The sequence below is a fragment of the Elaeis guineensis genome, chromosome 7 (assembly GCF_000442705.2).
Source record: "Elaeis guineensis isolate ETL-2024a chromosome 7, EG11, whole genome shotgun sequence".
Lineage (NCBI taxonomy): Eukaryota > Viridiplantae > Streptophyta > Magnoliopsida > Arecales > Arecaceae > Elaeis > Elaeis guineensis.
In genome coordinates, this window is record NC_025999.2 from 26,273,309 (window position 1) to 26,345,397 (window position 72,089).

Here is a 72,089-nt window from a genome sequence, read left to right on the forward strand (position 1 = left end):
CAAAAAATTTCACACGATCCACAGGCACGGTTCACAGCGAGAGAAAGATCCTGAGCGCGATCCAACGACTGAGATTCAATCTGACTTAGATCTAACGGTTGCTGTTCATTTTTGGTTTATAAGAGGACTCTTTTATGTGATCCGACGGTCCAGAAGTGATCTATCATGCAATCCAACGGTTAAGGATGCTTCCGACTTTGAATAGGAGATCAGAAATACTGATCGACGGCTCAGATATCATCTAAAGTATGATCGGACGGTTGTGGTTGAATCTGACCCTGATAAGGAGTAAAAGGCTGATTTTTGGGCTGATCTGAGTGGTTCAATCCAGATCCGACAATCAGAAATATTCCTAGGAGATCAATATATTTTCTAAGGGTTTTAGGACTCTTTTTTTTATCAAAAAATTATGAAAAATTTATCTATAAATAGGGGGTCCGAAAATAAGCTTGAGAAGGAGAAAAAATTAGAGAAAAAAGAAGAAAAAAATAGAAAAAAAATTCAAAGAGCTTTAGGGATCAAATATTGGGAGATTATGGAGCTAGGGAGCTTGATGCGTGGCTAGATCCCTTCAATCCAGGAATATGATGAAGCCTGTAAATAGATTTTTATTTTTTTTTATATTTAATTTTTATGCAATAAAATTATACTTTTATTTCATATCTTTTTAGTTTTTTTTGAGGTATTGATCCAGCCTACACAGCCTATACCTTCTATTGACGTACCGTGATCCCTGGATACGGTACGTGCTTTGGAGAGATAGATCGTAGTATGCTAGATTAAATCTTAGATCTTATAATTGAATTTAGATAGTTTATACTCCAACAGGACGAGCTGTAATCTACTAATACAGTTCGTATCCCTTAGAGATAAACTATACTAATACCATAATTACAAGAATTAAATATTATAATATAAAAAAAAATCTCTTTGCATGGTGGATTCAGAATTCTTGAATTATTTCTCTGAATTATTTTCTTTCATAATTTAATTTATACTTTTGATTTTTTTGCTATTCTATTTCTTGTTAATCCTTCTACAATCAATTCTCTTTTTATTTCTTCTTAAAAGAAAAAGATAATCATCCTAGATCTCCATGGAAACGATCCCTACTCACCCAATCTATATAGTTTGAGTTGGTTTTTATTCTTGACCGCCTACGACAGCGATCACATACAATAAATTTAGGATTTCAAGATCTAAGATTTTGTAAAAAAATAAGTTCTTTCTTTCGCATTATTCTTCATGGGATCAAATCATATGACACCCCTACATGCCATAAGAGCATCCCATCAAATAGAAAGAGAGGGTCTTTAAACCCTTCTTACTTCTATGATTGGACGGTCTGATGATCAATCCAATCCAAGTACTTGCTAGTCGGATCATCTAATCTAATCACATATCATATATGCATAAATTTAGATTTAATATAAATTATATCAGATCTGATTATAGTTTTAAATTACATATAAATCAGATCATAAACATCACATGCATGATATAAAATCAAATTTTATCAAGGATCAGTACAAACTTGACAACCTTTTCACTGTAAGGGATAAACCTTACAGCAGGATAACTTTATATTAGTTTGTGCGATCCATCATTAATTAAATTTAGATCAAAATATCATATATCAGATCTAAATAAAATTTAAATTTAAATTTAATATGCATATATAACATGTCATAAAGAACTTAGGCTCTGATATCACTGTTGGAGAACGTAGGTGATTTCATGCATGTATTTCAAAACTTTTTTGAATAAATTATAGCGAAAGACAATTAGACTAATCAAATTAATCTAACATGCATATCATCTAATCATCAAATCAACCTACTCTAGGATCTATGATATGATATATTGCATATAAAAACTGAAAAATACTAAAGATAAAATCAGCATGCATATATATGAGCAGTAAATCACATCTACTTCTAATCTGAGTTCAGAACTCGATACCTTTATGCGGGTCGATGATCGTCGCTGCTGAGAGATATAGTAAAGAAAATCTTTGCTGGTTGCTCACAATCGTACATGCATCCGATCTCTACGAAAAATCCACTCGAAGCCCCGATCTGATCAGTCTTCTCGAAAGTGCTAGCTCGCATGATGACCTTCTTCTTAGTTGATCTAGATCTTTTCTTCAAATCTCTTGAACCTTTTTAGAAGTTAAAGATGGACTTCTAGAGGAGATGAAGGGATGAAAGAAAGATGGAGAGAAAAATAATTTTTTTCTTATTTTTCTCTCTTCCCAAACCTTGAGGATCAAAACCTTAGAAATCTGATTTTTGCACACACCCCAAGAGAAGAGGACTCTCCTTTTCTTTCACACCATGATACCACACCCAAGACCCCTCTCAATGTGAAGGCCTCTCTCTCAGGTCACTTACACGTATAAGAATGAAATAAAACTCCTTTTATTTCAATATGTAAGGCGGTGGGGTGAAGAGTCCTAGAGATCATGGACTCTTGATGTGTTGTCGCCCCTACTCAAAAATTCATATCAAAACACATCAAAAACATATGGGATGCCCCTTCCCATATTTTTTCATGGTAAATCAGTTCTTCAACTGATTTTTCACAAAAAATCTCCTTTAAATGTTGCATATATAAGGAAAAAAAAAAGTTGGTGGCAAGGTCATAGAGATAATGTCAAATATTATCTATATGGTATCCTATTTCAAATCAGATTTGAATATACCATTTAAAATCTGATCCTACCCAAATTTAGACTGAGATAGAGAAGGGAAAGGACTCTTTGGTGTGAAAAATACTCATGCAAAAACTATTTATGCTTGAGGATATAGTACATCAAAGTGGGAGGCGCATAGGAGAAGAGTCCTATTCCAATAAGGACTCTTAATTTCTTTATTTGAATCCAAACCAAATCACATCTGGTTTAGTCTAAATAAAATATATGAAATCTAATCTAATTAGGTTCATAAATTTTTAATCAAATCTTAATTAAATTAAGAATTGATTGAACCAAAGTTCTGATCAAATCAAGGACAATTCTTCCTTAGCAATTAGATCATCTCATAACCTAATCGAATCAAATCTAATTGAATCTAATTCAATTAGATTTTATTTAATTCTCTTTACTAAATCAAATTGAGCTAATCAATAATCTAATTGCTAATTAATCTTTTATTAATTTACTAACACTTGATGAATTAATTTATTGTAACTTTTATATAAGGTTAACCATCAATCAAATTGATGATTAAGTCCTTGAATGATTCTCAATCATTGATCAACCACATGATCAGTCAGAAATTTTTTTTGAGTATGACCCCATAGATTCAAACCTAAGTCGGTAACACAGGAACAACTTTCTGAACTAATCAATGTAACCATCTAGCAATGGTGATCCGACATCCGGATAGGTCGAATGATGGTGAAGCAATATTCAAGAACCTACTGGCATATGGTTATCGTATAATTCATCTGTTTGATCCTAATGCTCGAGAATAATTTAGAATTTAACTATCAATCTTAGATAAGTCATCCACATTATATTTCAATCTTTTTCAAATCCATCATATGGATTATCTGGACCCCAATTTTGCTAAATTGAAATACATTGATACATTAACTCCAACTGATTTGGAGAGATCAATCTCATTTTGACTCACGCATTGACTTAACAAGTACTTGACTGCACTTAGAAACCTTCCGTCACTGAATTAGAAACTCAGTTAATCTGGTACCAAAGTACAGTGAGTTGCTTGTAAGTCACTGTAGTGATCTCATGTAGAAGGGACACTTATATCCATACCCTTCGCGAGCTATCCTTGACAACAGAGTGCTCCGTAGTTGGTCACGTTCCGTGACGATGTACTCCTATATCTCACATGCATGCTATGCCAGTACTGTCTCCACATTATTTGGTTACGAGGATAACCAACGTATATAGCACACATCGACCTACACTTGATTTCACTATCGTCCTAGTAATAGCGTATCGTTTGGTCACGAACCAATTTAAGGACTACGCGATAAATTCTCTTTTATCGATCAAAGTAATCCTAAGGACTTCATCACAATATAGGAGTTCGTTTGAAGATGTAATCTTGTGATGAAAAAGATCAAATAACTTTTATTATTGATTCATTCATATACATTTATAATTAGCTCAATCATCAAATGATTAGCTTTAGAATATATTTTCCAACAGATAGAACCTACAGAAGAGGTGTCCAGATATAAGATGAGATCTTCAGCCATATGAAAGGCGGTGGCGGTCTCCCAGACAGCTTCAGAGCTGAGATATACTGCGGTGGTGAGGAGGTCTGCACAGTTGGCTTTACTCCTCATTGGCCAGGTCGTGTAGAGAATCAGAGCTCAATGAAGAGTGGAGATCATCAAGACTTTGAGGGCACCAAGATGAAGATTTGTAGGGTTTTTGTGGTGCCCCATAGCCTTGGAGGTGACTACTAGTGGAGTCGATCGATAGGCTTCAGGTTTACTATGACGGACACGGTCATAAACTAGGACAGGAATAGTCCTAGGGTGGAGGCAATGCATAGCATCTATAGGCTCGAGGTTCAGGCGATGAGGTCTTTAAGGAATTTGGTTGGGGCTCTGGATACCTAGGGGCACAAGGTGGAGCGAGAAATCAAAGACTGAAGACTGCAGTAAAAAGTAGATTTCAGGATACTGGGTCGACTTAGTGTCAGACTGGATCGATCAAGTCTGCGAGAGACAGAAAATAGGCTCTTAAAAAAATTGACACGGTATGTAGGTTAGCCAGCTCAGTTCCAGACCGAGTCAACTAGGTGTTAGGTTAGTTAACTCAGTCTAAGACTAAGCCGACGCAGCTACGCGGGTAGAGCATAGTGGGATTTCTGGTTTCGTCTGAAATCAAATTTTGATACCAGAGTCTTAAGGCCTGGTTTGTTAGGTCTTAAGGTGGCTAACTCAAGGGTTTGGACTGAGATTAAGTCCAAAGGTAAGAGGATGTGAGACATGGGTGTACATGAGCTCGGGTGAGTGCTTTCATGTAATTGGGTTTAACTAGGAGAATTTTTCAGCTGAGGTTTATTAGGGTTTGTGTGTAAACCCTAGGGTATACAAATCATGTATTGTAACATATTGAAAGAGGGAATCAATACAAAGCTTTTCTCCTTAAATTCTTCATCTCTCTCTGGTTTGCACCCCGCCCTAGGTAAAGATCAAGCAAAACCCTAGTGTCGCCTCATTTGGTGCAGGTTGCTGGTGTTCTCGAGTATCCACATCCTGAAATTCTGCACAACATATAGCTATTCTAACCTTCATGTTGGCTAGTGAGTTAAAGATTGTATGGTGGTCGCTGCTGTTGGCCTATAGACATAGTTAACCTATTAGGAATTAGGTGATGAGTAAGGAAATGAAGTTTGTTACTTACTTTGACCTCCTAGTTGGGGGTTGGAAGCTGGAAAATGATAGCATGGAAGTAGGTTCAAGAGTTTTACAGAGGGATAGAGGTTGGTGGAATAGATACTTGTTGCTCTAGATAAGATTGCTGAAGTAAGTTGGCTTGCACTGATTGAGCTAGTCTTAGAAATGCTTAGTTGATTGCCCTTGAAGCTGAGGCAATTCTTGGAAAGCTTTGGCTTATAATCAAGTGATGGCATTAGTCAAATCACCAACCCTAGGTGAATATCCTCCATCAGACTCCTCACTATCTTCTTAGTTCACCAAGGGGTTAGATAGCATGTTTCCACTGAAGTCAGTGGTCCGTCTCCACTTGCTTTACAGACATAGTGGGGAATATCAACTTGGGTTTGTGAGCCTAACTTTTTTTCAAGGATGTACACCTCAATCTTAGGTTAGATTGGCCAAACCAGAATGATCTCTAAAGGAGCTATTAAACAAAAAAGATGTTGAGTTAGTAAAGAAATGGAGTAGAGGCCACCTCCAGTTTTGTGATTTGTGCTTCGAGGCTGAGGAGGATTGTCAACATATTGTGGTCACATGTTCATTTGCTAAGTAGTGTTGGCTTCTTTTTTCTGAAAGGTGCAGCATTACTTTTCAACTTTTGTCTTTTTCGGGATTTATTATATTGCTATCGGGCACAGTGGAGGCGGTAAAACCTAATATTGCTTATGTGGCCTGAATGATATGAAAAGCTAGAAATGAATATATATTCCAACAAGTTTAGCAAACTCCTCATCATGTGATTCATATGGCGTTATTCTTATCTGAAGAATATACGGCTACTCCGTTGTGGCAATGGGGCAGTGGCAATCAGCATAAGATGATGAAACATTCTTCCACAATTGTATCATGGCTGCCCCCTCCAACTGTAGTATATAAAATTAAATTTGACGCCTCAGTAACTTGTGATCAGGCTGCTACAAGCTTTGTGATTAGGAATGAAGTTGGCAAATTAATTATAGTTGGGGGCCGACAATTGATGCTTTCATCTATATCATATGCCAAGCTTGGCAACGGATACGTAGGCTGTGTCATATCACTCGTATATTTCATGAAGCCGATCGAGCAGCGGACTATATAGCTAACCGTGCCTTGCGAGGTGATATTATATGGAAGGAAGGAGATATTATGGATCCATCCTTTGCAGCTATTCTGCAAGCTGATGCATATAAAATTTCCTTTCCAAGGCATGGGTAAAGCTATAAGGTTTGTTGGTTGGATGACGGAAGTTGGGGATAGCTTGTTGCTTTCTTTACTTGAGTTACTGGCCGGTTTTGAACTCCTTCATTTGATGGGCTACCTACATACATGTTTATACATTTGGATCTTTAGTCATATTGTGACGGCCCAACCCATGTAAGAATCCAAACGAACCAAAAAAAAAAAAATAGAAAAACAGGAGAGAAGACTCCCGAAGGGAGTCTTCTTCCTCCTCTCGCCGGCTCCCAATCGGAGTCAGAGACGAGCTTCCTCCGGCTCTATTTAAGGAGGAGAACCCTCCTCTCTCCTCTCATCAAGAAATCCCGGGACAAAACGGCGGCAATCGTCGGAAATTCCTCATAGAGACCCGTCACTGTGCCGTCCAATTTCTCGCCGGAAAAGCCTCGCCGGCGACGGAGGTAAGCCTCCTCCCCTTCCTCTCTCCTCCCCCTTCCTTCCCGTGCCGATGTGCACGCTCACCGGCGACCGGAGTCGCCGGATTTTGTTGCGAAAGAATCTTCCTTTTTATCATTTTTCTATCGCCGGTGGTCACCGTCGACCACCGGTTTGGCCGCCCCTTGCCGTCGGAACGTCTCCTCTCCTGCCGATGGTCGTCCCACGCCGGCTGCGCCATCGGCCGGCCACCCAACGAGGGAACCTCACGGTCCCCTGTTTCAGCCCAAAACAAGCCCACGGGAGAAGAAGAAAAGAAGAAGAAGAAGGAAAAGAAAAAGAAAAAAAAAGAAGAAGGAAAAGAAAAGAAAAAGAAAAGAAAAAGAAGGAAAAGAAAAAGAAAAAGAAAAGAAAAAAAGGAAAAGAAAAAAAAAGGAAAAAAAGAAGAAGAAAAATAATATAATAATAATAATATAATAATAATAATTAATAGGATTTTCTCTCCTCTCTCTTCCGTGAAGGGGGAAAAAAAAAGAGAAAGAAAGAAAAGAAGAAAGAAAAAAATAAAATAAAATAAATAATTTATAAATAATAAAATATAAGAAAGAGAGTTTCTCTCTCTTCCCTCTCTTTTCAACCTGAACTAGTATTTTCTCTCTCTAAAATTGGACTTTCTCTCTCTACTTTCTCTCTCTAGAATCTTCTCTCTAGATTATTTCTCTCTCCTAAGATTTCTAAAATTTTGAGAAGAATGATGATGAATTTAAATGATCCTCGTGATGGATTTTTGATCCGTGATCGTCGGACGGTACACCGACATCCACTTTGATCAGATCAAGTATTTTTAGATTTTATTTTCTATCTTATTGAATTATCCACATGATAATCTTAGCATGATTTGATCTGATCGATCGAATTTGTTGAATCATATTGCTTGAAGAATCCAAGATGAGTTTTCTCTCTCTAGAATTTTCTCTCTCTAAAGTCATTTTTCTCTCTCGATCGATTTCTCTGTCTTGATCGATTTATCAATGAAAAAATTCTTTCAATAGTCCTGATCTGATTCTAATGAAGAATCCTGATCCATGATTGTCAGACAGCGTACTGGCACCCACCTTAATCAGACCATAATCTTTAGATTTGATTATCCATGATTTCGATCTAGTCATGACTTGATTTGATCATGTTGATTTCACCAATTGAGATATTGGACCAATTGTAATGTTGGATTGTATCACTTGATCAATTCGAATTGTACCTCATGAATTCTCGCTCCTCTGATTTTCTCTCTCCACTTGATTTTATGAAATCGATGAAGAAACCTCGATCCTATCACTTCGAATCCGATTTGATCTGATAGTCAAACTTTAGATCATTTAGATCCTAATTAAATTTTGATTAGATAAAATTAGATGATCGGACCCAATCTAAATCGTTGAAATATGGTATTCGTATTTTTTCTAATTATTGAAATTGATTCTGTATAGGATTGTGGATGTTTGATCATGGGATATCGCAATATGATCTACGAACATAATTTTTGGAAGAAAATTTATAGAATTATGTGGATTTATTGGAATACGTTTGAGGTAAGTAATGTTTCACTTTTTCTAGATTTATCGGCAAATTATAATGTATTCTTCTGACATGATTTGTGAAACAATGCATGAATTGGATGAATGGTATTTTGTTATGAAAATATCTTATTTGAAATGTTATGATGAAGCATGATTAAACATATTGATTTCATGATGCATTATATTGATTGATTTCGATACTACATGATTATATGTTTTATTATCGAAATTAGAATATGAAACATGATTTATGAAGAATTATGATATAAGAAACAATAAGAATTGATAACCTGACTATGTAAAGGACCCTGCCAATGGGGGCATATACGTTGGCAATTGATTATCCTGAGGGTTTATGTCGCCAGCGAGACCAGCGACATGTCGCCAGAGAGACCAGCGACAAACCGCCAGCGAGACCAGCGGTTTCAAAGGACATGGCTGCCAGATGATTCGCAGCCTACCGCAAGCAGATACGCGGTATTATGACCCTGCCACAGGAAAAATATGATCATAGCTCATGGTTGACGAAAAGAAATTGAAGAACAAAAAAAATTGAAATCCCGAAAGAAACTTGAATTTTCGAAAAAGAAATGAACTTGACATGAATTATATTGCATAATTGAAATTGATTTCGAATTGATGAACTCTATATGCTTATTTTCTATAAATAATTATTTACTTAAATACCTGATGAAATCTGTTGGGAAGTGATCATTGCTTACTGGGCTGTCTAGCTCATTACCTTCTATTTTACTGTTTTTACAGATGTTGAGAAATTAAGATGATACAAGATATGAATGGAAGAGTGATCAGAAGCAGAATTTCTATACTTTTATTTTAGATGGAAAGTCTTATTGAATTTGATGTACGGCCTATGAATCATTGTTAAATTTATTGAGATATTAAAAAAAAAAATTAGGTAGTTATGTTTGGATTTAAATTATTGGCTAATTATTCCGCTGTTGTTTTAAGATAACATGATAAGATGCCTTGCATGCTTATGGGAAGAATTTTCTATGAGTATGCGGCGGTTGCCATGACCCTCGATTCAAAATCTCGGGTTGGGGGCGTGACAATTAATATGGTATCAGAGCATAAGTGGATGAATTATGAAACATAGAATCAGATATAGAATGGGTGTAAGTGGATAGACACCAGGGACATTATAGTGTAGATCTTTGATGATTATAGTGGGAGAAATATTTATAAATTTTGATTAAATATTGGGATTATATATGAAAGGATCACAAGAGATTATAACATATAGAGTTTGAAATATGATGGATAATCTATAGATCATGATATGATTAGTTAGATCTTAATCGAAAGTAATCACAAAAGGATTGACATAAAATTTTATTATGCATTGTGGTTATTAATTTGATCATTGGTTATTCAAGTGAATCGTAAGTTCAAATTCAATGTGAGAATAATACTATGATATTACTTCTAGTTGAGAAGTTGACTATTATTGGCAAGATAAAGATTTGATAATAAAATGTTATTCCAGAATAGGCTAAGAAAGTTTTTTTTATGATGCTTGATTGGAATATTTATCGAAATTAAATTTGGTATGTGGATTATATATAAAGTGGCATATTAGGATGAATGCATATTTGAAGATATTGCAAAGAAGTCTATTTCTTATTGATGAAATTGATTTTGAGATTATAGGATATTCATCGTACTGGAATCTTTGAATCATCATCTTTAGATCTAGAAAATAGATCTTATTATATCTCTTGGAGACTACCTGATATGTATGAAATTTCAATTTAAAGATTTCGTATCTAAGTTGATCAAGAGATTTTTTGATATTATTGTTGAGGTTGATATTTTTTAGATTAAGATCTGATTTATATTTATTTCAGATTAAGGGATCCATGTGAATTTATAATTTAGAAATTTTGGATTTAGAAATTAATATGGAGTTCTTTTGCTTTTGTTAACGAGGTCCCTAATTGAATCTACTATTAAATGGAGATTTGATTTTTTTTTGAAGCTTGTATGATTGTTATGAAAGGATATTTGATAGATATTGAAGATCCTGATGATAAAAATTTTAAAAAAAATAATGATTTGAAATTTTTATATATTCTGATTATGTCCAAATTTGGTGGAGCATCGAAGGATTTTTTTTTTCCATTAATTTGACTTATAAAGATTTTTGGTTTGAAAATTTATCGAATTGAATTGATATGAGAATTAAGATTTGATTCATATTGATTATAGTAAATCTATATGATGGTTTTAAATATGATATTGGACTCAAGGGTTAATCAAGATTTTTGTACACCAGTAAAAGTATGAATGAGAATCGAAAGTTAATCTTTGACTTCAATTGAAATTTAAAATTTTAGATTTTTTCTATTGATAAGGTAAAGAAATAATTTGATCAAACTTTTTTTTTGGTGAACCTAAGAAATTTTGATTGTTAGATCAGAGTGCGCAGCGGAAGCATGGTAATCTGGATTACTTTGAGTAAGTCAGGAATGTTGATTCTCTGAGTCAAAAAATTATAATAAATGATATAGTTTGATATAAAAAAAAAATCATGGATATTAGAAAGAATAATATTTTAAAATTTGAATTATTTTAGATATCCTAATGTGATTTTTAAAAGTAGAGCTTCCACCTACTATGCTACAAAAATAATTAGCATCCTAATTCTAGGATGAGTGGACCTTTGATTTTTGATTTTAGATTTAGAATATTTAGAGATAAATTTTTTCTATCCTAGAATTAAATTTTATAATTCTCTATTTATTAGAAAGAATTTGAGATTGTTTATCGAATGATGATTTCGATCTTAGATTATTATACTCAAATATTTATCTCCAAGGTATAATGAAATTTGAAGTTAGAACTCTTTTGATCATTATTATTTCTCAGACTGAATAAAAAAGATTGAGGTTATCTATTGATATTGACGATTGTTCTACAAAAGATAGATTGGAGTTATTCATAATTTGATAATGAATCGATTAATTAAGAGTTGTTAATGTTTAGATAAAGAAAATTGATATACTTACTTAGAATAGAGACATTGATTTTGATTATAAGAAAAATATAGTTTTGATTTAGATCAATTTTTGAGTTATTGAGTTTTATTATGGAATGACTTAATGATAAAATTTGCTTCAAGAATTAGAATATTTAAGAGTTTGAAGATTTGAGTAAGAAAATTTCGATGACTAGAAAATAGTGATATTGATTCAATCAACAATGGTGATACTGATCTTTATGAAATGACTTAATGATGAAGTTGTATCGAGAATTTAAAATATCAAAAATTCGAGAATGAGATGATAAATCTTCAACCTTTGAAAGTACGAATAAGAGAAAATATTTTTGAATTTTGATTGATTGGGATGTCATCATATGATTCATAGAAGTATGTTTTCCTATCTTATGAGGGGTTAAAATTAAGAGTGGTTAATATTTTGAAATAAATAAATGAATGAATGAATGATGATGAATGAAGTTCTTATGCAAGAATAGAGACATTGACCTTTTTCTATTCACAAGAGATAGATTTGATTTTAATTTGAGTCATGAGGTATTGAACATAATTTATTTTTATAGGAAATAAAATCATAATTTTGAAATCTTGAAACATTGAAAATCTTTGAGATGGTGATCTTGATAAATAAGAAAATGAATGGTTCCGTTTCAGATCGATATTAATGTATTAACTTTTTCCTTATGAAATGATTTAAGAATAAATTTGTATCAAGAATTAGAATTTTGAAATATTTGAGGATGAGATTCAAGTAAAGAAATACGAAGACTCACGCAGGAAAAATTTTGAGGACGAAATTTCTTTTAGAGGGGAAGAATGTGACAGCCCAACCCATGTAAGAATCCAAACGAACAAAAAAAAAATAGAAAAATAGGGGAGAAGACTCCCAAAGGGATTCTTCTTCCTCCTCTCGCCGGCTCCCAATCGGAGTCGGAGACGAGTTCCCTCCGGCTCTATTTAAGGAGGAGAACCCTCCTCTCTCCTCTCATCAAGAAATCCTGGGGCAAAACGGCGGCAATCGCCGGAAATTTCTCATAGAGACCCGTCACTATGCCGTCCAATTTCTCGTCGGAAAAGCCTCGCCGGCGATGGAGGTAAGCCTCCTCCCCTTCCTCTCTCTCCTCCCCCTTCCTTCCTGTGCCGATGTGCACGCTCGCCGGCGACCGGAGTCGCCGGATTTTGTTGCGGAAGAATCTTCCTTTTTATCATTTTTCTATCGCCGGTGGTCACCGTCGACCACCGGTTTGGCCGCCCCTTGCCGCCGGAACGTCTCCTCTCCTGCCGATGGTCGTCCCACGCTGGCTGCGCCGTCGACCGGCCACCCAATGAGGGGACCTCATGGTCTCCTGTTTCAGCCCAAAACAAGCCCACGGGAGAAGAAGAAAAGAAGAAGAAGAAGGAAAAGAAAAAGAAAAAGAAAAGAAGAAGGAAAAGAAAAAGAAAAAGAAAAGAAGAAGGAAAAGAAAAGAAAAAGAAGGAAAAGAAAAAGAAAAAGAAAAGAAAAAAAGAAAAAAAAAAAAGGGAAAAAGAAGAAGAAAAATAATATAATAATAATAATATAATAATAATAATAAATAGGATTTTCTCTCCTCTCTCTTCCGTGAAGGGAAAAAAAAAGAGAAAGAAAGAAAAGAAGAAAGAAAAAAATAAAATAAAATAAATTAATTTATAAATAATAAAATATAAGAAAGAGAGTTTCTCTCTCTTCCCTCTCTTTTCAACCTGAACTAGTATTTTCTCTCTCTAAAATTGGACTTTCTCTCTCTACTTTCTCTCTCTAGAATCTTCTCTCTAGATTATTTCTCTCTCCTAAGATTTCTAAAATTTTGAGAAGAATGATGATGAATTTAAATGATCCTCGTGATGAATTTTTGATCCGTGATCGTCGGACGGTACACCGACATCCACTTTGATCAGATCAAGTATTTTTAGATTTTATTTCTCATGATCTTATTGAATTGTCCACATGATAATCTTAGCATGATTTGATCTGATCGATCGAATTTGTTGAATCATATTGCCTGAAGAATCCAAGATGAGTTTTCTCTCTCTAAAAATTTTCTCTCTCTAGAATTTTCTCTCTCTAAAGTCATTTTTCTTTCTCGATCGATTTCTCGCTCTTGATCGATTTATCAATGAGAAAATTCTTTCAATAGTCCTGATCTGATTCTAATGAAGAATCTTGATCCATGATTGTCAGACAGCGTACTGGCACCCACCTTAATCAGACCATGAATCTTTAGATTTGATTATCCATGATTTCGATCTAGCCATGACTTGATTTGATCATGTTGATTTCACCAATTGAGATATTGGACCAATCATAATGTTGGATTGTATCACTTGATCAATTCGAATTGTACCTCATGAATTCTCTCTCCTCTGATTTTCTCTCTCCACTTGATTTTATGAAATCGATGAAGAAACCTCGATCCTATCACTTCGAATCCGATTTGATCTGATAGTCAAACTTTAGATCATTTAGGTCCTAATTAGATTTTGATTAGATAAAATTAGATGATCGGACCCAATCTAAACCGTTGAAATATGGTATTCGTATTCTTTCTAATTATTGAAATTGATTCTGTATAGGATTGTGGATGTTTGATCATGGGATATCGCGATATGATCTACGAACAAAATTTTTGAAAGAAAATTTATAGAATTATGTGGATTTATTGGAATACGTTTGAGGTAAGTAATGTTTCACTTTTTCTAGATTTATCGGCAAATTATAATATATTCTTCTGACATGATTTGTGAAACAATGCATGAATTGGATGAATGGTATTTTGTTATGAAAATATCTTATTTGAAATGTTATGATGAAGCATGATTAAACATATTGATTTCATGATGCATTATATTGATTGATTTCGATACTACATGATTATATGTTTTATTATCGAAATTAGAATATGAAACATGATTTATGAAGAATTATGATATAAGAAACAATAAGAATTGACAACCTGACTATGTAAAGGACCCTGCCAATGGGGGCATATACATTGGCAATTGATTATCCTGAGGGTTTATGTCGCCAGCGAGACCAGCGACATGTCGCCAGAGAGACCAGCGACAAACCGCCAGCGAGACCAGCGGTTCCAAAGGACATGGCTGCCAGATGATTCGCAGCCTACCGCAAGCAGATACGCGGTATTATGACCCTGCCACAAGAAAAATGTGGTCATAGCTCATGGTTGACGAAAAGAAATTGAAGAATAAAAGAAATTGAAATCCCGAAAGAAACTTGAATTTTCGAAAAAGAAATGAACTTGACATGAATTATATTGCATAATTGAAATTGATTTCGAATTGATGAACTCTATATGCTTATTTTCTATAAATGATTATTTACTTAAATGCCTGATGAAATCTGTTGGGAAGTGATCATTGCTTACTGGGCTGTCTAGCTCATTACCTTCTATTTTACTGTTTTTACAGATGTTGAGAAATTAAGATGATACAAGATATGAATGGAAGAGTGATCAGAAGCAGAATTTCTATATTTTTATTTTAGGTGGAAAGTCTTATTGAATTTGATGTACGGCCTATGAATCATTGTTAAATTTATTGAGATATTAAAGAAAGAAATTTAGGTAGTTATATTTGGATTTAAATTATTGGCTAATTATTCCGCTGTTGTTTTAAGATAACATGATAAGATGCCTTGCATGCTTATGGGAAGAGTTTTCTATGAGTATGCGGCGGTTGTCATGACCCTCGATTCAAAATCTCGGGTCGGGAGCGTGACACATATATTTATGTTTCTCCTCTTATTGTTTTTGTTGAACTATATTGGATTCCTTATGACCATGCCAGTTTGTCGATACAGGATTGTAAGCTACAGCAACTGCCTATGGATCTGGACAATGAGCAAAGAATGTTCTCTCTTAACTTATGCTTTATTTGTTGCTGTGGATGTTCCTTAGGTTTGCAAACACCATTGTGAATGTTCCCTGTATCATTATTTCGGAATATCAGTCAGACCACAACATATATTTGCTGCTGGGAGAATCAAATTATTTTTGCTACCTGTTCATCTTGAGGTTTATGGCCTTTGGCAGGTTCAGAACACCTGGATGTAACCTAAACTTCACCACAGAATCTGCTAAATGGTCATGGTACTTTACTTGGCCTAGGCATCCTGGAAACTGGGCTCATACTTCTTTCATTCTCATGTTCAGTCTTATTTCTCTTCATCTACAAAAGCTAATGATTCGAACTCAGGTGATTTACTGGTGTTCCAAACCTTTCACATCTTTTTCATATCCTGCGACTATTGGAAGGGATGCTTGTTATGGAGTAGCTATTTTAGCAGATGGAAAATCATATTACAGGGGAGCATGCCCGTGTGGAGGCTGCTACTTTCCTTCTTCCTTGTCTCAAATTACTTATAGCTGATTTGGTCTGTGTTAAACTATTTGTATGGGTGTATGGACTATATATGTAAGCTGGAGATGGAACTGTCTATTTTGGGTTTCTGTACTTAGTTTGTTATTTAATGCTAGCTTGGCTTTCTTTTCTACCGAAAGCAGTAAAACAAGCTCATCATTCCTAGTCTGAGCAATAGAATGTAGTCAGACTAACCGAACCTCTCATAGTGGACTGTATTGGAACTGCCAGATTGGCTATTCCAAATTTAGCAAGCAGCCTTAGAGGTTGATGTCTGACCAACCACTCATAAAATTGTCTACGGTAAAACGATCAATCCAGACATCGTCCTACCTCACTTGTAGGCTAAAGAACAGGAGAGCTGCTCATTGATTTTGAAGCGATCAGGAAGTTCCTTCACCTTTTGATCGAGGGGGAATCAGTACCAATCCAGAAAAGGATGGTGGTTTGCTGGTTCAAAATGTAATCTTGATTAAATAGGTATCTCACCAATCTACAAATTCCTTGGCCATGGCGGGTTTAGGGGCCAAGGAGAGACAATATCATAATCTGAACATGATTATTGGAAAAAGAAATCAGTCGCGCGGTGGGGGGGTGTGTATCATGTTCGGATTAGTAATCAAGAGAATATGATAAAAGAAAGAGTGTAAAGAGAACAAGAACAGACAAGAAATTGCTTGGGCAAGCCGATGAGTCAACATTTATTGTTTGAGAAACCCTTTATGCACCGCAGGTGGTGTAGCTCGGCCGCACCGCCCATCGTGACTGGTTCGGGCACGGAGCCGAATGAAAAAAAAAAAAAAAAATTTCGTGTTGCTCTCCGCTCCACACACGAGCCAATCACCCGGACGGTGTGCACCGAGCTGCACAAAAAATTACTCTCATTGTTTCTGGAACAAGGAAATATCTCCACAATATTCCCATGGCCGTGGATGCTCACATACTATGAATTATAGTTATAAATAAGTAAATGAATTACATATTTTAGGTGCGAAGAGTTCACATACGTATTGGGTTATAACATTATATATATATACACACACACAATAGTATCGTGTATTGACTAGCACGCTTTAATTGGAACTGTGCTTTAACTCAAGCATTTTAAATGCCAATAGCCCAGGACTTGGACCTGCTATGGTCCACTCATCCCCTCCCATTTTCTCCGTGTTTGACCGGTATCTGTTTTTCCTAAAACGTTTTAAATTTTAATTTATATTTAATAGAATGCTATTTTTTAAAATTTTATTAACAATATGATGCTGCAAGAGTCACCAGCCTAGAAGAAATTGTCTTTTATATGGTGTGTACCACATGGCGTGCAGATAGGCAATATTGATGGCGTGTGATGCACGCCGTGTGTGTTGATTTTTTTTTTTTTTTTTGGATCAAGATTTGAAACCCAACTTCCATTATTAGGTTGGAGTCTGATTGTCAAATTGTTGACATTTGTATATCCATCATATGATTTTTTTTTTTTTTCCTTCTCTTTTGTATTGTTGACAAATCATCGGTATCTATCATTGACTGTATATGCATGAAGAAGTTTGGCCTGCTTTATGGAAATAATAAATGACAGGTTCCTCCAAAACCATAGCTTTAAATGCCACTCAACGACAAGACTTTCAAATCCAATTTGAAAGTGGACTGGAGCATAATAGTCCATTATTCTCAAACTGGTATGCGTCACATGCAAGACCAATAATACCAATTAATTAAATATTTAGCAATGAAAAGTAATTAAATACTTTCATTTGAGAATGAAAGAAGAAAATAAAAGAAGGAAAATTAAAAACATGCAAAGGTTTGAAAGAAACAAAAGAATTAGATTGAACATATAGAGTAGAACAAAGGTTTTGAAGTTAAACAAGCTAAGTTTCAACTAGCAAACTAGTGTCGTAATTAATTTCAAGAGAGCCAAAATTACACTTGGCTTGCTCAGGCTCTAAAACATATACATACACATGTTTCCCTATAAGAAGAATGAAAGATCACTACAACCACTTCACAGGCGATAAAAAAACACCAAAGATCTGCCCTGACGCTGCCGGTTTCAGCCATTCTAAGTTGGGATTTGAACTGCTCTTTTTGTTCAACAAAAAACAAAAAACAAAAAAATAGAAACACCTGCCCCTTTTTCTATATCACTTGTTCTTTTTCAATCCTCTATTGCAATTCACAGCTTTGAAGGATTAAAAGATATTGACAAGGGAAGAAACTCCACAGTTCAACATATGGTACCCATGATTTGTTTGTCTCTTGTTTTGACGAGGAGCATATAATAAACTATTCCTCTGTGCTTTTTCATCCATACGCATGTTGGACTTCAGCATACTCTTATCTATAATTTTCAGGTCAAGGAAAAGAAGAATGTCATATGTGAAAAAAAGTCCAAATTCCAAAGCTGTTGTTGAATTGCAAAACCATTAGATTGGACTCATTGCTTATCATAAGGATGGTAAACTACTGAGGCAAATAGAGCAAACTAGAATTTATGCCTACTTTTCTCACATGACAATTAGACATTATTAAGACAGCTTTGGCTGTTGGAATTAAAAATACAGTCGTGTTATTTAGAACTTTATCCAGATATCATGTGATTTATTCATATCATATTAGCTGAAATCTCAGGAGATATCAGTTTATATTGCCTGATAAATATCGGACTGGCAAGTGCCTGGAATAATGATACAATCAGGTATGCTCGAAACGTAGAAAGTCTTGGTATTAAAAAAAACAGAGAGAGATGCATAAGTTAGAGAGAGTAAATAACTGCATCAATAACTCTTGCCAGTGGTATACTCCAAAGAAGCATTCAAATGAGAGCACTTGGAAGAAAACAGCATGGCTGGCGGATATGCTGCGAGAACATGTGATCTTGAAAACTGGACAAGCATAATTACTGTCAAATGTTTCATTTTATCATACAAAAGAAACAGACCAAATCCAAATACAGGCATACAAACTATTAGAATGCCAAATCATAAACAAACCCACAAAAGTAGCAGGATTCTTAGAGCATCTGCCAGGAACCACTTATGTTGATATGTCTGAGACTGCTGTTCTGCTCCCTTCATGATCAGGCATTGAATAGTGACTGGCTGCTCCTCTTGCCAAACATGGGAGATGGCTGCTCTCACTTAGAGGCCACCAGAGAGATCAGAATGCAATGTCATCACATTTTCCAATAACCATGAATAGGATGAAAAGGGAAAAATACCAAAAGTACATATACTATTCAAGCAGCACGAAATGCAAAGAAGCCTGAAAAGAAAAAGGATAAAGTTAAAGGACATGAAGAAATTTCAAAAGAAAAATAATCAAAAAATTTATTAGCATGAAATTTAAATCATATGAAACAATAACAAACTTTTGCAAGAATATTCTATGATGTAATACAGCATAACCCTGAGTCAAGAAGATGAATCTCATTTTGGAGAAGAAATTATAAATTATAAATAAACCACTAGGGAGGAAAAGCCTTCTGGGAAATCTTAGCAAGGAAATGTTATTTGTTCATCCTGGTACGATGTTTATATGGCATATAAATTGATATGGCAAGTTCTTCATTCATGCACCATATCAAGTTATCAACTGAAGCCTATAAGCCTAACCTGCTCACCATTTCACTAGATAAATACTTACTGAATCAGCTCTCACGTCATAGAATCAAATTCCAAAATAGTACTATATAGAGTTAGGCTGGAAGACTTTGGAGAGCATTTGGCTCCAATGCTTCCTAATGAAAATAAATGAAAGGCCTTTCAAAATGAAAATAAGTATCGTTGATTGTGATCTACAATATATAAAACAGCTAGAAACCAAAATGTCTTTGGAACAGAAGGAAACAAACAGCAATACAACATGGCAAGCTTGTTTTGCTGTCATCATATCAGTGATCTGCAAGTTCTGAGTCTCTCAGTGATCCTTCATTTACACATGCACCCACCAATGTCTACTCTATACCAGGAATAAAGATGAGTGATTTGAAGCATAATCATTTCTTATCATAATAGCCATAACATTAACTCAGAAAATGTTCAAAAATGTAGATTACAGCTGCCACACGTGGACTTCACAAACATTATATTCATGAACATGCCTCGAACAACTTACAGTAGCCAAAGGTCTGAATTGTTCCTTCTCATCTTAACTTCTTGTGAAATGAAAGCAACACTAACTCTAAATAAGTGTCCTATAACACATTATTTGACATCACTGCAATCTTTTGTTTTTAACAAACTTGAAAACTGAAACTTTACTTTGTTTATGGTCTTTTCTAAATTTTAAAAATGTCAACATGCTTGGTACAGTTGATTACTTTTCAGACAAACAAACTATTATAAGCAATGGTGATGGCAGTAACAGTGATGGTGTTGGTTGTGGCCATGGTGGTGGTCACAACAGCCACAGCAGTGGGTAGGCGGTAGTGGTGATGGTGATGACAATGATAATGGCAGGAATTATGATGGCAGTGGTGGTGGTCATGGCAGCTGCTAGTGTAAAATAGAACATATTTCTCATTTCGAAAAAAAAAAGGGATGAAAGGCCATTTTTACTAGCTTTCATTTTCTCAAAAAACAAAAACAGGAGTTTTTCAAAAAAGAAAAACAAAAAAAGGAAGCTAGTTTGCAAAACAAGTTTTTGGTCTTGGTTTTCATACTTTAGATTTTACAAATTGAAAACCAAAAAGTGCAATAGTACCAAATAGGACCTAAAAAATGCACACAATGCATATTGCAAATTGCAGATTCTTTTTTCTTTTATATATATATATATATATATATATATTATATATATATATATATAAATATATATATATTATATATATATTATATATATATATATATATCCTTCACAAATGAAATAATAGGGATTTCTTAAAAAAAAAAAAGTATTGCTAAAAATTTAATCAAATAACTCCATCTCAGAAATAATCTAACAAAATGATCTTCCTAAACTCAGCACCTCCCCACAGTGGACTTCCTAAGCCAGAAAATTGCCACATCATCATATATTTTCTCCAAGGATCTTGTAAGTCACACACTAAGTGCCTTCCTTTGCGGCATCATGAAACCCGTTTACCTCCAGATCTATTTATCCGCAGATCTCTAACTCTCACTCCCTAACCCCTGTGGGTCCATATCCATGCCAATTGGAACACTACCTTGCCCTCCTCCATTCATTTGCCTCAGCCTGCCATGACTTCAAACACCATTGATCTGCCCTCCAAGATATTCACACCCTTCCCCTCATAATTCCAACCACCATTAGGCAACTTTGCACAAACATATACATAAGAATAAGATTTGCACGCATATTTAAGTGCCTGACTTAGCAAGAGGGAAAAAAAGAAATATAGTGAGACATAGGATAAAATCTAAAATGAACTGAATTGTATATTTATCCAAATATTTATTTACGATATGTAAAAGAAAATATTAAAAGATATTGTTTGTTAAGGTCTTACAACAAACATGTTTCTCACTCAAACTTCCTAATTAACTTAAATAGATAAGAAAAATAACATTTTTTTACAAAGTTATTTCAATACCCTCATCCTTGACCAATCTTTGAAAAGAACAAATGCTCACTTTCAATATCAAAATGGAGGATCAAAATCATTGTTGGAAGAGTTCAACCTCTCCAACCAATCTTTAGAAGTGACAGCCAAAGATTTAGTTCCTGACATATATCCAATTTTGGCAGGTATTCAACATGAATTTTTGGAGTTGGAGACAAGTGTCTAGGTAATATAGCTGCTAGGCTGACCTCCTCCATGCCACCATTGTCTCCCTTCTTGATTTCAGCCTTCCTCCCTGCCAATGCTCTTCTATTATTCCTTCCAATGGCTACCATCCTACCTTCCTCCTACCTTCTGTTCTTCCCCATCTCATTCCCACAATTGCTAGCCTACTCTTTTCCCTACTATTGTTCTTCCCTCTTGATTTTTTAAGACCACTTGCCTACTGCTGGGCCTCTTCTTCTTTTCAGCCTACCCGCCTCGCCAATTGCTCTCCCTCATTTCAGTGACTGCCATCTTGCCCCACCTCCTGTTGCCAGGCCATCATTTAATTCTAGTCATGCTTGCCTTGCACATGATTGCCTGCACCATGGTCATTTGCTTACTTTGGGCATTGCTTCTTGTGGAAAGAGGATTCACTCTTAGTCAATCAAAGAGTTCTCCCGTAGGTATGAAATTTTCTAAGTTGGATCATTAGGTTTTGTTTGTTCTCTGGCCATTAGGACCAATATTGAGGGGAAAAGGACAAGGAAACCAAAGTTTCAAAAAATGGGGTTCGGGGGGTGGGGGGGGGGGGGGGGGAAGAGCAGTTTGAGGAGATATGAGAAAACTGAAAACCATACATTGCCTTTTCTAATTTGTTATTTAGTAATGGGGCTTAAAGCATTTTCAGTATTTTGCCCAATTAGGATAGCAAGCCTTGAGAGACCAAGTTTATGTTAAAATCTCAAATGCATTGGACTATTTGATACCAAGTGTCTCCTCAAAAACAAAAAATAAAAAAACAACCCTCTCCTCTCTCTAGAACTATCCACGTTGCATTTGTTCTTATATTTCCTTCGACATATATACATGGAATGGGCTGAAAGTTGATGGATGAAGTTGGTGTTGGCTATACTTTGAGGCTCTTCTTCCCAACTATGATGCATTTGATAGTAGCACAAGTGGAAAGAAGATCTCTCCCTTTCTCTCTCTAATCCATTTGTCTTTCTCTATCCATCAAAATCAGGTTTTGAGAGCACAAGCAAGGAAACTAATCAAGCCCACATAAAGGACTGATAAAAAAAGTCATAGAAGGACAGAATAATATAAAATATAAGGGATTTTTTTCACATGAAATCTAGTTATGCATTAGCCAGGTATGCCAACATATGAGGGGCCGACCAAGATAAGGTTATTTTTGCTAAATAATCCAAGGAGAAACCATTTAGAAAATATTTAAATAATGATATCACTATGAAAAGAAGACCACAAAAAATTTTGAATGCATATGCTTTATTTGTCTTTAACAATACATTAAGCTTATTTTGTGACATATATTCCAACATAAGGTAAATAATTTAATCCATCAACCCATAATATGCATTGCCTTGAACAAACAAGATAATATCAGCTATGTTAGAACTAGTGAGATCGGTACAAGATCTGGATGGGGGAAAAAAAAGAGACATCTTGCAGCACCACACTCACCAAGAACAGCCAGTGTAACCAATATTGCTATTGCTATGCGAACTCGAAATCTGCTGTTAAGGATAACAAATTGAGACCTCTGATATCTCTTTCGAATAGCTTCTAGCCAGCTATACAATTGCAAAGTACATGTTAGGTCTTTTACTTTTGATCCCTCACAGATTCTAAAACTGGGAATCCAGCCTGCTGCAAGGTTCCTACCCTGCAAAAATAAACAGGAATTTTAAGCAGATGTAGATCGCCAAAACAGATTCAGGAACAAGACTTGTAAGTTGTAACCACGTAATCCAGCTCAACCAGTTAAGAAATATATGATAAAACAAGCATTCTCTCTATATTCATTATCAGATTCAAGAGTCCATCACTTCTACAAAACTCCAAGGATTCCTCTTAATGTAGATAATGATACTAGTCTAAAAATTAAATTGGCAGGGAATTAAATACAAACTTGAATGACTAGAATCAGTGCTCTTCCCAGGTGATTTAATATTATCACAGGAAGTTTTGTATTCAGATATGCCAACTGAAGAAACAAGAATAACTGCTGCTATTCCTATATAATGGTGAGTGTACAAGAATAAAACCTACAAAGTAAACTGACATGCAAGTAACCAAATGGTCCAATAATAGGAAGTCTTCATCCAAGTGTTTTTTTTTTTTTTAAATGAATAATATAATGCTGCTCTAGATTTGGGTCTACTAGTATTACGTAGACTAGAATAGGGGCACAAAATGCTACCTTCTTATTAACACCTTTGGGTTTCTCATGTTTTTCTTAGGGTTCATAACAGTCTGCATTAAGCAGAATAGAGAATATTATGAATAAGCACTTTCAAAAATTATACAAGTGATTTGATAAGTTGGGGATTTTCCCTTTAAAATTGATTGTAATTTCTAGTTTAGCACTATGTAGTTTTGTTTAGTATTTTTTTTCCTTCTTTTCTTGACTTATTTATTTCACAGGGTGCTTGGGGACGGGGGTGGTCAGGGATTGTCAATCCATTAAGGGCCTATTTGGGAAATCCATCAGGATTGGACTGGAATTCCCATAGGAATCAGGCCTGTTGGCCTGCTCAGCCCATATTCTTCTAAAGACCCATCCTAATCTTAGCCTAAATCCCATTTGTGGGCCTGTTGGTCTGCAGGAAGAAAAAAAAGACTCAATCCTTCTTTTCCCTCCCATAAGATTTGGACTAGGGAGTAATTGGGTTGATATGGCCTGCCCAAAATAGACTGCCCACTCCATGATTTTTTTTGTTTTTATGTCAACTAAAAAAATATGCATGAACATAGTGTTCTATGATTTGGATGAACAAAATTGATTTCTAAATTCAGGTCTGAATTCATGTAAAACTATTGCTCTATAAATCTCATGATGCAAAGGACCATGTTGTCAGGAGATGCACCTGATTGTTACATTTTGAGAAAGCAATACAAAAATAGGTTCAAGGATATCCTATCAAGCATCAGTGGAACCAACTAATTGTAAAACTATAGTAGTTGTCCATCAACATGCATAACTACGGATTGACAGCCCACAAGCAAAATCTTGAGCCAATATTATGAGGATACAATCACAATTTAGAAAGATGCAAAGAAAGCATTCACATAGGCTTGTTACATCCTGCTTCACTCAAAGCTTTCCAAAAGGACTATGTTTTGTTTACCTCAAGCATGCCAATTTGTGACATATAAACATTGCAGTAGCTATCAGACCAAAGTAATTATCTCATAGTTGCTGGCTATTAGTAATGCAATAGAAGATAGAACCAATGTCACAAGCAAGAATCCATTCTGCAGCCCATTTAAATTTTCAATGATACCTATAGACAACAAACTACATAGTTAAACAGGCAAGTTCATTCTCACCATCAAAGCGGATATCATATTTCACCACAGTCAACTGAATGCAAGTACAAGATCCTAGCAAACTTGAAATCCTACATCCGGGGCAGGTTTATTTATTGCACCAATTCAACATCTACATTTTACACTTAATCAATTCCAATATTATACCTTAAAGTATTACTTAAACAATTGTCCATCCAAATAATGACAAAACAGATACCTGTTCAGCTGAAGATATGCTGATTATGGAAGGTGTCATTCTCACTTCAGCCTCCACTGCCTCTCCATCCTTCCTCCTCTTTGTAAAGCTCCCTTTTGTATTATTTGCAAGCCAGAAATTCCTCAAGAACCTCCAAAAAGATCCCCTTAATCGGTTCTTCTGAGGATAGCATTTTCCACCTGGATCACCAACTTCCATATCGTATGCCCCTGTGCCAGCATTTACCTCTCTGCAGTTTACTATAAAAGAACCCTGGACGGCAGCTGGTGTTTCTATTTCTCTTTGGGAATAGCTCGATCCAACTTTCCGTAGCATATTATCCTTTGAGGAATCATAACCATGGTTTGAATATTTCTGACCATTCATTGGAAAGAGTTCAACTTCTTCAGTTTTAAGTTCAACTATTGCATCACCATCTGTGGTTGAATCAAGAAACCTTCTCATAATGCTACTTCCAGAGTCATAATGCAAATGGTGGTCCCTAGAATCACCCCCAGAAAGAAACAATGCTAATCCATCTGTATCTTGTTCATTTAAATTCATAGATTCAAAATTTCTGTTAATATCTTCCGCTGATGAGTCATCCAAACTTCTCTCGACCTGAACTATTTGTTCCCTTATTGCTCTGGTCAATTGTCTGAATTTAAAAATTGCATTTTCCCTTGAATTTGACTGATCAGATAATGCAGCTAAATTAACTGCCCTCTCAAAGTCCTCCAACTGATTGATGGAGAAAAAAAACCCAAATAAACTCCATGTAGTCAAAAATAATGCGTGAAAGTTCATATCTGAGATGTTCAAATCGTCTTACCTGCCATCTGGTTGTCTCAAGAGCAGTGACAAGATCTCTCCTTTGATATCGTACTGAACTAAGAAGCTTAGTATCTGAAGGATCCCCTTGCAAAAGTTTATTTTCATGCAACAGCATCCGAAAGACCGACTCCATCCTGAACATTCAGCAAAGAAGAAGTTTTTATTTTTTAGTCCCGAAAAACAGTGCATTACTCTAGGCTCATAAAAAAAAATAAAAACGGCTCCCTTAAAGCCTACAATGCATTTTTGTGAACCCCTAAAGAAAATTAAGGTTTTAATTATTCAAACCAATGACTGCATGTGTAATAATGGGGAAAAAATTAATAACATTAACAATAAAAGGATAAAGAGAATATGAGCTGAAGAAAACTGCGAAATGACAATTTCAAAAAATTGGTTCAAGGGCCTTTTCTTAAGGTTAACTTGCCACTCTAAGCTCCCTTTTTCTTACATAATTACATAGCAATTGGAACCCAAGCTTTGTAGTAAACATTCCAGCTTATACAGAGTTAACAAGATGTTAGAACTTTATTTAAAAAATATGATCAAGAGCATTTTATTAATATCAATGTCAAGGTCAATCTGTGACATCTGATTTTCCTTCAGATCCGTTATATTGTATATAAAACTCTAATGATATTTCTAACAGTTAAATGTAAATTAAGAGTACAAAGGAAAAATTACTTTGTTTAGTTTTTAAAAGAGATTGAAGTAGATGGGAGTCTTCTCGAATGGGATAGATAGCAGCATAGAAAGAAACTATAGTGAATGTCGTGGAATTGAATATTTAAGAGCATAATTTTAAGTCCTGACAAGATGAGGGGCATCTTGGCCATCCATACTGTTTTTATGAGAAAACATGACTTGGACAAGTTCGGGACTTCAAAATCTATCCATGCGGGGAGATAAGAAGAAAGAGGAAAGGGAGAAAAGAAGGAAAGATGAAGAAAGGGAAAAGTGAAAGCAAAGAAGAAGGAAAAGAAAAGAAAGGAAAGGAACAAGAAAAAGAAAAGAAAACAAAGAAGGTAAAAGAAAAAGACAGAAAGAAAGGAAAGAAAGAAAAAAAAGAAAGAAAAGAAAGAAGGAATAAAGGGAGAGAAATGAGAGATATCTACCGGAATGCATGACCAAGACCATTGCTAGGATAGAACAGGACAGCGAGAAGTCCATTCCATAGAGAAACTAGGACACTCTCATCTCACAGGATTTAAAACCTTATTTAAGAGAATGGAAGTAATGACAAAGGAATTTTTTTTGTTTTCTTTTTCTTTGTTGGGTGGGGGCCAGAGGGGTGGGAGGATGGTGGCTGGGGATGTTAAGGTTGGGCAATCTGCTTGGTAGGGAAAGGAGATACATCTAGAGCAGCCAAGACATTGAGAAGGTATTGTGGCATGATGAGTTTGTTGAGAAGTATAACTATGGAGGATATGTGAAGAGGTGTATTAACATGGAGGGTCAAAATGCTCCTAGCTGAGTCTTCATCCAATAAATTGGCAAGTAACGAGGACTTCTGAAAAATTCTTTGACTGCAGATTATATCATTCTCGTTTTACTTGCATTCTTGAAATATCACAAAAAAGAACAAAAAGGCTTGTTAACTCGTCAAATGACATAGAAAATTTTTTTACTCTAACCTTTTTTCTTTAACAAAGGATTAGCCTAACCATCTAACATGCCATATACAAGAAAGGAATCAGATTTTGTTTTAATTGATTTCTATAAGCTTTACCGTTGCAATCTGCAAAAGAAATTATAGATTTCTTGTATGGACACTGTATGACAAGTTGCAGACAACAAGACAAAACACACTAGAAAATAATGGAGAAAAAATAAGAGAAAAAGAACAATAGTGGCACAGGTTGTTTGGCATTTGGCCTGTCCTTGGAGAGAGCAAAGAGAGAATTTCTATTTCCCTTTTTAGGTTTTCTGAATTCTGATTAGTGATTTCCACTCCCTTTTATCACATTCTCCATTTTTTTTCATTTATTTAATTTCTGATTAACAGTGTATTAATGTGTTTGGTAATATGTTCTGTTTCAATCTTCTTTTCAAGTTATGTTTTGTATATATTATGTTTCATGTAGTTTTGTGCCCAGTCTTTTTTACTGTGCTGATTTCTTAGTTTACATTTTTATGTACTCAATTTCTGATTGACAATGTCTTAGTATATATAATTCATAAAGTATGTTTCCATATCCTAGTTACAACTCTATTGTACAGACCTAGGCAGAGTTTGAACGTTATAGTTGTTATAGAGGTTATAGAGTTTGTATTATTTATTTTTGTATTCTATGTATTATTTTTTTTTTGTATTCTATGTATCTAATTCCAGGTTTAAATGGCATTGGAGGGCTCATCACCAAAATGCAACAAAAAAGATATAGGATGGAAATATAAACCCAAGATATAGACCCAAATGCTGTTACATGTTTATTTTGTGAAAACGTCACAAAAGAGTGGGATTTTCCAAGCAAAGCAACACCATTTGGGGAACATAAGAATGTGAAGGCTTGTCTAAAATGTCCTCCACATTTTAAAGAAGAGCTAGAATGCTACATGGCTGAAAAGAAGAATTTGAAACAGGACTATGATATGTTGCCAGACTATGATGATCATGAAAATATGATTGAAATTGATGTGGATGATGGAGATCAAGTTATTTCTCATCGAAAAGTTAAAAAGGTGATCACGATCAAATAGCAAGCAGCCCAAGTCAAAATAGCCAAGGAAAAAGGGACTGATGAATGCCTTTCTTACCAAAGAAACTGGAAGAAGTAGTTGCACTTCATAAAGCTGGAAAGTTGAAGCAAACTATCATTACTTCATATGACAAAAATACAAGAGAGAAAAACATGAGTACATTGCTTGATTCTTTTACCAAGCAGAAATCCCATTCAATTGTGCTTGTCTAGATAGCTTTACATGGATGATTGAAACTATTGGACAATATGGTTCAGATCTGAAACCTCCGTGTTATCATGAACTAAGTGTGTCATTCCTTGAAAAGGAGGTAGCTTATACGGTGGACTTAATGAAAGATCCCAAGGATGCTTGACAAAGCATGGCTATCCTCATCTATGATGGTTGTACTGAAAGAAAGAAGAGAACTTTGATAAATTTTTTGGTGAACTTCCCTGCTGGAACAATGTTTATTCGATCAGTTGATGCATCCTCTTATGTGAAAACTGGGAAAAGCTGTTTGAGCTGCTTGACAAAATGGTGAATAATATTGGTTCATCAAATCTTGTCCAAGTGATAACTGATAATGGGTCAAACTATGTCTTAGTTGCTAAGTCCTTTTTCAGTCTAAGACGTACTACAAATTCATCAATTATTGGTGCTAATTTATTACTTTATTGTTGAGCCATAGGAAAATTATTGGCAGCGAAGTAGCTGAATTTTTGTTAGTGCTAATTTATTGCTTCATTTATCTTATATACTTCCTGAGTTTGTTATCAATCATTGCCTTGCTTTCTTCAGGCAAGTGCCTTTTCGGCATCTAGCACCTCCAGTGATATGGGGGTCCCACTGCCTTGAGGGCATCTTTTGCTTTTGACAACACTGTCTTCTTGAAAATTAAGATGAACAAACCTCATACCATGTAGGCCATCTCCTATGCACACAAACAAGAAGAGAAGCTTAATGATGTGACCACAGCCGCAACAAAATTGGGAGCAACCAACCACTTGAGACAACTCCTGAAGGCCCTTACAAGACCACCTCATGCAGCACATTTGCCCAAAATCGACACAAGATCATGGATCACATGGCAAAATGCAAATATCGGCATTGTGATGAGAAATGGCAAAACAGACACAAATGCAAGAAAAAATGTCTTGTGATCGAGCCCATCGAGGATCATGAGGAGACTAATGACCAAAGCAAACAATCAAGTGATGATGGTACTGATTCAGAAGGTAATGATGAGGTTAATAATGATTCAATGGCTGCTTCTGTTCATTCCTTGTAAGATACTCCAACCACAAACAATGTGGGTGAATGGATACATCAAGCATCAATCTCTGAGAGTCTTGATAGATTCGAGAAGCACTAACAACTTTCTAGATTCAAGTATGGCTAAATGGCTCAAGCATCCAGTGGAGCAAGCCTCATGTTTTGAAGTCAATGTTACTGATGGAAGATCATTAACCAGCTCAGGAAGATGCTTCTACATCAATGTTTCCTTGCAAGGATGCAAGCTCACTACCAATTTCTTTTTATTGCCATTGGATGGATGTTTTCTAGTTTTTGGGGCACAATGGCTACACACACTTAGAGATATCACTTGGAGTTTCTCTTGACTTGTTATGCACTTCATGGTGGATGGAAAGCTCATCACTGGCATTAAAGGCAAGGGAAGAGAGAGCCTGATTACCGAAGGAAATCTAGGTGATTCGGCATGCAAAATTCATCTCATGAATATGGCGCAGCGGAAAGCACATATGAAAATCTTTTTCATACAAAAACATGCAGATCTAATCTATATCACCTAAAGATCGATTAACATGCATAAATAAATTTTAAACATAGATTTGAAATCAGAAATAAAGAGGGAATGAAGATCGATTACCTTAACCGCTTTCCCTTTTCTTACTCGGATCGGATCCTATGGATGCCCGGAGTTTGTCGGAGCCACACACATGCCCGGCCTCTATTGGTATCCACACGGAGACAATCTGATCAGAGCACCGAAGCCACCGGAGTGCTAGCACCTTGCAGACATTTAGATCTCGAAGAACAGGGCTGCAGCATGAACCCTTCGCGCTGATCTGACGGGATCTAAACCGGATGCCAAGAAGAGGAAGAAGAACCCTTTCTTCTTCTCTTCCTCTCTCTCCAATCTCTCTACCATATCTGGAGGTTGTGGGGCATGGAGATGGAAAGAAGAGGGAGGAGAGAGCAAAGAATAGAGATTTTGCGGCAAAGAAGAAACCTAATCTCTAAATCACTGCATGCCAAGCTTTCTCCCTTTTGTTTTGTCGCACAAAACAAATTCTCACGCCCAAACCTGATATGATCTGATTCCCTTCAAGATAAGGATAACCTTAATTTAAATCAAATTCAAATAGAGAAAGAATCTGGATGAGAGATAGTCCCAGGGAGGTGGTTGGCGCCTCCTTTACTTCACACGCGCAAGGAGCAAGGGGCGTGCGTCTTCACGCGCACCCTCCCTCTTTTCTGCATGAAACAAGAGAGAGAAACCTTGGGAAAGGTTAGATGGCTTCTTGGTTCAATCTGGTTTCAAATTGGGTTCGATTTGAATCTGATTCAAGTCTGATTCGAATCAAATTGAAAAAGCTATCAAACCTGATCTAATCAGAATTGCAATCCAAGTCCAACTTTGGATAACTAAACCTAATTAGCCTTCAGTTAAGTCAAGCTCAATTAAATTAAATCTGATTTAAATTAAGTAGGACTTGATCCATAATTTAATCAGGTCCAATTACATTGCAACACTTGCAATTAAGTCCCTCATACTAATAATTAACCGTTACTAAATTTGTAACTCTTATAAATTAATTTAAATCATCAATCCAATTGATAATTTGATCAAGATCCAAGCTATCGATCAGGACGAGCTCCTTTTATGTGTGACCTCCATCGCAATATCATCGAAACTCCTTTCGATGGATTGGAACAATTCCAACTCACTCCAACAAGGATCGTTGATCCGAAAATGATCCTAGTGAGTTCTCACAATCCACCAGTGACGCCTAACAGCATGTAATGACAAGCCACAGAACAGAAAGATAAATTTCTTAATGTAGTTACCATGTGATCAAGTTCTTCTATCAAGTCCCGATAGGATGCAGATCATGGAACCTCGTCAAATCCTAAACATCCGTCATATGCCAGACTTAATTAGCTCGAGTCCAATCATGAATCTCACGAAATCTCCTTTCCATAATCATGCTACTGTGGCTACAGATTTATGGACTCAACTTCTTAGGTTGTATAGGACTACTCCTCAACTACTAAGGCCGATAGATCTCCTATAAGTGCACTCCTCCTATAGTGAACCTACTGCAGCCCAGGTCCACTACAAGGGCCGATATGGCTAGAGACATGTTTATGTGTAGTCAAACTACAACAATCCCACTGTGAGCAGCCGAGGTACTGTAGGTCAAAGAATCACTCACACAACTACATCAAGAAGTCACTGATGAATGAGTAGGCATCCATGTGACTTTTTGTTTTTGATCATGTTCAGTACCGTTGTTCTCTAACAACCACCTGTACTCTCACTTCAGTATCTCCACACTGTAGACTCAAAATTCATCTACCAAAAAAGAAAACGATCCATACACCAGTCTAGTCGGATCAATTACTGTCCTCATGATGATCATCAACTGAGAGCAGTTTAGGAATTAATCTATAATGACATATGTTTTAAATTATCAACTCTTGAGAATATGTATCATTGACCATTAACTCCTTGAACGATTCTAGGACACATTACTCTAAAATAAAATAATTGTCCATAATTTTTAATTTCAATAAATCAAGTACAAACTTATGTCCTGAAAAATTATAATGTGTCAGCCAACAATTAACTTTCCAGATCACACATCTAACAATCTTCCGCTTGACCTAAAGTCAATTTGCCCAAACCTAGGTCCCACCTTCTCAAGATGGATTTTATTCTTTTAGCTAGCTAGATGGCTTTGTCAGTGGATCCACCACGTTTTCATGAGGTCTACTCTCTTCACCTTAACATCTTCCATGTCGAGTAGTCGCATATTATAAAAAATCCTCTTTTCCATGTGTTGGGTGTTCTAGTGAGACCAATACTCCATTAGCTAAGGGCTATGGTGCCAATATTATCACTATGATGACATCTCATGACATGAATTGCAACAAAGATACTTAGACCATAAGATTTTACCTAGCACCTTTGAAAAATGATGACTAACTTAGCTTCCTGCAATGATTGGTTATTTGAAACTCATCCAATCTACCAAATCCCATATTGCACACATCTTGATGTAAACTCTCTACCATCAGTGTCGGACACAAAATCTAAGCATGTGTACCCATAAATCCCGTAATTTAAAATTCTCTTTCAAAAATCAAGAACAAATCCATAATGCTCATCTAGTACTTAAAGATGTTCTTCACAACTATCTGATGTCATACACCTGGATTCAATTGATTTCTGCTTATGACGCTCACAGCAAGATGAAGTCAAGTACATTGCATGGCACTCATGAGACTCCCTATAGCCGAAGTATAAGGGATCTAGCTCATGAGCTAAATATCCTCAAATGTGTTTAGACACATCTTCTTGGAGAGATACATGCCTTGCCTAACGGGTAAAATCTCCTCTCAGAGTTTTCATGCTGAACCTCTTCAACACCTCCTTTATGTACTTTATCTATGAAGGGCCTAGCATCCTATCAGATCTATCTCCACAAACCTTCAATCCAAGATGCTTTCCCTTGATCTTTCTAGAGGATCGATTTGACAACCAACTCTTGATCAAAATCAACATGGGAACAACTTTTCCAATCAGGAGAATCTCATCCTCCCACTGACCCATTTGAAAACTCAAGATTCCTCCTTATTTTTGATGAAATCAAACTATTTGATTGCATCAATCAACTCTGAGATGCTTGCATTAATCCAAAAATGGATCCATGCAACTTGCAGGTTTTGTGATCTCTATCACCGGAAGTAAAAGCCATCAAACTGCTCCAGGTGGATATCCTCCCAAGATATCTATTAAAGAAACAGTTTTCATATCCGTCTGCATCTAATTCTCTTTTGTAGATCCATTTACACCCAATGGGTACAATACCCTCTAGTAGATCCACTAAGATCAAAATTGGCTAGAATGCATCAAGTGAACCTTTGACTTTATTGTTTCCATTCATTTCTTGAAATTGATGTTATACAATTCCTCATCATAAGTCTTAGGATCAACTATTTGATCCCTATCTCTTACAAGGAACACTTCCTCTGCATCCTCTGAAAGCATACCCAAGTATCTTTCATAAGGATAGGAGACCTTACTAAATCTACGAAGTGGTAGAGGTCCTACACTAACTGGTTCAGAATGAATAGATACAACTAGATCTCCATCTGATTGTTCTTTAAAGACTCTTTGAGATCAATTTCCTCCCACAACCACCATCTTAGGTAAACTAATTTCCTAAAATATGGTATGACGGATCACAATCACATTGTGGTCCATTGGAAAGTACAATTAGTATCCTATTCAAGAGATTAAAGTATGTCCCTAAAAGAGTAAGGGTTAGCGAGTAAATCTCATTATGGATCGAACCATATCCAATAGGATCTTAATCCTTCTTTCCGATATCCCGTTGAGCTTAGACGAACCAGGAGGAGTCCACTGTGAGATTGTACTGTTTTCATGAGATAATCCCGAAATTCTCAATAAGGTATACATCTCCTCGATCCAATCGAAGAACCTCAAGGGATTTTCCATCAAATGGGCATGTATGTAGTGGTCCTCTCCTCATATCCTACAAGAGTTAGTTTGGTCAATTTTCCTTGAAGGCAGGATCCACAAACTCAGAATTTACTATCTCCAAGTTTGTATATCTTGTCTTCTTCAAAATGACCTCACTTAAGGTACCATATATATATCTGGGTTTATCTCATCCGTAGATTTTTCAGATCCTATGGCATACTCATTGTCCGAATACATCAACATACAAATATATCTGACATACCTTCACAAAATGTGTCACCCTTCTTCTTTTGGTTATCCAGGTAGGAGGATAATTCTCATCTAAGTGGCCATCAATACTACAGTGAAAATACTTTCCCTTGCCTGATGTCTTCTCCTTGAGAATATCCTTCCTTGGCTCATTCTCCTGTGGACCTCTTGTTCTAAGAGACTTTCTCCTGAAACCAGATTTTCCACAGTAAGAACACAACCCCTAGAACTTTTCAAAGTCTCCTTAATGATCACCAACATGTTCAGCAATTTTGGTAATACACTATCATTCTCGCTCATATGGCAGTATACTATAAACTGACCAAATGAACCATTAAAGAACTGCTGGATGAAATCCACTTAGTTCCTTATGCATGGTCATCTTGAACTCATAAGATCCTTAACCATTATCAAACAATGATTATGGACGGACTACTCAATGCGCAAGCCGGCTCTGCTCACCACACAACTATTGTGGGTGAGTTATCATAGCCCTGAATTCTTGATGTCCTCATACCGGCACTAAGGCCAAGATATAGCGCCTAACCTAATTAATGTCATTCGTCCATTTGTCAAGCGCCAAACGTTTCAGCAATTGGACAATTTGGTGACCCAAGAGAATCCTGATCTAAAACATACCCTAACCTACTGTAGAGTTCAGAACCATTCTGAAGCTCCTAAGTCAATTCTTTGTAGTCCTACTCGGTCAATTGGCTATATCTTGTACTTGGTCGATCAAATTGGGTTTGGATTTCAAAATAAATCAAACACTTATCAAGTCTAATACCATTAGACTAATAAAACCTAGTTTGAGTCAAACTCAAATTTGAATTTATTCAAATTAAATCTGATTTAACTTGATCAAGATCCAATCCTATTATTTGATCAAATCAAATAATTTAGCAACTATTATAATTTGAGAGTCCCAGTCCAATAGGACTCCTATCAGACTATGGGATTTGAAGCTGAGTTATGAACTGAAGAGAGAAGAAGATTCTAATTAGATGTTTGTACTATATTTTAAAATTTATTTTAGGGGCTTTAAGAAACAAATTAGACTCCCACTATTTCTTCGGATTCCAACACTCCTTGGGTTGCAAAGCGAAAACCCCTACACGAGTTAAGATTTCTAGCAGGTACTGCGGTCCCACCGATTGGCACACCACCTCATCTGACAGATCTTGGTGAATGTGTCACCCAATGGATGACAACTTTTGTTCAATGCTTCTCAAGCAAATTGCAGCAGACTTGGTCTCTAAGTCCTGAGACCTCATCTGACAAATCTTGATCTCATTCCCTAGTTAAGTCAAACCCACCATTGAATGCGAGTGAAGCCGTTATTGAACCCTTACCTGACAGATCTTGAACCCAACCCCATCTCCACTCCACATATAGAGTGGTTGCTTCTCCCTTGATACAACTGAACCACTGTATCCAGTCGAGAACAATCAACATCGGAGAGGGTACGACACTCTACAACGATGGAAGATCCTTCAATTTAATATTATTGAGAAGGTTTTAATTTAGGTCTTTTTTACATAGTCACACATATCTCATGCAAATGACTAGTCTGATTAAGATCAGCACATCTCATGTCTGACTTAACCAGATTTAGGTCAGCACATCTCATATCTGATCTAGCCTAATTCAGATCAGCACATCTCATGTCTGATCTAACGTAATCGACATAGGTGAACTCGAATGACCAAACAACCTTATTCAAGACTTGATCGACCAAGCTGGATAAGTGAGATCGGTGGAAGGGTCTGTCGATGCTTGCCTTAGATACCAACGAATTAGTCAGATAAGCATGCTCCCAATTAAAAACTACTAGTCAAAATGTCAAACTTACCTTAGACACCAATTGATCAATCAGAATCGAATAAGTCAACCTAGCTACTTGAGCTCGATCCACTAAGCCAAAATTTATCTTGAGTTAATCAACTCACATCAAATGTGAATCGATACAACCAACTACAACTAAATTTGATCTTGAGCCCCTTTGATCTAATTCTGATCAACTATTGATCAGGTTCGATCAACTGCTCAAATCGATAAGGGTTCTAATCTGATCTAATCAAAGAACCTAATTGTAGTCAATCACTAGACCTAATTTATTCAACCCACACCCAAAACCCCCATATTTTATGCAATGAATTTTAGATCTTAAATTTTTAATTTTAGATCTTTTAAATTCAGATCTTAATTCTTAATTAAGTGCATTAAAGATTTAGTTTAGATATTAAAATAATTTCATATCTAAACTACATTAGATTGTATCTCATACAACATGTTGTCCACAGTAATGAGTCGACTTGTCCTGGACTCGAGTCGATTCGTCTTTGACGAACAGAAAACCTATAAGCCTCAACCTGCACAATTGAGTCGGCTCACTTGCAAACTGAACTGACTCATCAAGATCTTGAGTCGACTCCAATAAAAATGAGTCAACTCGCCAGAAACTCGAGCTGACTTGAACAAAAATGAATCGACTCGACAGGCGTGCTAGCCATAGGTTTCATGAAATTCAATCCGATTACCAATCTGATTTGTGTGATTAAATCATTTTATGTATTAGATGATTTTAATTTTGATTAATGGTCGATCTAATTTTATCCTGGGACAACTATACAGCATAATTTAAGTTATGCCAGGGCAACCTTATGTCAAGATGATCCTAGATTAATCCTAAAGACTATGGCATACATAATAGATCTAATCTACAATCATTAATTAAAATTTTTAACATAAAAATGATTTAATCAAGATCATACACCATGCATCACATAGATTTCAGATCTAAACATCTCATGCTTCAAATCAAAATCAGATTATAATCATAATTTTCAGATCTATGCATCTTATGCATTAAGATTATCCAATACATCTCATGTATTATTAATTAGATCTAATCTAATTTTATAATCTGATCTTTTAGATCTATGCATCTCATACAATAACAGAAATCAGATCTAAAATTTATTCTATGCATGTTAAAAAATCAACGTGGCTCTAATACCACTTAAAGGAAATCTAGGTGATTCGGCATGCAAAATTCATCTCATGAACATGGCGCAGCGGAAAGCACATATGAAAACCTTTTTCATACAAAAACATACAGATCTAATCTATATCACCTAAAGATCGATTAACATGCATAAATAAATTTTAAACATAGATCTGAAATCAGAAATAAAGAGAGAATGAAGATCGATTACCTTAACCGCTTTCCCTTTTCTTACATCGGACCCTGCGGATGCCTGGGATTTTGTCGGAGCTGCCCACATGCTCGGCCTCTATTGGGATCCATATGGAGATGATCTGATCGGAGCACCGAGACCACTGGAGTGCTAGCACCTTGCAGGCCTTGCTCCTCAACTTGGATCTGGATCCTCTTCTTCTACTTCTTGAAGAACAAGGCTGCAGCACGAACCCTTGGTGCTAATCTGATGGAATCTGAATCGGATGCCAAGAAGAGGAAGAAGAACCCTTTCTTCTTCTCTTCCTCTCTCTAATCTCTCTCTTTATCAGATCTGGAGGTTGTGGGGCGTGGAGATGGAAAGAAGAGAGAGGAGAGAGCGTGGAATAGAGGTCTTGTGGCAAGGAAGAAACCCAATCTCCAAATCACCACACGCCAAGCTTTCTCCCTTTTGTTTTGTCGCACAAAACAAATTCTCACGCGCAAACCTGATATGATCTAATTCCCTTCCAGATAAGGATAACCTTAATTTGAATCAAATTCAAATAGAGAAAGAATTTGGATGAGAGAGAGTCCCAGAGAGGGGGAGCGCCAATTTCCTTCATGCGCATAAGGAGCAAGGAGCACGCATGGAGTTCCTCTTTTCAACGTGAAACAAGAGAGAAACCCTGGGAAAGGTTAGTTGGCTTCTTGGTTCAATCTGGTTTCAAATTGGGTTCGATTCGAGCCCGATTCGAATCCGATTCGAAAACACTGTCAAACCTGATCTAATCAGGATTGCAATCCAAGTCCAACTTGGATAATTAAACCCAATTAGCCTTAAATTATGTTAAGCCCAATTAAATTAAATCTGATTTAAATTAATTAACATCTGATCCATAATTTAATCAAACCTAATTACATTATAGCATTTCAAATTAAGTCCCCCATGCTAACAATTAGCAATTACTAAATTTGTAACTCTTACAAATTGATCCAAATCATCAATCCAATTAATAATTTGATTAAGATCTAAGCTAATGATCAGGACGAGCTCATTTTGTATGTGACCCCTCAGGTTCTATTCTGTCTGGTAGTGAGACGTACCGTGATTTCCATCACAGTATCATCGAAACTCCTTTCGATGGGTTGGAACAATTCCAACTCACCCCAACAAGGATCGTTGATCCGAAAACGATCCTAGTGAGTTCTCACAATCCACTAGTGATGCCTAGCAGCATACAGTGGCAACCCAGCAGAATAGAAAGATGAACTCCTAGATGTAGTTACCGTATGATCAAATTTTTCTATCGAGAGTCCCAACAGAATGCAGGTTATGGAACCTCGTCAAACCCTAAGTATCCATCATATGCCAGACTTAATTAGCTCGAGTCTAATCATGAATCTTATGAAAACTTCTTTACGTAATCACACTACTATGACCACAGATTTATGGACTCAGCCTCTTAGGTCGTATAGAACTACTCCTCAACTACTAAGATCGATAGATCCCCTATAAGTGCACTCCTACTCCTATAGTGAACCTACTGCAGCCAGCATCCACTACAAAAACTAATATGGCTAGGGACCATGTTTATGTGTAGTCAAACTACAGCAACCCCACTATGAGCAGCTGAGGCACCGCAGGTCAAAGAACCACTCACACAACTACAGCATCGAGAAGTCACTGACAAGTGAATAGACATCCATGTGACTTCTCATTCTTGATCACGCTCAGTACCGTTGTTCTCTAACAACCACCTACACTCTCGCTCCAGTATCTCCACACTGTAGACTCAAAATCCGTCTACCAAAAAGAAAAGCGATCCATGCACCAATCTAGTCGGATCAATCACCGTCCCCATAATAATCATCGACTAGGAGCAGTTTAGGAATTAATCTATAATGACACATGTCTTAAATTCTCAACTCTTGAGAATATGTGTCATTGACCATTAATTCTTTGGACGATTCTAGAACACATTACTCTAGAATGAATATAATTGCTTATAATTTTTAATTTCAATAAATCAAGTACAAACTTATATTCTGAAAAATTACAATGTGTCAGCCAACAATTGACTTTCCAAGTCACACATCAAACAATTACAATCGACAATTACCATATGGAGAAAATTCTTAATAAGGAATACCAAGTGAATCTTATGCAATTGAGAAAGATGGAGGAGCCAGCAACCACTAATATTAAATCTGAGGAGTTAGAACCACTACTTCCTGAGTTCTCTGATGTTTTTATCGAGCCTAAAGGACTACCTCCTTAATATTCCTATGACCATCAGATCCCTTTACTGCCCTGTAGTGCTCCTACCAATATTTGACCATATCGCTATCCTTAGATCCCAAAGAATGAGATTGAGAAGAGTGCTTGTCAAATGCTTCAGACAGGGATCATCCATCCTAGTGTTAATCTATATTATTGCCCAGTGTTACCAATTTGCAAGAAAGATGGAGTTGGTGAATGTACATTGATTATCGAGCATTGAATTGCATCACTGACAAAGGACATACCATATCTCAATTGTAGATGAGCTACTAGATGGATTGTTAGCCGCACCAGTTTTTTAAGCTTGATCTGTGGCTACCATCGGATTCAAGTTTATGAGGATGATATCTTGAAAACTGCCTTTCTAACACATGATGGTCACTATGAGTTCCTACCATAACTTCATAAATTCATCTAGATTTTCTTTGATGATATTCCTGTGTTCATTGCTCCAAAGATCATTTGCAACATCTTCGTACTGCTCTCAACCTCTAGGAAGCATTCTCTATTTGCAAAAAGTCAAAATGCAGCTCTGGAAAGACTGAGGTGGAATACCCTAGCCAATTGTCTCTAAGGAGGGAGTTTGATGCAGTTATTTTAATTGAAGTTTATTTCTCTATAGGGTTTAGTTCTGTTTTATGTGTTAGTCAAAATATTTAAGTCATTAAGTTCCATTCTGTTTTGACTTTTGAGTCTTTAAATGTCAGTTAAAAATATCTAGTCTTGTATTATTGAGTTTTCCTCGAAAAATGGTTAGTCAAAAATATCTGATGTGGTAGTAATGCATCCTATTTTGTTTCCCAGAGGAGGCAACCCAAGAAGGCAGGGGGGTGAATTGGGTTTCTTAAAAATAAATTTAACAACTTGTGCCAAAAAATAATTTTTAGTAGTGTTTGTGGAGTGCTTAACAAGAAATAATAATGCAACGAAAACTAAGATATAAATCAAGCAATACAATCACAAACATATAGAATTTCATCATGGTTCGGTGTTAAACTCAGCACTTATGTCACTCCTCAAGTAAACCTACTTGGGAATTCCAACTATAACCTCTTAAAATTACAGTCCAATTATTTTTTCAAGTTCATAATCCAACCCAGTTGGTTTTAACTGGATCACCAACCACAACCTTACAATCAATTGTTTTATCCTAGGCTCACAATCAATCATGATTGGTTTTTACGGAGATACTACTCGAAATATTACACCGTCCAACTTTAGACTTGGACCAACCCCAAGTTTCCAGACCCAAGAAACTTGACACCATAAAATAAATTTAGATTTGCAGAAAATAGAGTTCAGAAGCAATGAAACTCTTTTAAACATTGAAGAAGTCAGATAGATGAGCTGTTGATTGCTTGAACTTCTTCTTTAAATAGCTGAAAGGATTGAGAAAGCCTTCAATACTTTTGCACAAGAGTGTTGGCTCAGATTAATGCACTCTTCCTCTCTTTGAAGTTAAATGAATGCAGAAAGGACTGAATTAAATTCACTCTTAAATTTTTTCCACTTGCTATTTTGAATTCCACTCACTAGCTTGAAAAAATAACTCAAACTCCAAAAGCTTGTTCCCCCATTGAATCCTTCATATTTATAGTCTTAAAAATATCTGCAATTAATACTTTAACCATTAGAAGCTTAAAAATAGCCATTGAAACCAATTTAAGCATATTTTAAAAATTTTAAAAAATGAGCTATTATTCAATTAGAAAATTGAGTCGGCTCACCCAGACTCTTAGTCGGCTAACCTCCAATTTTGAATCGGCTAAGTGAAATCTCTAAGACAGCTCAATCGCAGATGCTAAATTTTTAACTTTCTATTGTTCTGTTTGCCTGAGATTGGGTTGGCTCAAATCTCTTATAAGTTGGCTAACTTGATGGCTTGTCGGCTAACTGATTTTCTGGATCAACTCATAAGACTTATTGATTTATATTGCTTTCTGTGTTCTTCTGTCTCTAGACTGAGTCAGCTATCCCTTTTCATGAGTTGACTATATGCTCCAGTCTTGGTCAGCTAAGTTGATCATAGGATCGGCCCAGAAAAATATCTTGAATCTTTACATTTCTATCTTCATCCTGAGTCTAAGACTTGATCGGCTATCCAAAAACTTAAGTTGGCTAAGACTCTATCTTAGTTGACTAAGATGAAAGCTTGATCGGCTAAAAGAGTTTCCTGAATTTTTTTTATTTGTCTTTCCCTCAGGCTAAGACTCGATCGGCTAAGCTCCTTACTTAGTCAACTCAATGACGTGCCAAGCATGCTGAAATGAATTTTAGATAGCTTTCTTTGATCAAGATTGTTCTAAGCTAGAGTTGCCTTCTCAAACATAATTTGTATCTGTATAAGCTTATTGAAAGATCCTTATAGACTAGACTTTCCTTCATAAACTTGGTTTCTTTGCTTCTAACTAAAGGGCTTTAACTTGGGAACATGAATTTTCTTAAGAGGACTTCTTTTTAAATAAACCAACTGAGCATATTGAGAAATCCTACAATCTCTCAAAAACATCATCAGTAAATATGATTTGTACACATATACCATTGACATCATCAAAATTAATTATAGGGCTAACATCTGGGACATAATCCAAAATCTTTAGTCTTTAAAGTTTGAGTCATTTAATGAGTCTTCAGTCAAAAGGTTAGTTTCCAAGGATTAATATTTACTAAGTCAATAGGTTCTGGTCTATAAATATGAGTCTTTTCTATGCAATTGGCTGAATACTAGTAATTCAATCAATTCCTTTTTGCTGGAGAATTTTGGTTTCTGTTTAGATTAGTCTCTAGTTCCAGGACCATCTAAGGAGGTGGACTCCTACATCCAATTTTCCCATCCTTACTTTATTCCTCCCTTAATTCTTATTTATCGTTCCTTTATGTAAATTATTCTTCCTAGGTTGCATCAGAGTTGCAGCAGATCCTTCAAAAATTAAGACTATGGTGGAGTTGCTGACACCAAAAACTAAAAGGTATGGTGAGGCTTCCTTAGATTGATTGGCTACTAATGAAAGTTTGTAAAGGACAATGGCAAGATAAGTGCACCACTAATCACCATACTAAAGAAGGAATGGGATCCAAAAGCAGAAGAAGCTTTTAACAAGTTGAAGCATGCAATTCCCTCTACACCAGTCCTTGCCTTGCCTGCTTCAACAAAACATTCATGATCAAGTGCAATGCCTCTGGAGTTGATATTGGAGCAGTTCTATGCATGACGAAGTGCAAAACATTCACTAGCAAGGCTCTATTAACATCTCACTTAGTGCTTCGTGTTTATAACAAAGAGATAATGGTGATTATGTATGCAGTCACTAAGTGGAGACCATAGCTCATTGGTCACCGATTTCAAATAAGAACTGGTAGTAAAAGCTTGAAATTCCTTCTATATCTAAAAATCATAAATATAGGTTGGGAAAAATGGATGAGAAAGCCATTGGATTATGATTATAAGATAGGTTATAGGAAGAGTGTAGAGAATGTGAAGGCAGATGCGCTTTCTCATCTTCCTAAACAAGCTGACATAGTTGTTATCTCAATTGCTCTATGTGGTAATTTCAAAGAGATTAGAAGGCAATTGATTGATGTTCCAACAGCACATAGCATCATCCAAAGGCTGCAAGAAGATCCAAATTCAGTATCCCAGTACACCTGGGACGACATAGACTTTAGACAAAGGTCGGCTAGTCTTAGCAACTCAATCTCAACAAAAGCCAATCCTTTCAAAGGAGTTTCATGCATCTGGTCGTTCTGGGTTCCTTCTCACTTAAAAATGCATCTCCAGGAATTTTTATTGGAACAGCATGAGAAAACATCAAGAAATTTGTTACAAAATATGAGACTTGTCGGCAAAATATAGGTGAAACAGTTGCAAGTTCGGGCCTTCTTCAACAACTTCCTACTCCAGAACAAGTATGGGCAGACATATGTCATTGATAATATTGTTCAGTTACATTGGCATCAAGGTCTATGGTTAGCAATTGGGATACAGTCTTCACCAGCAACTTTTGGAAACAACTCTTCCATTTGCAACGAACCAAGCTAAGCATGAGTACTACTTACCATCCTCAGCCAACTGGCCAAACTGAGATGGTCAACCAGTGCTTAAAGAATCATTTGCGTTGCTTTACTAGTGATAGACCAAAGGAGTGGGTATGCTGACTTCTTGGGCAAAATGGTGGTACAATACCATGTTTGACTCTTCCACAACGACCACTCCATTTGTAGCAGCCTATGGTCGAGTATCACCCTCTATTACTACTTATTCACATGGCTCTTCAAATGTGCATTAAATTGAATCATTGATAATGTTCTACATGATAGAGATCACGTGCTATAACTTCTCAAGGAGAATTTGCATGATGCACAAGCTTGAATGAAGCAGCAAGCTGATAAGCATAGGACTGAGGGAATTTGTAGTGGATGATTAGGTCTTGCTTCCACTTGAGCGCGAAGCTTCCATCAATGTGAGAGCATCCGTAAAGTTGCTCCTAAACTCCGTCGACCATACAAGGTGATGGAACACATTGGTCCAGTTGCCTATCACCTTGATTTGCCTACTGGGTTCAAAATACATCCGGTGCTCCATGTCTCAAGCGTAAAGAAGTTGGATGAAGCACCACTTGCCAGATATTTCACCAAATGAAGAAATCAAATTTCAGCCATACGCTATCTTGGATCAGCGATATGTAAGACATCATGACCAAGCAGTAGCTGAGGCTTGTGTTCAATGGGCTAATTTACCAATTAAGGAAACCACTTGGAAGCTTTATCATTATCCAGAATAGGAGTTTCCAGAATCTAATACAACTCAGCCTTGAGGACAAGGTTGCTTCGAAGGATGGGGAAATGATACATTTCCTATTCAAATTAGGAAAATACCACAGTGATGTCACAGCCACCCCACTATACTGTACCTATTTTCTTCTAATTTATTTTGTTTTCCTAGTCTTCTTAGAATTAGTGCTTTTTTCCTTTCAGTTATGCTATCTTGCTCTATAAATATCAAAGCTCCTTTGATCTATGGAGCAAGCATGAAATTAATTAAATTTGCCTAAAGGCTTTTGGAGGTCTCCTTCCCCTTGAAGTGGTTGGACAACCCTTCTTCTACTCTCTTCATCTATTTCTTTTATGTTTTTTCTTATTCTTCTGCCGAAAGCACCATTGATAGGAACCAGGATCCCATCAGTTAATATGAAAAGGAAGAAAGTTTGCTGATTAGAAGTTCAAGAAACTCATCATGGAAGTAGCCTTGCCAGCATCATGATTGTAAAATTTAGTGTTGATGGGAAGATTTAAAAGAATGTTTGGAATACTAATGAAATTATGCATGTACTTGCCAATATAGAGAAAAAACACTGCAACGGCGTGGGTACTTCAAGACTGGAATTAGGCTTAGATAGATAGGAAAGATGATGGATACACTATGGAGGAAGGGGGACAAACTAAAAATATGGGAAGAAATTTTAGGTGAGAGGAGAGGTAAGCAGGTGAAGGATCCTTTTTTTCACAGTGACTATGAATCATGATGAAAAGAAGGGACAGGGGATAGTGGATCTTAGAAGTAGGAGGCCAGTTATCCATTTTAGCAAAAATTTTGATAAACACTTTATTTTGGTGGTATTTACTTGAATTATCATAACATCCTTCCAAACTACATAATTTTATCTAGCTCACTGTTTCAGATGGAGACTTAACCTATAACAAACTCAGTTTACAAGGGTGTTTCTAAAGGCAGATATCTCCTTCCTTCTGGTGAAGGATATGGAATACTAGCTTAGACCATGAAATTCCATCTAGATAGTTATGAAGGATTTAGTAGCTTGCGAATTGTTTCCACATACTGCATCATGAAATGTGTGAATATAGAGGAGTCGAGTCAAAGTATTTGAAAGTCATAGGCTTGATTAGAGAAGAGTTTGGGCCTGATTTGCCTTCAATCTCTTATTCAAGACCAAAGGCATTAGGTAATAGTTATTGCTACAGACAAGGGCTTTATTTTCCATCACTGCGAGGACTGAGCCAGAAAGGTGACATCCTTTGTTTCTTCTTTTATTTCTCCTTCATCAATTGGTAGATCATCTCTTTCCTTTTTTGGTTTACAATAAGTGCTTAATTATCCTTAAGAACAAAAAAAACTAAAGCTGCCATTGCTTTTTAGCACTATACATGTTAATAAAAGTTCTTGTTGTCAAAAACAAATAAAATATTAATCATCATACTAAAAAGCAAGAAAGCAAAATCACATAGAAACAAATCCAAACCCCGTTACCACAGATCAACCTAACTTTGAAAACTGATGGCTAAAATGCAATCAAGCTGATCCACATAAGTAACAAACAAAAAGGGGTACAGATAAGCTAAAAGAAAAGCTCATCCTCCTATAAGTAGGAGTACAGAAATTAATTTAAACCAAACTATTAGAAGTAAACTATGCCTTATGACTTTTTAAGTTCTAGCCCTTGTTACATCTATATGGAATGCCTTTACAAAAGCCAAGGCCAAAACTGTGCACGCAAGCAGGTATATATATGCCTCTGTGTGTGTGTGTGTGTGTGTGTGTGTTTCTCGCCTGATGTCCTAAAGAGCTTTTGATTAGTAGGGGAGGTGAGCCCCGGTAGTGTTTCAAATACTAACATAGATCTCGGTGGGCTTGGTAACTCAATAGAAATAGTTCTTTATGAAATATCTAGGCCGTTAGGTAGTTATACCTGCATGCCATAGCTTATAAATCAAGCTTATTCTGGGTACATTAAAATGGGTATATGAAAAGGTTCATGTTGTAGGTTTGGAGGAATGGGCAAAATAAACCTCGTTTTTCTCATCCGAAAAAAAAAAAGAGTGCAAATCCTTACTCTAGGAACATCACTTTCCATGTGTCTTCCGGCAGCTGTTTTCTAGAGAGCTTTCTCGGCCTTTATAAGAAGTACACGACTCCTATCCAAAGTAGTGTTCCTGCTTTAGAATGACCTATTCGGAAAAAGCATAAGTGGAGACCTCACTCATATATACATATGTATATAAACATGCATATATACATATGTATATACACATGCATAGATACATATGTATGTATGTATGTGTATGTATGTATGTATGTATGTGTATATATGTATGTATGTATATGTATGTATGTATGTATATATATATGTATGTATGTATGTATATGTATATACTGAATGGACTCTTCTTAGTAGATTCTCTATTCAAATAAACCTCCTTTCCTCAATCCTATCTACACATACCATTTTAAAATAAATCAAAGTCTCATCTAATCAAGGTTTTTAGTACCAATACCGATCGCCGTGCCGGTTGTCGGTTGTCGGTTGGTACAATACGATACGGCACCAGTACCAAACCATACCGACATGCGGTATAGCCAGACGTGCCGATTGTACCGCATGTCGGTTTGACCGGCACGCCAATTTTTTTTTTTTTTTTTGAGAAAGGGATATTCAATAAAATTTTTAATGATTATTGAATGTTTTGAAATTCAAATTGTTATTTAGTGATATTAATTAATGTTCGTATCACTACGATATAATGTTAATCGCATGCGATATGAATTTAAGTATGACATAATATTATTTAGCATCCTAAATAATCAATACATAGATCAGATATCATTGTATCCTAAAATGCTTAATCAATTAAAAAATCAAAAAATACTAAATACGTACCGATCATCAGAATCTAGTTGACTGTCGATGTCCATAAATAGCAGGATCATTTATATATTCAGGAGGAACATCAGTCCACCCCTCTTTTTAAAAAAAAAAGAAGAGGAGAAGAGAAGAAAGGAAGCTAGGAAGGAGAACATACCTCTAATCCACGTTGTTCCAACGATTTTTTGGTGTTCTCGGTTTAAGGAGTAAGGGAAAGCATCAAAGAAACGAAAGAAGCAAAGAGGAAGTCTTTCGGCTTCCTCTCTACCTCTTTCTTTCTTTTTAAACCACAGAACCAGACAGTTCGGTTCGAAATAAGCCCGAACTGACAGGTTCAGGCCATATACCGCCTGGTTCAGGGCCGAATCAGGTGGTTCCCAAATTTTTTTTTTTATTCTCGGTGTTGAAAATCACAGCTGAACCGGCCTAGTTAGGCACCGGTTTGGCTCAGTACGCCCCGAACCGAGTAGTTCAGGGCAGTTCTAAAAATACTGCATCTAATAAATCTCCATGCAACATCAAACCCCATCCTCACTAAGACTTCATCATGAAAGATGGGAGGGTCACCGCCATGGTGACCAACTGGGCCATTGAGCAGATGAACCATGATACATAGTCATGCATAGTTTTGAATGTGATGGAGACCAAAGTGGCAGTGAGCTCCTGCAGGCATGACGACCAATTCGAAGCCATTGGAGTGAAGCGATTAAAGGACATCGAGAAGATCAACTCTGTAGAACGGCACAATGCACATAGTAAATTGATCGTGCCAGCCCAAGATCCAAAACAAACCCAAAGAAAAAAAATATTTGCAGAAAATCATAAAAAAAATTATGAAAGAATAAAAAATTAGAAAAAAATAATTTATTCAAAGAAGAAAAAAGACCAAAATCTTACAAAGGTGTCTCACAAAGAAGTCTCCACATGCACAAAATAATCTCTCGTCTCTTTTTTCCATGTTTTTCATATCGTTCTTTACATAGTTCCACACGGTTCCCTATATAGTTTTTCCTTACATACCCAGGAGACACCAAAGATCTCTTTATATAGACCACCATATAGATAGGAGTTTGACTCCTATTCTAACTCACAAACCAAAGACCCACTAAGACACAAATACTAACAACCTTTAAAAGAAAATAACTAAATAGAGTAACACTAAAGATAAAGTCCTATTTCACATAGGACATAAAAAAAATAGAGCCCTAATTGGACGCAATAATTCTCAACATTCTCCTCATTACGAAGTCGATACTGACAATACTGAAGTTGTCGATGTCATGAAGCACCATCATAGCTATCGCCATCATCGCCGCAGTAACAGTAATACGTAACAATTTATTGAATCAACAATTGAATAACGGAACTCCATTATTGGCTCGAACAATGGTTCCTTCGTTGGTTTATCCTCTTCGATGCATGTATCAAAATCAATGATGTCTTGCAATCTTTCTCTCGACATTGATTTCATGATTACAATGTCAAGATTCCTTTAAACATCCAACTCATCCCAACAAACATCAAGTTATCAGTTATATTTACTATAAGCATCGGTCGTTACCTGCACACGAGTAAAATCAAAAACAAAAATTTGATCATATCCACATGCCCCCATTTGTATATCCTCAAATATCTACATATAGTTGGCTTCTTGTGAACATAGAATCAACTTCTCATGCATAGTCTTCTAATAGTTCAAACTTTAGAAAAGCTTCAAAATCAATCGGTACCAAGGCACAACAAGAATCATCTCCACCAAGCATATCTTCTTGTTCCTTGATCTCCAAAGCTATTTTAAAATTAATCAGCTTTTCGTCTTCATAGTTGACTAAGTCTCCACCAGAAACATCCAGATCTTAGATAGCTTCAACATAAGACTCTTCCGCATGATTTAATTCTTTAATATATATTTTCATAACCAGATCAACTATGGCATCCTTTAACTCTTTTCTAAGCAATTATTACAATCAATAGATTTTTCAATCATGATCTCTTCTAAACTTGAGACTGTAGCCATCTGATCAAGCTTCTCCTGCTCAAAATTCTCTTCTGGACTTGATTGATCCTCAAGCTGATCGACCTTGCCATGCTCTAAGTCTTCATAAATTAATCCAATCTCTAATTGATCAAGCTTCTCAAATCCCATATTTCAAATCATCATCTTTAAACCAATTTTGTTCCTATTTATCCATGATTTGAGAAACAAAAATCAAATTTTTTTCATAACAGGTATATAATAAATATTATTCATGAAAATAGAAGAACCAATAAATGATGTGAGAAATAAATCACCAACATTTTAACAGAATGAAGTGAATTATCGACAGTAGTAATAGCATCAGAACCGGTATAATCATGCAAACAATCAAATATCTCTTTATGACCAATTAGATGATTAGAACATCCAAAATCAATAATCCAGTCATGAGCAAAATCAATATCTGGCACATGAGAAGAAGAAAAAATACATGCATGCTGACTATCAAGATTAGTATCAATAATAATAGTAGTAAAAGCCCAAGTACCAATTTCTTTCTCTTCCCCACTCTGATGTAGAGGATGCAACATCAGATTGTTTGAGCTTCACCCTGCAATCTTGGATTTTGCAGCCTAATTTTTTACACTTACAATAATTTTTCTTGAATTTATAATTTTTTTTCTGATTAGAATTTTTGTCCTTTCATATTCTCCAACTGACCTTTTTTTTATTTTTAAAATTATTATTCTATTTCTTATTTTTATTTTCACTGTCAAATAATAAGACCTTTTTTTTCTTAGAGGATCTCATCAAATCACGCATCTAAGGATTAAGTACTTCTTGATTAACAAGTATGTTTTCCAACTCTACTAATATAGATTTTTGAGCCCATCTAGAAATAACTAGCATATAAGCACTATACTCTTTATTCAAACCTAGAACTAACAATCTATACCATTTGTTTTCATCATAACAAGAAGATGGATCAAGCATACCAAGCTCATCAAACAATTTCTTTCCTTTAAGAAAATATTAAGAGATTGTAAAATTATCTTGTTTGAGAGCACCAATGTCATTTTCCAAAACTTGAAGCCGAACCTCGTTGGTCTTTGAATGGAGAGCAGCAAGAATATCCTATACTTTTTTCGGCTCCTCTATACCTTGAATATGCTAGTAAGTATCTTCATCCACATTCATTAGAAGCATAAGAACTATGTTTGCGGGTTTGGTCTTCCATGTATTCTTCATTTCTGCATTGTCTGTAGTTTCTGTTGGCTTTACCGTATTTGTCCCATTCACGACCTCCCATAAACCTTTTGCGACCAAATAAGATGTGATGCAAACCTTTCAAAATGCATAATTGGTATTGTTCGATATTTTGATCATAGCAAGTTCAGCTATGGTGATTCAACTCTTGAATCACCAAACAAGAGTTTATACGTTTGCATCATGCAAAATAAATTACCGAAAGCTCTTCAACCATGCCGAGCTGCTAATGCACAAATCACCAATCTCCAAGCCTATGGCTCTAATATCATGTAGAGCCATAAATATCAAAACCTTCGCTCTAATACTATATAGAACAGCATACTACACATAATAAATCGATAATGCCGGCTCACGATTCAAAACAAACACCAAATAAAAAAAAATATTTACAGAGAATCTTAAAAAAAAATTATGGAAGAATAAAAAATTGAAAGAGAAAAATAATTTATTCAAATAAGAATAAAGACTAAAATCTCACAAAGGTATCTTACGAAGGAGTCTCCACACGCACAAAATAATCTCTCCTCTCTCTTTTTTCACGTCTTCCACACCGTTCTCTACATGGTTTCACACAATTTCGTACATAGTTCTTCCACGCATACCAAGGAGACACCAAAGGTCCCTTTAAATAGACCACTACATGGATACGAGTTTGACTCCTATCTTAACCCATAAACCAAAAACCCACTAGGATACAAATACTAGCAATCTTTAGAAGAAAATAATTAAATAAAGTAACACTAAAGATAAAGTCCTATTTCAAATAGGACACACAAAAAAAATAGAGGCCTAGTTGGATATGCAATGATTCTCAACACAACTCATACCCCAGGATAAAGGTGCTCAACATGAACTCAAAGAAGTATGCCATTGTACGCCTCACCAGGGAGATCCAGGATGATTGTCGCCAGCATAAAGGCCGCCAAGATAGAAAGCATTCTCTGGATGGTAAAAGTCCAATCTTTTCTTCTTGTTCTTCACTTCTTAGGCTTTTTGTTCATGGAAACAAGATTAATGAGTGAGTGGATCTGAGCATTGTTGATGTGTTCTCGCGTAACAAGGTGGAAGTTTAGGGTGATGATGATATCAGGGAAGAAGGCAAAGCCCCAAGAGTTGAAGGCATTGGGAAGGCTGAACGCATTGGACGAGGCCATCAAGGTGGAGAAGGTGCACCTGGAGATGGTGCTAGCCTGATCGAACAATATTTTGCTGAACCAATATCAACATTTATTTATTTATGTCATATACCTCATGAATTCCTATACCGGTGGGGATGTCGTTGATGCTTAATAGTTTTACATTATTTATTTTGATCTCCCTCGCATCGCGGGGTATTTAACAAAAACTACACATATTTTTGTAGTATTACTGATAGAAATCTCTCGATCATTATCTAACGACACTGAACATTCCACTAATTATTCAGTCCTTCATGTGTTTTAATTTCACGCCAAATTTTGCCCACTTCAAAAAAGGAAGAAGAAGGCTTAAAAATCATTAAAACTAAAACAAGAACCAATTACGCTAGACATGGAACGAATTCTCCAAGATTTACAACAGAAATTACAACAACAATCAAAAGCAATTCGAAGAGCTGACCTATCTGCAGAATCTTGCACCACTTCGGCCGCCGAGAATAAGGGATCGGACTCCCATCTGCTGAAACTCTCCGCCATTGGACAATTCGATCAACAAATTATCGATCAAATAAAACTCATTAAATTGCCCCAAAGAATCGAAATCCTCCGGATGGGAACGGAGCAAAACCTTTGTACAACTTGCTGCAAAGGAGGAATTTTCAGGGTTTCGACAAATAAGAAGAAGGACGAGGAAGGATTAAATTTCAAAAATATATATGGAAAAAATATAAATTAAAACTGCGAAGGACGAAGGAGATGGAGAACGAAGAAAATTGGAGAATGAGGAGAAGGAAAATAGAGGGATCACAAAATTTTTAGTCTGCTCGTGCATGGAGAACCGCCGTGAAATATCGAGAGATCACAACCGTCAGTTTGTGATCTGACGGTGATCATTCGCTCTTCGCGACGTCTAGGTGAGTCGAAAACGAAACGGTCACTCCGAACCACAGCTGATTGGGTTCGATTTCGGCTCGGTCCCCTTCGTGGGACGTGTTGCATCCAAGTTGGAAACCGGCACCCAATTTGGGCATAACGGCAAAGTAGGGAAAGCCATCTAATTTTGGTGATTTCTCTACCGATCAATGTACGGTTTCTTTTCTTCTGGCGAGATGCTAACGACCCAAATATGTGCAGTTTTTTGTCTGAACATTAATTTCTACAATTACATGGATTCAAATATGATGGCAATTTACATGATATAAGTGTTTATGGCCCTAGATTTTTGCCTTTGCTAATGGTTTATTATGTTAGCATTACTTATTCGAGTATTCTAATCGTTTGTTGTTCGTTTGCATGGTATGCATGTTTATGTCACTAGATCTAGCCTCTAGTAATGGTTTATTGTAGTAGATTTTAGGATTATTTTTTCAAGGATTATAATCATTTTTCTACCAAAGAAAAAAAAGATTATAATCAATTGTTCTCAGTATTATGATCCCATTGTTCATAATTGTTTGCAATAGATTTTGATACACTGCTTATTCTAATTTTTGTACACCAGTTTTATGTAGGCAGGGGAGGATTTTAGTAAAGTATGCATGTTTGGTAAACAGAGTCGGTCCTGACATTTTTTAGATCTGGAGTCAAATGAAAAAATAAAATTTTTTTATTAAAAATTAATATATTTTAAACATTAATCATCATTGAAAAATTAATCTACATGTAATAATTTTTTATAAATATGTTCGTTAAGCAACATGTAAAATTTATCATTAATTTATTTAATTATTTTTTTTATTATAATATTATAAAAAATTATCTTCGTATCCTATTAAAATATCAATGTAGGGTCTGGGATCTGGGACAGTCGCCCAATTCGATCTGTCCCAGGGTCAGCCCTGTTGGTAGACAGAATAACTACGTATGGTGACATCTTTGTTATACGGCTATGTTTCAATTTTTTTTTTTTTTTTTTTTTTAGCTAGCAGAATAATTTTATACCTTGGCGAGGGATAAACAAGAGAGAGAAGACACACTCACGTCTAATCTGTAAACCCAATAATTGTTGACCAGGGCCCGATTCAACCTTGGCCAAACCTGATGGTGAAGCTCGGCATGAAATCAAAGTTAAACTTATTGAAACTTTCGAATGAGGTTGCAGTTCTTGCGCCTGACTCAACCCGAACCTACATAAATTATCCAGTTTGTTATATATGTACATAAAAATATACATACATTTATGTCTGTCTGTATATGTGTACATGCATATGTCCTTACAAACATATTTATATGCATATGATACTAGTTTTATCTATATATCCTTCAATTGAAAAATCAAACATAATGACATTAAAACATATTTGGGCATTTATACTTGACTTTAAATTAAACATATCTTTTTAATTTTTAGTCTATTGTTGTTATATAGTTAACTATCAAGTGTTTGTTGTTCATGATTAAATTTTTATAATATGTATTGGATATTTCCTTTATAAACTATTCAAAGTATGGATCGTTCAGTTTGATCAACTCCTTAAAATATAAATATTTGATAATCAATAAGTACCCAGCATAAACATCCACACAATCCGAATTTTAATTGTTGCTCCTAATCCCCCTATTTGAGGTCGGTTGCCAAAGTAGATATGGCCGAGATAAAAACCACCATTGGAGCTTCACCTGAGCACCTGCAAAGAAATCCCCACCGAATGACGTTCTCCGATGAAGATCTTCCAACGCTCAAGTTAGGAGATGAAGAACAATGAAAAGAGAGAGCAAGGAGTCGATTATGTATCTTGGAGGGTCTCGAAGCCTTTATTTATAGGGAAGAAATTGGAGTCATATTGATCTCAAAATTCTGATAATTTTTGAATTTGTCATGCAGATTGATTTGGATAAAATATTTTTTTTTACGGAAGACTCGATCGTGGAAGAATTTTATTCTATCTGGACTTCTCAATTTGGAAGGGAGACGGATCTAATGAAGAACTTAGCTCGGCCAAGGACGATCTATAATAGGTTGTCCGAGGTCGTGGCTTTGGAGTCCGTGGAGTAGGTGTCCAATCTTAGGTTGATTGAGATTGGTCAGTGGTGTACGAACTATGGTAGGTCATCCATGGATGAGGTGAATCAGGATTGGTCTGAGAGGTAGAAACTGCTTTCGATTCAATAGGTCGTGCCTGGCGATCTCCATATCTATTGTATACTTGCGATCCGATAAGCATCGATCCCCCATAGGTCAGCTGAAGACAAGGATGTGACAGCCAAGGCCGAGGTACAGATCCACAACAGATGTCCCTTACTCTCGAGATCGAGATATTCATAGATCGCCCGAAAAGAGTACCAATTCGAGATCAAGGCTGATCCCATCGAGCTGTCTTTCATTGACCCATGTCGAAGATTGGCTTCCTGAGGCGAACCACCTTCAAATCTAGACCGTTGGTTCATCGGATTCGTAGGAGCCTCGCCCTGACCAAATATGGGCTACCACTTGTTGAACATCGCTTAGGGAAGGTGAATCGTCAGTAGATCGGGACCGTCCCGATCCTCTATAAATAGGGCTATGGTAACTTCATTTTCACTGGTTCCACTATTCAAAGGGGGGAGCTCTAGCACTCGGAGACTTCGCCCAATTGCTCGACTAAAGCAGATCGACAGTCGTTCCTCGTCCCTTGATTGCTCGACTGCATCACTTCTTAGGTTAGTTTCCTGTCTCCTCAACATGAGTGCGTCTAGTTCATCCTCGTCCACCTAGAGCTCGGGTGACAACATTAGGGATGCGGACCCTGAATCCGATGTAGCTTGTTCTTCAGGTAGATCTAAAGTTTCGGACTTCAGTTCGTTTAGAATAAACTCCATCCTCACTTCCAAGGACTTGGAGATTACTAGGTTGAAATACCAATTCCCAGCCAAGTTCAGATTCGAAGTCGCCATTCCTGGGGAATGGATAACTCTTCCTCTTCAGGGTCAAGTAAGCCTTTATGAGGAATCTTTGACGGTCGGTCTTCGATTGCCCTTCCATTTCCTCGTTGTAGAATTTCTTAATTTATATAGAATAAGCTTCTGTAGTATAGCACTGAACTCTTGACGTCAGATCTTAGGTTTCTTTATCCACTACCTTCTCCTCAGGGTCAAACCGACCTCTCACCTCTTCTGAGCTTGCTTCACACTGAAGGAGCACCCTACAGAGGTTGGGTGGTGGTACGTCTCTTCTCGGAAGGGATGTCGTCTCTTTTGAGATGCTCTTTCCTCAGTGCATAACTGAAAGGAGCATTTTTTTTTCATCTCGATCGAGCAATTCTAGGACTTCAGCATATCGTGGGGTAGACCTCATAGATCGGCAGTCAGAGCTCCAACTTTATCAGACATCGAGAAGGAGATATTTGAACAGATCTTCAGTCATACTCCCTCTCCGTTGACCAAGCTCCTTACTGAGAAAAATTTATTCAAGGTCGGGTTGAGTTTGGCCGACCCTAAATGTAAGCATTTTTTTTATGCATCTTTTTTAGTTCGGCACGTCTTTCCTTTTTGACTAACCTCATCTTCCATGTAGTAATGAATCCCGAAGATCTGGAGGCTGTTCGTCGGGCTACGAAGAAGAGGAAGGCAGGTGTGGCCCCTACCCCAAAATATGGCCGAACCGAAGTCGTGCTCGCCCAAGCCGCAGTTGGAGGTTCCTCGAGGCCCAGCAGTGCTCCGAGGAAGGAATTTTCGATGCCAGCAAAGGCGATGGTGCTGCTTTAATCTGTTGTGTCGGGGGGGTTCCCCCCAGCCTTCTATATCTTCATCGTAGTGAAGTTCGAGCACCTCCTAAATTTCGATGTGCATGTCTTCTCGCCCGACCGACCTACTGGCCGAGGTGTCCCCTTTGGTGGAAGTTCTACTGGATGCTGAAGCCCCAGACATCAAGAAGGCTGTCGGTGACTACTGGCTCGCTTGATCTCTGCTCAGGTCGGCCTTACTGCTGGCCAATGTTGAAGCCTTCAACTCTAAAGGTGGGACATTTTGAATTCAGGATTTGTAAGACTCCCTTCTTCAGATAAGTGACGATCTATCGACCTTCTTCGACTCTTTCCAATTCTTTCTTCTTAACTACTTTTTCCTGACCTATTCTTTCTTCTTTCTTTTTTTTGTAGCTCGTCCACCACTTTGACCATTTTTTGGAGACGGTCCATAAAGTTCAACGAATTTTAAGGGAGGCCAAGGAAAAGATTGCTCAGGCCATCTGAAGGGTGAATGACGTCCAACTGCACCAGCTGAAGGTCGAGGAAGAGAACAAGTCGCTGAAGGTCGAGATGAAGCGACTGGAGTTCGAACTTGCCAAATCCTGGGTCGACGTTGAAGCTCGGCTATCAACTGAGAAGAAGAAGTAAGAGGAGAAGCTGGAGGCCGCCAAGGTCACCATGGTCAAAGCCTTCAACTCTTCAACTGCATTTTGGGATATCAAGAGAGAGTTCGGCTCACTCTCATACATGCAAGGAGTCGAGGATTTCAATGAGAAGTTCAGAAATCGCTTTCCTGACCTCAACCTCAATCTCCTGTAGTTAGATAGCGAGGAGGAGGACGTCGGCAAGGTCAGAGATGATAGGGTGCAAACCGATGATCTCCTTAGCCCAGCTCGTGAGGATCCACTGACCGAGGAAGTGGCGCTAGCTCCAGCACCAGCCATCATCGTCCTCTCTGACCATGCAGAGGCCGGCGAGTCCCGTGCTCCTGATGGAGCTTAAGCCTTTTTGTAACTTAGCTCAGGCATGTTCGAGCTTGACATAGGTCGGTCTATTTTGTAGACATCAACATCTGTTGAGGTATTTTTATACTGGACCGACCAAATTTTGTAAAAGCTTTTCTTTAATGAAATGATGCTTTTCATCACTGTGTCATCAAAGGCATGTAGATCGGCTACTTTATTGTAGTAAAATTCGATGTCCGACCTACATCAAATACTGCGAAGATCGTTCGTCAGTTTGAGGTCATTTTCTTGGCGACGAGGAGTGGAAAATTATCTCCAAGCATAAACAACTGTCATAGTTCGGTAGGTGAAAAGTCGGAATTGAGATGTTTGGTCCTCAGCCATAGTCGAGGAGCATGTATTGGAGATTGAATGGAGGCTTGGAGGTTCGTACAGAGGTGCATACCGCTCCTCGGCCACAACCACGGAGTGCGTGAATGGAGAACCGCATGGAGACATATACTGCACCTCGATCATGATCGAGAAGCATGCGAATGGAGACCCGCATGGAGATACATACCGTACCACAACTGTGATCGAGAAGTGCACGAATAGAGACCTGCATGGAGATACATACCGCACCTCGATCGTGATTGAGGAGCGTGCGAATGGAGATCCGCATAGAGATGCATACCGCACCTTAACCGTAACTAGAGTACGGCAAACAAAGAGCCACATGGAGATGCATATCGCATCTCGATCGTGATTGAGGTGCATGCAAATGGAGAACTGCATGGAGATGCATACCATATCTTGACCGTGAGATACGCACGAACGGAGAACCGCATGGAGATGCACACCATATCTTGGTCGTGATCGAGGTACGCGTGAATAGAAAATCACATGGAGACGCATACCGTACCTCAATCGTGATCATGGAGCATGCAAATCGAGAACTACATGGAGATGCATACCGCAATCATGATCGAGGAGAGCGCGAATGGAGACCCGTATGGAGATGCATACCATACCTCGATCATGATCGAGGAGCACACAAATAGAGACCTGCATGGAGCCACATATCGCATCTCGATCATGATCGAGGAGCGTGTGAATGGAGAACCGCATGGAGATGCACACTGCACCTCGACCGTGAACAAGATGCGCACGAATGAAGAACCACATGGAGATGCATACCACACCTCGATCATGATTGAGGTGCATGAGAATGGAGAATCGCATTGAGATGCGTATCATATCTCGATCCTGATCGAGGTGTATGCGAACAAAGAACCGCATGGAGACGCGTATCACACCTCGACCATGATCAAGGAGCATGCAAATCGAGAACTGCATGGAGATGCATATCGCACCTCGATCGTGATCGAAGAGAACACAAATGGAGATCCACATGGAGACATATACAGCACCTCAGTCGTGATCGAGGAGTGTGTGAATGGAGAACCGCATGGAGATGCATACCGCACCTCGATCATGATCGAGATGCGTGCGAATGAAAAATCGCATGGAGACGCATACCATACCTCGATCATGATCGAGAAGCATGCGAATGGAGATCCGCATGGAGACACGTACCGCTCCTCGACCATAGTCGAAGAGTGCATGTTTGAAAAATTGCATGAAGAATACATTTCGATCCTCGATCGTGATCAAGGAGTGCATATTCGAAGATCTGCATAGAGAACATGGAGAGCACATTCTGCACTTTGTCTGTTGATGAGGAGCATGTGTTTGGAAAAAATATATAGTTTGATAAAAATTTTTTATTATTTAATTTAATAAAAATTATAATTTAAGGATGGTAGATACATAAATTATCGACGTTCCAGATCCTGGAGATCAGAGTTCCATCAATTCGACAAAGGTAATAGACTCTCGATCGAATTATCTCAACGACGTGGTACGGGCCTTTCCAGTTTAGTGCAAGCTTCGATCGTTGGAGAACTAATTATCCAATCAGGAATGATTTATCTTTGACTTGGGAGTTGTAGTTCTAAGCTACTCTTTGTTGATAGTTGGCCATCCAAATTCGTGCTCACTCCTGGGTCTCCTCCAACAAATCAAGGTTTGCTCTTAGCCCAAAGAAATTGCTATTTGCATCGAACTTCTCCACCCATAGTGTGGGCAAGCCAACCTCAAGAGGTATGACAGCTTTAGTTCCAAAGGTTAGCTTGAAGGAAGTCTCTCTAGTGAGAACCCACTAGGTCGTTCGGTACTTCCAGAGTACATAAATAACTCTTCAATCCATAATCCTTTAGCTTGGCCTAGACGAGCCTTTAGCCCTTGCAGTAAGGTCCTGTTTATCACCTCAGCTTTGTCGTTTCTCTGAGGATGAGCTACTAAGGTCAGCCTATGAGAGATGGCAAGCCCATTACAGAATCCCATCAACTTTAGATTATCGAACTGACATCCATTATCGGTGATGATGGCCTACAGCAAGCCAAAATGACAGATAATCGACTTCCATACAAAATCATGGATCTTTGCCTCGGTGATGGTTGCCAATGCTTTCGCTTCCATCCATTTGGTAAAGTAGTCAATCACGACGAGCAAGAATGTCTTTTGCACTACTGTGATGGAGAAAGATCCAAAGATATCTATTCCCCACTGAGCGAAGAGCCAAGGTGCGGTGATCGGAACCAAAAGGGTTGAAGGTTGGCACTGAATGTTTGAAGTCCTCTGGCACTAATCACATCTGTTCATCAGGTCAGCAGCATCTCTCTGCATGTTGGCCAAAAGTACCCCCTAAAAGGTGGAAGATTCTCCCCTAGTTCTAACCACCTTGAATGAAGAGTGGGTGAACAAAATGCAGAACATATAAGAAATGTTGAATTCTAAGAAAAGGGGGGGAGGGGGAGAGTCAAGGCCAAAGAACATGAGACAAATGAGGGCTGCACAAGACGAAAAACCAGAGGCAGCACTAAGGTGCGAGGGGAATGTGTACCGAAGCACCTTATGAGCAAGGGCCTTTTTCCCCCCAAGTGATTGCCATAGATCCTTTCATAAACTTTTCGTAGGACATAATCAATAACTTTTGAGGGGTGGAGACATCAGAGTGAAGGTAAAGTGAAAGACCTTTTGTATAGCCTCCCATCATATATGAGGTATTGAGGTGCGAGATGTCTCAGTTTCTTGGCTTCATCTCAATCAGCTAGTAGCACACCATCTTGCAAGTACTACAGAATTAGATCTATCTAGCTCGGCTCAGGATCTATTTGCATAATAGGAGACTCTTCAATGCTTGACTTCTCGAGGGTTTCAAGATATGAGCTTTTTAGGTTGGCCGTGACAACTGTAGTGAGCTTTAAGAGAAGATTAGCCTGCACATTCTCCACCCTCGGTATCTGTTAGATGTTCATAGTGGTGAAGTTGAAGGCAAGATCTTTGATCTTCTATAAGTATTTTATCATGCTCGACTCCCGAGCTTCATATTCTTCTCAAACTTGACCAACGATAATTAAGCTGGAAATCCTTATGAACTCTGAGGTGCCGGATGCCTAGATCTTTTACCATTCTTAGCCCGATTATCAGTGCCTCATATTCAGCTTCGTTATTGGAGGTAAAAATTCGAAGCACAGGGCATACCTGTGACTACTCCATCTGGGCTAGTCAAGATCAATCTAGCTTTCGAGCTTGTGGTGGTTGAGGAACCGTCTACATGGAGAACCCAGCATTCGTCAACCATCGAAGTTGCCTCCTTACCATTTCGTTCCTCATCTGGGATGGTGCACTCTAGGATGAAGTCGGCCAATGCCTGAGCTTTGATGGACGATCGAGGTAGATATTTGATATCGAATTCTCCCAGCTCGATGACCCATTTAGCTAATCATCCCGAGGTATCAGACCGGTAAAGTATTGATCTGAAGGGCTGGTAGGTAAGAATGGCGATGGTATGTGCTTGAAAGTATGGGCGTAACTTCTTAGAAGATATCACGAGAGCATAGGCCACCTTCTTAAGCTTCGTATACCTAGTCTCTGCATCATGGAGTACTTGGCTAACATAATAGATCGGCTTCTGCACCTTGACCTCCTATCGAATGAGGACTGAATTGATCATCAAAGGTGAAACAGCTAGGTACAAATATAGCACTTCTCTAGGTTCTGGTTTGCTTAGGAGGGAAGGTGAGCTGAGGTATCTTTTTAGGTTATCAAATGCAGCTTGACACTCATCCGACCACTGAAAGTTCTTCGCCTATTTGAGAGCTTTAAAAAAGGGAAGATTCCTTTCAGCCGACCTTGAGAGAAACCTATTCAGAGTAGCGATTCTCCCAGTTAGACGTTGTATCTTCTTGATCGTCCTTAAAGATTTCATCTCTTGGAGAGCTTGGAATTTTTTTGGATTTGCTTCGATTTCTCGTTAAGATACCATGAAATCGAGAAATTAATCAGAGGTAACACCGAACGCACACTTGCTGGAGTTAAGCTTTATTTAAATAGCCATAGCATGGTGAAGGTCTCCTCGAGGTCGATAATGTGATGCTCAGCAGCTTTACTTTTGACAAACATATCATGCATATACACCTCCATATTTCTATCGATATGCTCTTTGAAGACTTTGTTAAAGAGCTGTTGATAGGTCACCCCTGTATTTTTTAGTCCAAACGGCATGACTCTGTAGCAAAAAAGGCTCTGGTCAATAATAAAAGAGGTCTTCTCCTCATTCTCGAGGGTCATCCGAATTTGGTTATATCCGAAGAATGCATCCATGAAAGATAAGAGCTGATGCCCCAAGATCGCATCCACCAGCTGATCAATACGAAGCAGAGGATAACTATCCTTTGGGCATGTCTTATTGAGATCGGTATAGTTGATACAAGTACATCTTTTCTCATTAGCTTTTTTGACCAGGATGACATTGGCTAACCACTCTGGATAATAAACCTCTCAGACAAACCCTGCCTTTAAAAGCTTGTCCACCTCTTCTTGTATGGCTTTTTATCGCTTGAGAGAAAAACAATACTTCTTTTGTCTGATCGGATGATGCTTCGGATCCACATTAAGCCGATAAACTATAACCTTCCGATCGATGTCAGGCATGTCAGAGGCCAATCAAACAAATATATTTGCATTGGCTTGTAAGAAGGAGATGAGGTGCTGATGACCCTCTTCACATAAATTCAAGCCGATCTTCACTACTTTGTCTGGATCTTCATCAATGGGCATCGGGATTAGGTCTTCCATTGGATGGCCTCTTTTTTTGATTAGCTCGTCCTGTACATCAAACTCATTTGTCAACTGTTTTGCAGGTGTCGCCCCACACAAAGTCGTCATGTAGCATTCTTTCACAATCTATTAATTTTCTCAGAGCTCACCAACCCCATGAGGAGTAGGAAACTTTACCATCAAATGATATGTCGATACAATAGCTCGAAGAGTGTTTAGTCCATGCCGATCTAGGATGACATTATACACAGATGGACTATTGACTACAAAATAGTACACTTTGATGATCGTATATTTTGGAGCTCGTCCAGCTAATGTGGTCAAGAAAATAGTTCCTTCTATGGGGACAATACTATCCGAGAATCTGATCAGAGGTGTGTTCCTCTTCATCAGCAGCTCATAATTTAAGTTCATACGAACAAAAGCATCATAAAACAAAATATTAACTGAACTTTCATTATCAACTAGGATTCAACGTATATCGTAATTAGCAATATTCAAAGAAACTATTATAGGATTGTCATGTGGATATTTTATTCCATCTAGGTCGGCTTCAAAGAAAGTGACTTCATCATCGACCTTTCTTTTCTTCGGCTCCTTATCTTCAGCTTGGCTCGAATCTGAGATACCACGATCGAGATATCCCCCAGAGATCATACAGATCTCTCCTGCTACTGGTTGGTCTCTGTGAGGATCTTTCTATCGAGGAGGCTCACCGCGCAGGTTCTTCGGGATCCACCATTCATCAATGTAGCACCGAAGATGCCCGCATCGGATGAGCGCCTCTATTTCCTCCCTGAGTTTCCAGCATTCCTCCGTGTTGTGCCCATGGTTTCGATGGTACCTATAATATTTTTTTGGGTTTCTTGCTCCCATTAGGGCGACCATGCTCTTCGGACAGGAGAGCTCTTCTTGCCGCTTTATCTCCATGAGGATTTGGGCTCGAGAAGTGTTCAGTGGAGTGAAATAGTGAAACCTCTACGGAGGGGTCCTACATCGACGAGGCGCTGCAAGAGATCTAGGTCAATTGTTCCGAGGTGGGATCCAAGAACGACAATTCTTTAGCTCTGTAAGTCGATGCTGCACTCACCGGTAGTCCTTTTTCTCTTGCCCGATGTTCTACTATGATCTGTTACCAAGGTTCTCCCCCTGTCAATCCCATGCTTCCTCAGTTTGAGTATAGTTCTCTGCTCGCTCCAATATTTTGGCAAAGTCCTTTGGGTAGTTCAGATTGAGTGAGAGGAGGAGGTTGTTCTAAAGGAGCCTGGCCTTCAAAACAGTCATTGCTACAAACTGATCAAAGCTTCGTACCTCCAAGGTTGCGGTGTTGAAACGGTTGATGTAGTTGCGGAAGGGCTTATTCTCTCTCTGCTTGATGCTAATGAGGAAGTCCAAGTTATGTTACTATCGGTGTCTGCTGACAAAGTGTGTAATGAACAGCCGACTCAACTGATGGAAGGAGTCTATAGAGTTCGGCTACAGGTTGAAGTACTAATGACGAGCTATCTTTCCCAGAGTTGAAGAGAAAGCTCGGTAGAGAGTTGCATCGTTGGCCCCTTGTAGAAGCATAAGAGTTCAAAAGTTCTCCAGATGGTCTACTGGATCGACAGTTCCGTCGTAGGGCTCCATTTGAGGTATCTTGAACCGAGGTGGCAAGGGCTTATTCATAGTCTTCTGGGTGAACGACGGGTCGACATTAAATCCTAGATCATCATCTGGCTGTCTTAGTGCTTGTAGTGCATCGATTCACTGCTGCATTTCTTGGAACCTCCTTTCCAGATCATCCTCTCGGGTTAGGCAGTGCCTAGGAGAAACATGATCTGAAGTAGCATCCTTTTTTGAAATCGGAGTAGGGGACCATCTAGGTCTATAGCAAGATAGACTATTAGATCGGCTATGATGACTGACCCCCACCCTTGGGCTATGGGGAAGCCAGTTTGCTGATCTTCCTCTAGCTGGCTGTGGATTTTCAGCAGGACAAAATTTGCTATTTTGTTGCATTCCTCTCACCACAGTCGAAAGCACCTGCACTTGTTGAACGAGGCTATTATACTGATCTTAGGATATCATTGGTGCTGCTCGCACGGGGTTCTGCGCCAGTGGCAATACTGCGTTGGTCGGTTGGATGTTGTTGGCCTGCCTGCCATTGAAGTATTGTGACACGTTAGAAGCACCCCTTCACATCCTTATCGTGGTTGATGGCGAGCTTTCTCCTCTTAAAATAGGATCTCGAAATCAATCGAGACCCTTCCTCTAGCGTCAAGTGTTGCTCCTGATCCCTCTATCTGAGATCAGTCGCTGAAGTAGATATGGCCGAGGTGAAAATCGCCATTGGAGCTTTACTCAAACACCTACAAAGAAGTCCTCATCGGGTGGCATTCTCCGATGAAGACTCTCTCACACTCAAGTTAGAAAATGGAGAACAATGAGAGGTGAGAGCAAGGAGTTGATTGCATACTTTAGAGGGTCTCAGAGCTTTTATTTATAAGGGAGGAGTTAGAGTTATATTCATCTTGGAGTCTTGATAATTTTCGAATTTGTCACGCAGATTGATTCAAATGAGATATTTTTCATTTACGGGAGACTCGATCACAGAGAAATTCCATTCTATCTGGACTTTTTCAATTTGGAAGGGAGACAGATCTGATAAGAAACTTAACTTGGTCAAGGATGATCTATAATAGGTCGTCCAAGGTCGAGGCTCTAGAGTCCGTGGAGCAGGTGTCCGATCTTAGGTTGGTTGAGATTGGTCGGTGGTGTACGAGCTATGGTAGGTCATCCGCAGATGAGGTGAATCAAGATTGGGCTGAGAGATGGAAACTGCTGTCAATTCAATAGGTCGTGCTTGGCGATCTTCATATCTACCATATACTTGCGATCTGGTAAGCATCGATCCCCCATAGATCGATTGAAGATGAGGATGTGATAGTCGAGGCTAAGGTACAGATCTACAATACTAATCATATTTCTATTATCTAAACTTGACTTTTAGTGGACTAATATTAAAACTTAAATTTGAATCAGGATAATATATCTTCCTAATTAATATCCCATATCTCATGGGAGGATAAACTTTGATAGAATTAAGAAGCCTTAAAATAAGGCTCTCCTCCACGCATGAATTCATTCCGTCAAATAGGGTGAACATAGAGAACAAGGGAGCCATCTTTTTTTTTTTTTTTTTGTTGAAATGAGCCACCCTTTTTCTTTTTGGTAAGAGTAGCAACCAAAAAAAAAAACAAAAGAGCCAACCTTTTCAAACACGTGATACTTCTATTACAAACTTTTCTCGCTCAATGATTGACTTTTATGCCATGGTTTGAGGGCTATTTTCACAGGACTTAACTTCTAATCACGAGGGAAAGAATGGTTGTTGCTGGCTTAGTCCACAAAAAATATTCAAAGGCCCTGGATTTATTGGTGCATAGCTACTAGCAAGCATAATTTTATGGACTTTTATTTGTGAAGCATTGTTATCTATAAAATATTCTCAATAAGTGGAAAATTCCTAGATAGGAGAATTAAATGAAGTATGATACAAACTTATGCTGACACATAAAGCAAAAGCCTTCTATATATACTTCTTAATGGAGGAGCTATACTTCGTTATTTTGGCATGTTATCGGGACCAAAACATCATACATTTTCATTGCCTTCTGATAGAAAACTTCTGCATTGTATATTTTTGATTAGTTGAGCAGCTGATTTTCGTCTTTATATGAGTTGAGAACTCGTGGGTCTTCAAAATATAATTTTGGTTTGAAATCCATCTATGAATGTACTGCTTTTTATTTCTTATTATGTATTTTTTTTGGAAAGGTTGGGGTTTTTATAAGGTCTTTAAAGGTACTTGTTTCTGGTTATTAAAATTGGAATACATATTTTTCCTTTTTTATATCGGTTGTTGAGTTTTTTTTAAGATAAAATCTATTTAGAAATGGCACAAAATTTAGGTTTTTATGTGCGATGGTGCGGCTAATCTTTCCCTTGGCTATTGATTTTCTTTTGAGTAATAAATTGTTCCCTATTGATTATTTTATATTTATATCTTTATTTTGTTAGATATATATTCTAAAAGTCAATATAACAGACATATTGTAATAATTTTAGAATATATTTTTATATTTAAATAATAGATTTATCAATAAAGTAGGTAATTTTTATCTATTCTTGTGTTATGTATCCGAAAATCATTTAAAGAATTGATAATTTAAATATACATATTCTAAAGAGTTTAGATTTGAGATATATATAATTAATTCCTAAATTACTCCCGGTCGATGGATCATCATAGGGACGGTGATTGATCCGGTTAGATCGATGCACAGATCGCTTCTTTCGGAGTAGACGAGTCTTGAATCTACAGTATAGAGACACTGAGCGAGAGTATGGATGGTTGTTAGCGAATATTGGTACTAAGTATGACCATATGAGAGATCACATGGATGCCTATTCACTCATCAGTGATCATCTCGATACTGTAGTGGTGTGAGTGGTTCTTTGACTTGTGGTGTCTCGGCTGCTCACAATGGGGTTGCCGTAGTTTGACTGCATATAAACATGATCTTCTAACCATTTTGATCCTTATAGTATATGTTGGTTATAGTAGATTCATTGTAGGATTAGAGTACGTACTTATAAGGGATCTATCGATCTTAGTAGATAAAGAGTAGTCTGATGAAATTTGAGAAGTCAAATCCATAAGTTTATGACCATAGCAAGATGATTGATGGAAAGATGTTTTCATAAGTATCACATTTAGACTTGAGCTAATTGAATCTTTCATATGACAGATGTTGGGATTTGATGAGTTTTCATGATCTCTGTCTTATTGGAACTCATGATAAAAGAACTGAATTATATGATAACTACACCTAGGGATTCTATTTTCTATTCTACTGGATTACCACTACATGCTGCTAGACGTCACTAGTTGATTGTGAGAACTCACTAGGATCATTCTGAATCAATAATCCTTATTGGGTGTGAGTTAGAATTGTTCTAATCCATCGAAAGTTGTTTCGATGATACTATGATGGAGATCATGGTATGTCTCATTATCAAACAAAACAGAATCTATGAGATCACACATAAAAGAGATTCTTGACTGATCAGATGGTTGAGTTATAATTATAAATCATAATAAAAATTAATTATCAATATGATTGATAATGTAAAAGTTGTAATTAACTAATTTGCTAAGTATTAGTGAATTGGAGAAGGATTAATTAGCAATTGAATTGCTGTCTGGCTCAATCTGATTGAGCTATGGGGTTCAATTTTAATCTAATTGAATTAGATTTAATTTGATTTGGTTTGGATTTGATTAAATGAAGCCTAATTGGATTATGAGATAACCGAATTATATGAGGAGATCAATTTCTAGTTTGACTAGAACTTGATTCAAATAATTTTTTAATTAGATTAGGATTTAATTCAAATTTGATTGAGTTCCTAATTAGACTAGGAATTAACTTAATTTAAGATGCTATCTAATTCTAAATTGGTTAGAATTAAATCAGATTTAAATTAGTCCGTAAAGGAACTCCAGTTGAATTGGGATTCTATCTCCTTGTGCCACCCATGTTCACGCCTAGAAATGGTCATGATTTTCATGATAAATGAAGGTAATTTATTGCGGGAACTCAACCCACTCGCACAAAAATATTTACCTGTCTATTATTAGATGATCAATACATCATAAGAGTCTGCAATTGAGCTGGAGGGATCTTATCACTAGAAAGATTATCATTTTTCCGATCCATCTTTGGTTGTGCTTTGTAGTCCTTCCACTTCTTTCTAAGTGATTTCAAGGTTCATTTTCTTGTGAATAGGTTCAATACCATAGTGTCTCTGCATTTCATAGTTAAACCATGTAAAGTATTGGGAATTATAGATTTATGGTTTAAGAAACAAATTAATATTTGACAATACTATCACAAGCTACCACATTTTATCTCTATGGTCATTTTTTGGTGATCTCCAATTATAATAATTTAGCGGCAATTTGTCTACTTTCCATGCTATGATTCCTAGAAAGCTAGGGAGACACCTCCCTACCACTCTCATTGGTTGTCCTTTGCTATTGAAGGAGACTTTGATGTGATTATTCCTCTCTCTACTATGCACGTCTGGCACTTTGGTGGGACCATATCTTCTTTTTGTTGGTGCCGTAACTTATTTAATTACAAAAAAAAATATTCATATCACCATAAGTTTAAATATATTATAGCATAAACTGAAGCGAGAGATTGCAAAGTACAAAAATAACCGGGAATCAATCCATGCAAACATATAAATTTGGATTATAATGTAACAATTGAGACTACAATCATATTGATCATCTTCTAATTATGGGGATCGTGGCTGTTTTGAGTCTGAATGGGGCTATAGTTGAGAATGTTTGATTGAAGCAGGACTTAGTTAGAGCTAAGCCTAACTTGACAAGATTGGAAATCACTCGGTTGGGGCTAGAAATGGTTAGACCATGATGGCAAGGGATGATTTTGGTTTGTTGGCATCGGGGCATGCCGTGGTGAGAAAAATTGAGCTGGGTTGTGACTAGGCTATGTGAACTGAATCTGTTGAGAATAAAATGACTGGGCTTGTGCCAGTAGTTGTGCAAGATTAGATTATTGCTATTGCTGTCTTACAGCACTGGGCATAGATCCTCTTGGTCGTGTAGATTAATTTCTACATCGCAGCATCTTTCACTTTTTTTGCATAGTAAAATAAAATAAGGTAAGCAATTAATGTTTCAAGAGAGTATTTAATAAATTAGTAGATTAAATCTAACAAATTAATAAACAAAGAAACTAATGAATCATATTTACAATTCATTTGGAGAAACAATGATTTAATTTGTTATCAGAAAAACAAAAATATCATATGAAGCTAGGGGTTCATCTATAATATCGATAATCTCAAGAAAAGAATATAGTGGCACCTCTATCATGATCAGCTTTCGAATCAAGATTATCACCTTGACGCACGTTTGATGCATGTACGATAAAATAAAGTGTGTCGACTGTTGTTCTCTGAATACTTATTCTTGTCCATGCAACATCATCATAAGGATGTAAAGTTTCTTCTATGTTTTCACCTATGCAATGATCACTTTGCAAGTATGCCTCCACATCATTCATAGACACCTTTTCCATATCAAAAAGATCCTTTGGTTTTGTTTTAATAATAATATGCCGATCTATATCAATTGGGTCTTGCACAAAAAATACTTGTGATGCTAGGATAAAGGGTTGATCTAATAATTACCCATTATTTAGCTTCAACTCGAGATTTATAAGTGTGAAGCCAAACCCATCTTTTGTTATCCCCATGTCTTGAGCTCGAACATCTAACCAATCACACTTAAACAACATGATATTGAAATGACCCTCATAATCCAACTCAATAATATCCGTCAAAATACTATGATGGGTAACATCACCAATAACTGAATTTTTGTTTTTAGCACTTGCATAGCTAGACTTTTTTGCTATCACTACGATACCACTATTTTGTGTTTTTCTTTTGGTTTCTCAATCTATCATATAAAATCTATATCAATTGACAATAAATCTTGGATATCTTTTTACAACATCACTAGGTCCCTCTGCCAACCACTTAATTTCATTACTTAAATGCACATCACTTGCTGCATTCAACTCATAAACCTATAGGATATTTCTAAATGTTATCATAAATAAAAAAATAGTTAGATTTTATAATGTACCACCACTTACATTAGCTTAGAACCAATCATAAAATATCTCATTTTAAATACGTTACCATTCCCTTACTTGAGCACGAGGGTTTTGCCTTCGGATTGCCACAAGATGTTTTCTTCTCAAGCATTGAAAAATATGAAAATCATATTATTAAGCTAAACCAATAAAAAGATCCAGTATCCTAAGAACTTAATCTATATTTGGGACAACTATATCATGATTCAATAATAAATATCAATGTATTTGTATCTTCATGATAGGGTCCAATACAAACAATTGTACCTTACCTATAGCAAGGCCTGAATAAGATATACTTGAGAATCCATCTTGCAACTCAATAGCACCATAGTCATCGTTCCTTCTAAATTGATTGAATCTTATCGCAACACTCTCAAGATACCATAAACAAAATGTGACACATTCTTTTGCTACATATCCTTTAGCAATTAAGCCCTTAGAGTGGCTTCTATTATGCACATATCTTTAAAGTGTTAGTAGATACCTATAGGCATGTCGAGTGGTTTCAAAGTTAAGTATTAGAAAATCTTTATGAGCTTTACTAACTTCAAATTAAAATAAATAAGTTTGAGAAAATAAAGACATATCTCTCAACGGGATACATCCACCGATATTGTATAGATTTGACTAACTTTGTTTTTGCATACTAGATTAATAGCTAAGTATATCATGACATCAAAGAAAATTATTGAAAAGATCCTCTCCAAATAACAAAGGGTAAGAGAAATTTTTTATTTTTAAATGATCATACTCATTTGATCGAACAACTTTGGAATATAGATCCCTAAAGCATAAGCTTAACTTCGTTAAGGTAGAGCTTATACTTTTTGGCAAGGATTTTCTTATTGCCAAGGAAAGAAGTTGCTGCATGAGAATATGACTATCACGACTCTTCAATTATATAATTTTATGCTTCTTTCGTCATACACATCATAAAATATTTGTAGCATAACTATTTGGAGCCTTGACCCTTCGGTACCTTGCATAAAATGGATTTTTTCTTTGGAGCCAATGAATATCATAGTAATAGTGTTTCAATAGGACTATGAGGCTGTGGATGAAGTGATTTTTTGATGCCCATTAACTTTAGATCAAGATGCTAGCTTTCAAATTGTCCTTTGTTTTTCTTTCAATATTCAACAATATTTAAAGGATATTATCACAAATATTTTTTTCAATGTGTATCACATCAAGATTATGGTACAGTGATAGGTTATACCAATATGGTACTTGGAAGAGTATACTCTTTTTTTTTTGT

General features: G+C 37.0%; 1 protein-coding gene across 3 annotated transcripts; it reads right to left on the minus strand.

Moving 5' to 3' along the window:
- Positions 1–18,840: 18,840 nt before the first annotated feature.
- On the minus strand, positions 18,841–53,098 carry LOC105033043 (uncharacterized). Of its 3 annotated transcripts, XM_073260895.1 has the most exons (6): positions 52,755–53,098; positions 30,676–31,283; positions 26,104–26,239; positions 25,293–26,012; positions 23,225–23,426; positions 18,841–19,275 (listed from the first exon to the last, which is right to left on the minus strand). In XM_073260895.1, exons 3-6 carry the CDS (start codon positions 26,236–26,238, stop codon positions 19,250–19,252), a joined length of 1,083 nt encoding a protein of 360 aa, XP_073116996.1. In that variant the 5' UTR covers position 26,239; positions 30,676–31,283; positions 52,755–53,098; the 3' UTR covers positions 18,841–19,249. The 3 variants fall into 3 exon arrangements, with proteins under 3 accessions (XP_073116996.1, XP_010905991.2, XP_029117034.2); XM_010907689.2 differs by lacking the exon at positions 30,676–31,283; XM_029261201.2 differs by lacking the exons at positions 30,676–31,283; positions 52,755–53,098 and adding an exon at positions 38,007–38,840.
- Positions 53,099–72,089: the final 18,991 nt, after the last annotated feature.

Bases quoted from the DNA above. Each gene is read 5' to 3' on its own strand.
- LOC105033043 (XM_010907689.2), bottom strand. From the start codon at position 52,831: ATGGCGGAGAGTTTCAGCAGATGGGAGTCCGATCCCTTATTCTCGGCG. The intron at 26,240-52,754 runs GTCAGCTCTTCG...CTGAATGTTCAG, and splicing joins GTGCAAGATTCTGCAGATAG to GATGGAGTCGGTCTTTCGGA. The intron at 19,276-23,224 runs GTGAGTGTGGTG...TTTTCTTTTCAG, and splicing joins GGTTACACTGGCTGTTCTTG to GCTTCTTTGCATTTCGTGCT.